The sequence below is a fragment of the Hylobates moloch genome, unplaced genomic scaffold (genome assembly GCF_009828535.3).
Source record: "Hylobates moloch isolate HMO894 unplaced genomic scaffold, HMol_V3 SCAFFOLD_19, whole genome shotgun sequence".
Taxonomy (NCBI): domain Eukaryota; kingdom Metazoa; phylum Chordata; class Mammalia; order Primates; family Hylobatidae; genus Hylobates; species Hylobates moloch.
The window spans coordinates 19,299,934-19,366,550 of NW_026652294.1; the positions used below are offsets into that span (position 1 = coordinate 19,299,934).

Below are 66,617 nucleotides of genomic sequence, written 5' to 3' on the forward strand. Positions count from 1 at the left end.
CTTGGCTCACTGCAACCTCCATTTCCTGGGTTCAAGCGATTCTCCTGCCTCAGCCTCCCGAGTAGCTGGGATTACAGAAACACACCACCATGCCCAGCTATTTTTTGTATTTTTAGTAGGCACAGGGTTTCACCATATTGACCAGGCTGGTCTCGAACTCCTGACCTCAGGCGATTCTCCTGCCTCAGCCTCCCAAAGTGCTGGGATTACAGGTGTGAGCCACCTCGCCCAGCTAAGGTTTTCTTTATGTATTCTTTATTTTATTTGTGAGGCAGTCTTGCTCTGTTGCCCAGGCTGGAGGGCGGTGGTACAATCTCCGCTCACTGCAACCCCCACCTCGCAGGTTCAAGTGACTCTTCTCCTGCCTCAGCCTCCCACGTTGCTGGGATTACAGGCATGCACCACCATTTCCAGCTAATTTTTGTAGTTTTAGTGGAGACAGGGTTGTGTCATGTTGGCCAGGCTGGTCCTGAACTCCTGATCTCATGTCATCTGTGAATAGAGATGATCTTACTTCATTTCCAATTAGAATGCCTTTTAATTATTTCTATTTCTTACCCACTTATTCTGGCTGGGACTTCCAATGCTATGTTGAAGAAAGGAAGTATGGTTGATTCCAAAATATAAAATAACCCCCCACAACTCAATGGCAAAAACAAAAAAACTAGTAAGCCAATTAAAATGGGCTAAAGACTTAGACATTTCTCAAAAAAACACATACCAATAGCCAAGAGATATATGAAAAATTGTTCAACATCACTAATCATCGGGAAAATGCAAATCAAAGCCAGTATGAAATATCACCTCACACCTGTCAGGATAGCTATTATAAGAAAAATGAAAAAGAAAAAATAGACAAATATCAGGATGTGGAGAAACTGGAACCCTTGTACACTGTTGGTGAGGATGCAAAATGGTGCAGCTCCTATGGAGAACAGTATGAAGCTTCCTCAAAAATTTAAAAATAGAACTACCAAGTAATCTAGCAATTCCATTTCTGGGCATGTATCCAAAAAAAATTGAAATTGGCATTGCAAAAAGATACATCTGCACACCCATGTTCATAAGTACTATTCACAAAAGATGCAGAAACAACCTAATGTCCATCAGTGGATGCATGGATAAAGACCATGTGGTATATGCATCAGTGGAATATTATTCAGCCTTTGAAAGGCAAAATATTCTACAATATGCAACAATGTGCATGAACCTTGAGGACATTATGCTAAGTGAAATAACCTGTCACAGGAGGTCAAATATTGCATAATTCCACTTATATGAGGTACCCCAAATGGTCAAATACATAGAATTTGTGAGTGGAGTGGTAGCTGCCAGGGAGCGTGGGGGGAGGTAAATGGAGAGTTGCTAATTAACAGGCAGAAAGTTCCAGTTAAGCAAGATGAATGAGTGGCAGAGATCTGCTGTACAACACTGTACCTACAATTAAGTACTGTTTTGTACACTGAAAAATTTGTTAAGGGGGTAAATTTCATGTTAAGTGTTCTAATCACATCATTTTTTATTAAAGTCATGAAAGTAGACCACATGGTCTAGATCATAATCTCAGGGGAAAAGCTTTTAGTCTTTCAGCATTATTAGCTATTAATGATGAAATTAACCTATTAGCTATTGGGTTTTCATATGTGGCTTTATTATATTGAAGGAGTTTTCTTATATTCCCATGTTGATTGTTTTCTATCCAAAAAGGGCTGAATTTTATCAATGCTTTTTCTGCACCAGGTGTTTTTTTTCCTTTGTTCTATTAACGTGGCATACTACATTGACTGATTTTCATATATTGAACTATCCCTGAATTCTGAGAAAAAATTCCCCATGTTCTTGGTGTATAATTTAATATGCTGCTACATTAGGTTACCTATTTTGTAGATTATTTTTGCATTAGTATTGATAAAGGATACTGCTCTGTATTTTTCTGTTCTTGTAGTGTCTTTGTCTCTTTTTGGTATCAGGGTCATGCAAGCCTCATGTAATGAGTTAAGAAGTGTTCCCTCCTCTTCAGTTTTTTTTTGGAAGAGATTAAGGTGGATTGGTGTTAATTCTTCCTTAATTGTTGGGTAGGATTCACCAGTGAGTCATTTGGTGAAGGGCTTTTCAATTTTTTTGAGAATACACACCAAGTTTTATTGGGAGAAGGGAGTATTCACAGGAGTAGGTAAAAGAAGGGGAAGTCACACAGGGTGGAGCGGTGGGATGATTGTGGGTACAAGGCAGACAGGGGAACACAGGGCGACGCCTGACCCCACCCCAGGAAGGGCAGGGGAGCAGCGAAGGCCCAGGAAGATTGAGGCTGGTGAAAGAAAGCAACAGGGTCCCTGGGCTGGGGGACTCAGGGGCTTGTAAACATTGACCACTCTCAGAAGGGGATGAGGGTGGGAGAGGGGTCCCCCTACACTTCCTCTATGTTGGCTGCAGCAGAGGTGGGGGTGCTTACATTCAGTCACAACAGGAATCTCCCCCACACCTGGCTAGGGGAAAGGGGGAGCTGGGGGCAGCAGCAGCAGTCACTCCCCCCAGCTGTCACCTCTTATTACTTTAGAGAAAAGATTGTATTTTCATGGACAAATGCTAACACTGTTGAAACCAGGGAGAAACGGTGGAGGAGCGCTTCCACCCAAGGCCAGCTGTATTCCCCCAACTCCAACCCAGTTGCCATTTTGGTGCCAAAAAAGAAAACAAAAACAAAAACAAAAACCCATAAATCATCTTTCTAGGATAGACAGGGAAAGAAACAAGCCACTCTCCATATCCCCAGGGCAGGAGGGAGAAATCCATTCATGGAGGGTGGCAGTGGCAGAACCTTGCCCTAATAGTGCACTCTGAGCAATGAGGTCTACGAGAGGAGTTAGATGAAGAACCCAAAAGATAAAACAAACTTAAAAATCTGAAAACAGATGGAGACAAATCCAGGTATGAGACCAGGAATAAGAAGTCATGAGGCCGGGCACAGTGGCTCATGCCTGTAATCTCAACACTTTGGGAGGCCGAGGTGGGTGGATAATCTGAAGTCAGGAGTTCGAGACCAGCCTGGCCAACATGGTGAAACCCCGTCTCTGCTAAAAATACAAAAATGAGCTGGCCGTGATGGCGGCTCCTGTAATCCCAGCTAGTCAGGAGGCTGAGGCAGGAGAATCGTTTGAACCCAGGAGGCAGAGGTTGCAGTGAGCTGAGATCGTGCCATTGCACTCCAGCCTGGGCGACGGGGCGAGACTCTATCTCAAAAAAAAAAAAAAAGTCACGAGCACTAGAAAAGGCAGCCTCCCCTGACCCAGGAAGACCCACACTTCTCTTCACCCCACCCTTAGCGAAGGCTAAACAATGCATCAATATGCACAAGGGAGAATGCTCACTCCTCTCCCGTTTGGTCAGTGGAGGAGTCAACTGCCGAGCTGGGTGGTCCACACCCCAAGAGCTGGCTGCAGTTCAGGTCCTGGGTCAGAGACCCCTCTGCCATTGCAACCTTAAGCTGCCCACTCCTTACCCTTTGAAAGTCCATCCTCCTGCCCCCTTCACAGACCCCTACTCAGTCCACTTAGCTTTCTCTCTGCAGCCCCCAGAGCAATTGTCCACTTTCGTTGTTCCCAGGAGTAAGGCAGGAGCGAGGTGGGGGCTTGTGGCCCAAAAAACACATTCACATGGCAAGGCAGAGAGCTGGAGCTTTCAGGCTCACACCCAGGGCATCCCCCTAAATGGCACTGGTTGGGGAAGCCCCTTACCAGGGTCAGGGTCAGAGTTCTGCCGCCCCAAACTTCCAGCCAGATAAGGTTGGCACACCCTGGCCAGCACAGGATGGCCGCCCGGGGAGCTGGGCCACAAGTCTAATTTGTGCAACTCTTCCCCAAAGCAGTGAAGCCAAGGGGCAACTTTGTGTTGGTTTGTTTTTTAATGTATGATTAATATTGACTATAGTCACCCTGTTGTGCTATCAAATAGTATGTTTTATTCATTCTATTTTTTTGTACCCATTAACCATCCTCACCTCCCTCCCAGCTCCACAATACCCTCCCCAGCCTCTCATAACCATCCTTCTATTTTCTGTGTCCATGAGTTCAACTGTTTTGATTTTTAGATCCCACAAATAAGTGAGAACATGAGATGTTTGTCTTTCTGTGACTGGCTTATTTCGCTTGACATAATAATCTTCAGTTCCATCCATGCTGTTGCAAACGACATGATCTCCTTTTTTATGCCTGAATAGTATTCCATTGTGCATATACATCACATTTTCTTTATCCATTCATTTGTTGATGGACACTTAGGTTGCTTCCACATCTTGGCTATTGTGAAGAGTGCTGCAATAAATACGGGAGTGCAAATATCTCTTCAATATAGTGATTTTTTCTTTTTTTTTTTTTTTTGAGACAGAGTCTCGCTCTGTCACCCGTGCTGGAGTGCAGTGGCGCAATCTCGCTCACTGCAAGCTCCGCCTCCCAGGTTCACGCCATTCTCCTGCCTCAACCTCTCCGAGTAGCTGGGACTACAGGCGCCCGCCACCACGCCCGGCTAATTTTTTGTATTTTTAGTAGAGATGGGGTTTCACCGTGGTCTCGATCTCCTGACCTCGTGATCCGCCTGCTTCGGCCTCCCAAAGTGCTGGGATTACAAGCGTGAGCCACCGCACCCGGCCGTGATTTTCTTTCTTTTGGGTATATGCCCAACAGTGGGATTGCTGGATCACATGGTGGCCCCAATTGTAGTTTTTTGAGGAGTCTTCACACTGCTCTCCATAGTGGTTGTACTAATTTACATTCCCACCAATAGTGTGTGAGGGCTCCAAGGGACTACTTTGGCCCCACCCCAGACACCTCTGTCAGTCACAGCCACAGCCACAGCCACAGGTTGCTGCTCACAGCAGGTCTGATGGGAGGGGCTCGGAGGGGCCTCACTGTGCAAACTGATGGCTAGCAACTTCTAGTTACCCTGATGGCCCACCCTCTGGGGGCAGGTGGGTAAATGCAGCCTCAGGGGCCAGGCAGGACAGGTCCAGGGGGCCTGTGTCCCCGCTGAAAGGCTCTTCTTTATCGACGAGTTTTTGATTATTGACTCAGTCTTCTTACCAGTTCCAGGTCTGTTGTTTCCTTCCTCATGACTCACAAGTTGGTGGACTGCATGTTTCCTTTTTTTTGTTTAGACTCTAAGTTCTGGGATACATGTACAGAACGTCCACGTGCAAAAAAGAAAAGAAAGTTCAAATTCCTGCAGTCAGAAATAAAACTGCATACATCACTACATTTTTTTTTTTTTTTGAGACGGAGTCTCGCCCTGTTGCCCAGGCTGGAATGCAGTGGTGTGATCTCGGCTCACCGCAAGCTCTGACTCCCAGGTTCACGCCATTCTTCTGCCTCAGCCTCGTGAGTAGCTGGGACTACAGGTGCCCACCACCTCTCCCAGCTAATTTTTTGTATTTTTAGTAGAGATGGGGTTTCACTGTGTTAGCCAGGATGGTCTTGATCTCCTGACCTCGTGATCCACCCGCCTTGGCCTCCCAAAGTGCTGGGATTACAGGCATGAGCCACTGTGCCTGGCCCTACTTTTTTTTTTTTTTTTTTTTTTTTTTGACAAGGTATCACTGTCGACCAGGCTGGAGTGCATGCACAGCCTGCTGAGTAGCTACAAGTGTACACTACCAAGCCTGGCTAGTTTTTGTCTGTTTGTTGTTTTTTGTTAGAGACAGGGTTTCACCATGTTGCGCAGGCTGGTCTCAAACACTGGGTTCAAGTGATTCAGCCTCCCAAAGTGCTGCGATTACAGGCATGAGCCACTGAGCCCTGCCTCAATACTGATTTTATAAAAATTAAAAAGATTTTAAGAGAATACTATAAACATTTGTATGCCAACAAGTTGGTTAGCCCAGATAAAATGAACCAATTCCTTAGAAACATGCAGTCTACCCATTTATGCGGCCAAGAAACATAAGAATAAAAGCTCATCATCACTGGTCATTAGAGAAATGCAAACCAAAACCACAATGAGATACCATCTCACGCCAGTTAGAATGGCAATCATTAAAAAGTCAGGAAACAACAGATGCTGAGGAGGATGTGGAGAAATAGGAATGCTTTTACACTGTTGGTGGGAATGTAAATAAGTTCAATCATTGTGGAAGACAGTGTGGCGATTCCTCAAGGATCTAGAACCAGAAATGCAATTTGACCCAGCAATCCCATTACTGGGTATATACTCAAAGGATTATAAATCATTCTACTATAAAGACACATGCACACGTATTTTTTATTGCGGTACTATTCACAATAGCAAAGACTTGGAACCAACCCAAATGCCCATCAATGGTAGACTGGATAAAGAAAACGTGGCACATATACACCATGGAATACTATGCAGCCATAAAAAAGGATGAGTTCATGTCCATTTCAGGGACATGGATTAAGCTGGGAACCATCATTCTCAGCAAACTAACAGAAGAACAGAAAACCAAACACTGCATGTTCTCGCTCATAAGGGGAGTTGAACAGTGAGAACACATGAACATAGAACATCATACACCGGGGCCTGTCAGGGGGTTGGGGCCTGGGAGAGGGATAGCATTAGGAGAAATACCTAATGTAGATGATGGGTTGATGGGTGCAGCAAACCACCATGGCATGCGTATATGTATGTAACAAACCTGCATGTTCTGCACATGTACCCCAGAACTTAAAGTATAATAAAAAAATTTTAAAAAAAGAGAAATTGTCCTGAGACCACTTAAAATTGGAAAATGACCTTTCTTTTTTTATATTAGAGAATATAATAGAACTAAGAAATCTCAACCAGGTGTGGCAGCTCACACCTGTAATCTCAGCACTTTGGGAGGCTAAGGCAGGAGGATCACTTGAGCCAGGGGTTCTAGACCAGCCTGCGCAACATGGTGACACCTGCGTCTCTACAAAAAATAGAAAAAATTCGCTGGGCATGGTGGCATGTCCCAGCTTCTTGGGAGACTGAGGTGGATCACCTGAGCCCATGTAGTTAACATTACAGTAAGCCATGATTATGCCACTGCACTCTAGCAGCAGTGGGCGACAGAGACCCAGTCTCAAAACAAAACAAAGCAAAACAAGAAACCAAAAAAAAGGAAATAACATTTAATCAGACCGAAGTCCTAAAAGAGAAATAACATTTAAAAAGAAGACATCTAAAGTTGTAATAAATCATACCCTGCATGTTTTATCCAAGCCTAGAATTCATATTAACACAAAATATATTACTGATAGCTGTTCCACACTTTTTTGTAGCCCTTGTTAAGACTAAGAATGTATGTATTTTGAATCTGTTGTTGGCTGATAAATGTGTGAACCCCACACGTTTATATTCTGTTGAAAGAATATACCTCAAATATAGTCACTGTCTCATATTTTCTTTCTTTTTTTTCATCTCAAGTTTGGAAATGTTTGAAAATGCACATGTATAATGAGAATTGTAGTCTCTTCTCAGAAAGGAAATCACAAATAATTTATATAGAATCTTAATATTTCCACTTATTGATGTACTACAACTCAGATATACTTCCTTTGTGTTACTCTTTGGATGATGTAAAATCAAATTTGCTTCCTTGCCAGTCATGGTGGCTCACACCTGTTATTCCAGCACTTTGGAAGGCCAACGTGGGAAGATTGCTTAAAACCAGTTCTGGCAATATAGTGAGACCCTCATCTCTACAAAATAGTTAAAAAATTAGCCAGTCTTGGTAGCACACACTAGTAGTCCCAGCTACTGGGGAGGCTGAGGCAGGAGGATGGCTTCAGCCCAGGAGTTCGAGGCTACAGTGAGCCATAATTGTACCATTGCACTCCAGCCTGGGCAACAGAGCAAGACCTGTCCCAAGAAAAAAAAATTTGCTTCCTTAAATTATATTATTGTTTTAGATGACCTCCAGAGAATCATGAAACTGCAAGGAGGATGAAATGCAAGAGGAAATATGAAGGAAACCAGATTGATTAAATTATATATGGATCCAATAGTAATTATTTGTTGTCTACTTTTTGGTATTTTTCATATTTCATATCCAAAATGTAGGCCACACACTTTCGGAGGCTGAAGTGGGTGGATCACTTGAGGCCAGGTGTTTTGAGACCAGCCCAGCCAACATGGTGAAACCCCCTCTCTACTAAAAATACAAAAATTAGCTGTGGTGGTGCATGCCTGTAATTCCAGCTTTGCGGGAGGGAGAGGAACGAGAAACGTTTGAACGCGGGAGGTGGAGGTTGCAGTGAGCCAAGATCACGCCACTGCACTCCAGCCTGCGTGACGGAGTGAGTCTCTGTCTCAAAAAAAAAAAAGAAAAAAAACAAACAGAACAAAATGTAGGCCACAGATACAGCTCTCAACCAAGTTAGACTCTTTTAAGACCACATCAATATAAATAAGAATAGTAACAGATTCTGTTACAAGTGTTTATAAATTGCCAGGGGAGGACAACAGAGAAAGGATTTCCCTTGGGGCAAAAGGAAAGGCTCCTACAGGAAGAAACACTTGATCAGGGCATTGGGTGCAGGGGAGCTTAGCCATTTAGCCATGTCATTCAAGGATAAAGGTTTCCAGGGAGCAGGAAGGGGGAAACTGCCTTTGAATTTAAACTAGTATAATTTGTAATAATCTTGTAAAGAGCAGGTAGTCAGGATATCCTCAGCTATTAAAAAACAGAAATGATGACTAACTGAGTGATTATGAGATGCCAGGGGTCGGTGTCTTTTGGTGGGCATTTCAGAAAGTAGAATGGGGACAGAAAGCTTGGATCCAGACCAGGTCTCTTCATAAACTTCCACACAGCGCCACCTGGAGACAGGGAAGAGGGAGGCAGCTGAGAGAAAACCCCAGGTAGTTTCACTATTACTTCATTTATCAAATGTGGTTCAATATGTCTGCAATAGTCATGCAAAAACTAAAACCTGTTCACACTTTACAGATTAAGCACTATTTACAAATACAGAGAGTAATATTAATGAAATTAAATGTACAGGAATGATTTTGTCTAAAAGCAAAGAAAAAATTATAAATACTGGCCACGGGCAATGTTCTTGAGATTTTCAGATACAGCTGACCCTTAAAAAATGTGGGCTTTAGGGGCACGGAGCCCCTGGCAGTCCAATATCTGTGCATAACTTTTGACTTCCCAATAACTTAAGGATGAATAGCCCATTGTTGACTGGAAGCCTTACCCATAATATCAAGTCAGTTAACACATATTTTGTATATGTGTTATATACTATGTTCTTACAATAAAGTAAGCTAGACAAAAGAAAATCATAATGCAGAAAAAATATATTTACAATTTATTATGTGGAAGTGAATTCAACCTCTTCTAAATGTTGATCTTCACAAGAGTAAGTCCTTTTTAATAAATGACTGGTCTAATGAGTGTGGTTTTAGGAAAGACCTCTCAGTAAGTTTGACTAATTTTTTTAATCAAGCTATGAGTTTTTATTTTTATGATCAAAAACAATTTGAAATTAGTTCCATTCATAACAATTAATTTTGATGCCAAATGTTTTGTTTGAACAGTTTCAATCCTGATCCCAAATCTTACCAACACCCACAATATACAAGACCTAATTTAGAATAATGTGGCAATATTTGTCCATATTAACTTTGAAAACCCTTTAGTGAGGGTGATCTCCTTTGTGGCAATCTGCTTATGACTTCAGTAAAAATCTAATATATAGCATAATTAAATCAAAATTTGATTGGATTAAGAATGATAAGCAGGATGTGAATAAGGTGGGAGGAGGGACACTCTACAGAAAAACCCCTTGTAAGTGGAGCTCACTCCAACTGAGTTGTCAGTGGAAGCAATTGGAGGCCAGGGGAGAACCTAGTGGAGCAGAGGTGAGAATAAATTAAGAAAAAAATTAAAATTTTAATACAGAAAATATTATCATTTCAGCATGAAATTAACTTTAAAATTGTTTTCAAGAGACAGTGTCTCCCTCCATCACCCAGGCTGGAGTGCAGTGTCACGATCATAGCTCACGGTAGCTTCAACTTCTTGGGCTCAGGTGATCCTCCCGACTCAGCCTTCCAGGGAGCTAGGACTACAGGCACATGCCACTGCAACCAGCCAACCTTTAAAAGTTCTTAACAACATCATTTACATTCTCTATTTCTCATTACATTTTCCAAATCCATTGTGCATTTTACACTGAAAGCACATCTCAATTCTGATATGCCCCATTTCAGGTGCTCAAGAGCCACATGTGGCAGGACAGCCCAGTATAGACACTTTTATGACATCAACTTCCCAAAGAAAGAATCAAGTCCTGTCCGGGCGCAGTGGCTCACGCCTGTAATCCCAGCACTTTGGGAGGCCGAGGCAGGTGGATCACGAGGTCAGGAGATCAAGACCATCCTAGCTAACACGGTGAAACTCCGTCTATACTAAAAACACAAAAAAATTAGCTGGGCGTGGTGGTGGGTGCCTGTAGTCCCAGCTACTCGGGAGGCTGAGGCAGGAGAATGGCGTGAACCCGGGAGACGGAGCTTGCAGTGAGCAGAGATTGCACCACTGCACTCCAGCTAGCATTTAAAATATCAGAAGCTCAAGGCTCTGAGTCTTTTATATATGTATTTATATTGTTTCATTATGTTTCACTAGTAATTGTGCATAGTAGGCCCTGATAGCTCTATGTATATAAGGAGGAAAGATTTTCAAGTAGTGTTGTCCTTCAACTCATGACACTCTAATAGCATGTACATTTTTCCATAGAGAGTGGTCACGGCTGAACAATTTCAAGAAGTGAGTCGATGTCTCATTGCCCTATCTTATCTTGAAAAACCCATGTACCTAAGTCGTGGATGTGTCTGCTGCATCCGCTGCATCAGTTCACTTCTGAAGGAACCCAATGAGGAAGGTGTAATGTGTTCCTTTCGCTCTGTGGCTACTCAGAAGAATGACATCAGGCCCGATTTCCAGCTGGGAAAGATGGATTCTAAAATCAAGGAACTGGAGCCCCAGCTGACAATTCTATATCAGAACCCAAAGACGCTGAAGTTCCAAGGTAAGAAATCTGTACAATTTGCTCTCAGCCCATTAATGGCCCTGAAAAAGTAGCCATTCAAAATGTTCTCCATTAAATATGGGCATAGGCTGAATTCTGGCACCTGAAATATTTATGCCTCCCAAACCATAGCTGAATATAAACTAGAGATGACTAGAGATTTTGCAGGGAATGTAATACTTAGGACGTGCTCTAGGCCTGTGCTGTCTAATGTGGTAGTCGCCATTGGCTGTAGAGCCCTTGAAATATGGTTAGTGTCCTCTGTGAAAATGATAATAATTTGGGATATACAGGCTTATAATATACTATTTAAAGTATTTTTTGCATTTTTTTTCTTGAGACGGAGTTTCGCTCTTTCGCCCAGGCTGAGTGCAGTGGTGTGATCTCGGCTTACTGCATGCTCTGCCTTCTGGGTTCAAGCGATTCTGCCTCAGCCTCCTGAGTAGCTGGGACTGCAGGAGCATGCCACCATGCCGGGCTAATTTTTATATTTCTAGTAAACACAGGGTTTTGCCACATTGGCCATGGTGGTCTCGAACTCCTGACCTCGTGATCTGCCCACCCTGGCCTCCCAAAATGCTGGGATTACAGGCGTGAGCCACCACACGTGGCTGCACGTTTTTTATTACTTTTTTAGCATGTCTACAGGAAAATTTAAAATTATACATGTGGCTCTCATATTTCTTTGGGTGTAGCACTGACCTAAAACATAACTTCTCAAGCTTGTTTATATTAAATTACCTGGAGATCTTTTTAAAATACGTATTTTGATTCTATAGGACTGGACTGGCCTGTCCCATAGAAGCTACATCAGCGATGTGCAGGCCCTAGATGAGAAGCTGCTCAACATCATCAACCTGCAGTTCCTGCATGGCTACTACAAGCCCATCCTGTTCGAGCCCCACCAGACCTGGCCTGGGCATGTGGCTGTGTGGCAGGACACGTGCTCCATCGTGGCCATCTTGCTAACATCACACAGAAGGTGCACCCCGTCATCTGATCTCTCACCAGCTACCCTTTGGCTGCACCCAGGCTCTGGCCATGCCCAAGCCCATGGGTGGGGTGGTGGTCTTTGTCGTCAGCTCGCTGTTATACCTGAACCAGATCATTCACCCGTACGGTGTGGCTCTCAGCAGCCTACCACAGGCACCACAGCTTTCCCGCTGTGCACCCAGGTGGGTGTGTGAATCACCCTGGACTGTGCCCAGGCCACCTTCATCTCCTATGACAAGATGGTCATCTCCCTTAAGGGTGGCGGGATTTACGTGCTGACCCTCATCACTGATGGCATGCGTAGTGTCCAAGTGTTCCACTTTTGACAAGGCGGCCACCAGCGTCTTCACCACCAGCATGGTCACCATGGAGCCTGGGTACCTGTTCCTGAGTTCTTGCCTGGGCAACTCTCTCCTCCTCAAGTACACAGAGAAGCTTCAGGAGCCCCCGGCCAGTGCTGTCTGTGAGGCTGCTGACAAGGAAGAGCCTCCCTCACAGAAGAAGCGAGTGGACACATGACCAGCTGGTCAGCCAGGGACAAGTCCGTGTCACAGGACGACATGGATGAGATTGAAGTGTACGGCAGCGACGCCCAGTCGGGCACACAGCTGGCCACCTACCTTTGAGGTGTGTGACAGCATCCTTAACATTGGACCCTGCACCAGTGCTGCCATGGGTGAGCCTGCCTTCCTCTCTGAAGAGTTTCAGAACAACCCTGAGCCGGACCTGGAGATTGTGGACTGCTCCGGCCATGGGAAGAATGGGGCTCTGTCAGTGCTGCAGAAGAGCATCCAGTCCCAGGTGGTGACAACCTTTGAGCTTCCCGGCTGCTATGATATGTGGACAGTCATTGCCCTGGTGCCTAAGGAGGAGAAAGAGAATCCCAAGGGGGAGGGCACAGAGCAGGAACCCAGCACCCCCGAAGTGGACAGTGACCACTACAGACGGTGATTCCTGATTCTGAGCCAGGAAGACTTATTCCTGCAGATGGGGCAGGAGATTGTGGAGCTGGACACCAGTGGCTTTGCCACGCAAGGCCCCACGGTCTTCGGCGAAAACATCGGGGACAACCACTACATTGTCCAAGTGTCGCTGCTGGGCATCCACCTGCTGGAAGGAGTGAATCAGCTGTACTTCATCCCTGTGGACCTGGTCACCCGCAACATGCAGTGCACTGTAGGCAACCCCTACATGGTCATCATGAGCGCTGATGGCCACGTCACCATGTTCCTGCTGAAGAGCACACTCCTACAGTGGCTACCAGCGCCACCTGGCGCTGCACAACCCTCCGCTGCACCATCAGCCCAAGGTGATCACGCTGTGCCTGTACCGAGACCTCAGTGGCATGTTCACCACTGAGAGCTGCCTGAGCAGGGCTCACGATGAGCTAGGGGGCTGCAGTGGCTTGGGGGCTGCAGTGGCTTGGGGGCTGAGAGCCTGGGCTCAGAGACTAGCCGCACAGTGGGTGATGAGGAGATGCTGTGTGGGGATTTGGGCTCCCTCTTCAGTCTCAGCAAGGAGGAGGCCCGAAGAAGCAGCCAGCCCCTGCCGACTGGGACTCTGTACCCTTCCAGACAGAGCCCATCCACTGGTGCCTGCTGTTGCAGGAGAATGGCACCATGGCGACCTGCCAGCTCCCCGACTGGCGGCTGGTGTTCTTGATGAAGAACTTCCCTGTGGGGCAGCGGGTCCTTGTGGACAGCTCCTTTGCAGAGCCCACCACACAGGGCGAGGCCTGCAGGGAGGAGGCCATGTGCCAGGAGGAGCTGCCTCTCTCGTCAAGGAGGTGCTGCTGGTTGCGCTGGGCAGCCGCCAGAGCACGCCTTACTTGCTGGTGCATGTGGACCAAAAGCTGCTTATCTACAAGGCCTTCCCCCATGACTCAGCTCGGCCAGGGCAATCTCAAAGTCCACTTTAAGAAGGTCCTTCACAGCATCAGCTTCTGTGAGAAGAAGCCGAAGCCATTCAAGAAGAAAGCAGGTGGCTGCACAGAGGAGAGGGCCGGGCCTGGGGCCGTGTGTAGTGTTTCCACTACTTCGAGGACATTTATGGCTACTCAGGAGTGTCATCTGCGGCCCCTCACCTCACTGGCTGCTGGCGACCGACCGAGGGGTGCTGCGGTTGCACCCCGTGGGCATCAATGGCCCTGTCGACTCTTTCACTCTATTCCACAATGTCAACTGTTCCGCGGCTTCCTGTACTTCAACAGACAGGGCAAGCTGAGGATCAGCGTCCTTCCTGCCTACCTGTCCTATGATTCCCCATGGCCTGTCAGGAAGATCCCGCTGTGCTGCACGGTCCACTGTGTGGCTTACCACGTGGAGTCCAAGATATATGCTGTGGCCACCAGCACCAACGCACTGTGCACGTGCATCACACACATGACTGGCGAGGAGAAGGGATTTGAGACCATCGAGAGAGATGAGCAGTGCATCCACCCCCAGGAGGCGGCCTTCTCCATTCAGTTCATCTCCCTAGTCTGCTCGGAGGCTATTCCCAATGTCAGGATCAAGCTGCAGAAGTGGGAGCATATGACCAGCACGAACACAGTGTCGCTGCAGCGAGGAGACTAGGTCGGGCCTCAAAGGCTACGTGGCCGCCGGGACCTGCCTCATGCAGGAGAAGGAGGAGGTCACGTGCTGAGGGCGGATCTTGATCATGGATGTGATTGAGGTGGTGCCCGAGCCCGGCCAGCCCTTGACCAAGAACAAGTTCAAAGTCCTTTACGAGAAGGAGCAGAAGGGGCCTGTGACTGCCCTGTGCACTGCAAGGCCACCTGGTGTTGGCCATCAGCCAGAAGATTTTCCTGTGGAGCCTGTGGGCCAGCGAGCTAATGGGCATGGCCTTCATCGACAGGCAGCTCTACATCCACCAGATGACCAGCATCAAGAACTTCATCCTGGCAGCTGACCTCATGAAGAGCATCTGGCTGCTGTTCCCAGGAGGAGAGCAAGACGCTGAGCCTCCTGTCATGGGATGCCAAGACGCTGGAGGTGTACAGCATGGACTTCATGGTGGACAACACCCAGCTGGGTTTTCTGGTGTTTGACCACAACCGCAGCCTCATGGTGTACATGCACCTGCCTGAAGCCAAGGAGAGTTTTGGGGGCATGTGCCTGCTGCGGTGGGCGGACTTCCATGTGGGTGCCCACGTGAACACATTCTAAAGGACCCTGTGTCGGAGAGCCACCGAGGGGCTCAGCAAAAAGTCGGTCGTGGGAGAATAAGCATATCACGTGGTTCGCCACCCTGGATAGTGGCATCAGGCTACTGCTGCCCATGCAGGAGAAAACCTGCTGGAGGCTGCTGATGCTGCTGAACGTGCTGACCACTATGCTGCCGCACCATGCAGGCCTCAACCTCCGCACCTTCTGGATGCTGCATGTGGACCTCCGTACCCTCCAGAATGCTGTGCTGCAAGCTGGACAGGGAGCTGCTCAACCGCTACGTGTACCTGAGCACCATGGAGCAGCAAGCTGACCAAGAAGATCGGCACCATGTCCGACATCATCCTGGATGACTTGCTGGAGACAGATGGCATCACCGCTCACTTCTAGCTCCATGGATGCCACTGCCACCACTGCACCGCACTACTTCCCACCCCCTTTTTAGTACAAAACACAAGGAATATACACTTTCTGGAAGACCATCTGATACTATGTATCAAGAATCTCAAAAATATTCATATACTATAATGCAATAAGGCCATTTCTAAAAACTGACCCTGAGAAGATAATCCAGACATGTGCTACAATTTCCATTACAGAGACATCTGTTGTAATATTGTTTACAGAAGGGGGAAACAGAAAACAGCCTCCATGTCCACAGAGGAATGATTAAATATGTGGTACACCTACAGGCTGGAGTGTAAAATGGACATAAAAACAAAGAAGAAATGCTCATGAGAAAACGCAGTGATAGAAGCCTTTTCTCAACAGTTTCTGCTTTGTTTGGGGTAAGTGTTCCACTTTTACCATTCCTAAATGCTCTAGTATAGTATAGTCTTAATCACATGTTTACTTGTATGCATTATTACTTTATAAAATCTTTGAAAACCAAGTCTGTGTCTGTCTCATCACCACTGCTGGCACAGCTCACAAGTATTTGCTGAGTGAGTTATTTAATCAGAAGTTACAAAACCAAACCAAACCTTACTTCCTTTCTGATTCTTTCAACTACCTAACTCTACAGCATACGACACTATTTCCTAAACAAGAGAAAGCAAAAAAAAAAAAAAACACCAAACAAAAACAAACAAACAAACTCCAAATGCTTTAAATGCTATTACAGATTATAAAATTACAACACTGCAGACTTGGCAGAAGGAAGGATTTAGATTTCATAAAACATACACAAGTCACTTGGTAGAAGGCCCAGGGATATGAACAGATACTACACGCATGAGAAAATATCATGAGTAAAACAACTACAGAAAACTGTACAAAGCAGTGCCACTTTTGGCATGTTAACCTTTGATATTCTTTTTTTTTTTTTTTTTTTTTTTGAGATGGAGTCTCACTCTGTCACCCAGGCTGGAGTGCAGTGGCACGATCTCGGCTCGCTGCAAGCTCCACCTCCTGGGTTCACACCATTCTCCCGCCTCAACCTCCCGAGTAGCCAGGACTACAGGCACCCGCCAACAAGCCCAGCTAATTTTTTTTGTATTTTAGTAGAGACGGGGTTTCACTGTGTTAGCCAGGATGGTCTTGATCTCCTGACCTGGTGCTACTCCCGCCTCAGCCTCCTAAAGTGCTAGGATTACAGGCATAAGCCACCACGCCCGGCCAACATTTGATATTATTTAAAAATGGAAATAGCAAATACTGTTACAGATATGATGAAATAGTACCCCTCATAGTTTGTTGTAGATATTATAAATTGGCACTGTTCTTAAGATAATTATAAGTTAAAGAAAGAAAGTTCATGGCCCACTTACACTATACTGAGAAGTGGACAAAGGAAACAATCTCAAGTATGAAAAAGCTGATGCATAAAAACAGCTCAAAATATTATTTGTGATAAAAAAAGTTGAAAAAAATCCATATCATGAAATATTAAATATCTTTTAAAACAGTGGCCAGGAAGCCTATGAGCCACCTAGGAAATGCTTCTGAAATAATTTTAATTAGAAAAAAAGCTCCAAAATAGAACATGTGCTGCGATTAAGTTTATGTTAAAAAGACAAATTCAGAGGTAACACCAGAAAGAAATATACCAGAACATTAACAAGAGTAAATGCATGATTGTATAGCTTATCCCTACTTTCCATAATGTGGTGACACTATTTTTCCAATGATTTTCTTAAAATTGAAAAACAAAGATTTAGAATGCTTGTATCCTGGCCTTTCTTTAAAGTTCAGTTCAACTTCCACATGAGTGCTTGATAGCTCAGCTTCCCTATTCAAGCTCTTTCTCTAGTCAGTCTTCATATGATACAATTCACAACTTCATTAACTCACTTGTTTGATTTTATAATTGTCTAACACTGTAAAATACAGTTCTTATTTTATAACAGCTTATAACTCTATTGTACACCAGTAGTACACTAATGGCTCTCTCTGTGTCTGAAAAGTTCTATGGACACTGGAGATACGAAAGAAAAATCAACTGTTGATTAATTGAATCAAGGTGCCTACTCTGAACAAAAGGGGACCACAATTTTTTTTACTTTTTTTTATTATACTTTAAGTTTTATGGTACATGTGCACAACGTGCAGGTTAGTTACATATGTATACATGTGCCATGTTGGTGTGCTGCACCCATTAACTCATCATTTAACATTAGGTATATCTCCTAATGCTATCCCTCCCCCCACTCCACGACAGGCCCCGGTGTGTGATGTTCCCCTTCCTGTGTCCATGTGTTCTCATTGTTCAATTCCCACCTATGAGTGAGAACATGCAGTGTTTGGCTTTTTGTCCTTGCGATAGTTTGCTGAGAATGATGGTTTCCAGCTTCATCCATGTCCCTGCAAAGGACATGAACTCATCATTTTTTATGGCTGCACAGTATTCCATGGTGTATATGTGCCACATTTTCTTAATCCAGTCTATCATTGATGGACATTTGGGTTGGTTCCAAGTCTTTGCTATTGTGAATATTGCTGCAATAAACATATGTATGCATGTGTCTTTATAGCAGCATGATTTATAGTCCTTTGGGTATATACCCAGTAATGGGATTGCTGGGTCAAGTGGTTTTTCTAGTTCTAGATCCCTGGGGAATCGCCACACTGACTTCCACAATGGTTGAACTAGTTTATAGTCCCACCAACAGTGTAAAAGTGTTCCTATTTCTCCACATCCTCTCCAGCACCTGTTGTTTCCTGACCTTTTAATGATCACCATTCTAACTGGTGTGAGATGGTATCTCATTGTGGTTTTGATTTGCATTTCTCTGATGGCCAGTGATGATGAGCATTTTTTCATGTGTCTTTTGGCTGCATAAATGTCTTCTTTTGAGAAGTGTCTGTTCATATCCTTCGCCACAATTTTTTTAAAGATTTGCAGTTATATATCAAGTTACTGTTTCCTAATATATAAAAACATAAATGTCATAGTTCTACAAATAGTGTTACAGATTTATTTCCTTTCAAAAGCCATACATTATGATCACTTTCTTTTGTAAAATGTAGATGAATAAATCAGATAAAGATAATCTTCCTATGGGACTTTATCTCTTAAGACAATCAATATTTTGTATGAAGTCTGTATAGCTGCATTAATAAGCTAACTATCAATGAATGTCATCACAGGCTCAGGGAGAACATAAGGAAAACTTACTAAATTAGTATCTGCTGGTTTGGTCTCTGTGCAAATTGAATACGGATGACAAGGCATTTAGCTTTGTATTATAGTTTGCTAAGCAAAGGGATAATGCAAAGAAAATTTCAAAGGGAAACATTTAACCAACTTTAACCAAGAGAACAAACTATTTTCAAGTATTGCAATAGCTCTATTTGCATAAAAATAATTAGGTGCTGATTAAAAATGAATCTTCTTTATTCATTAAATCAAGGGTGCATCGTAAGAATTTAGGATTACTATTGCTATATTTCTATATTATAATATAACTACATTTCTTTTAAATATTCCGTAATTCTGAATATTCACTAATTTACACAGACAACCCTCCAGGTCATCCAAAATGGTGAAGCTGAATCATAACAGGTGGACTATGTTTTGCAAAACTGATCTGGCACTGAGAAAACGTACTGATTGAAATGACTGAACTGTGCTCTTTCAAGATATTCCTTTTAATTTTTTTGGCAAAGCTAGACATACTTTTTGATGTGGAATAATGTTATCTCTTAGTGAATTCATTAATAAGGTCATATAGTCCATTTGTATTCTGATTTTAGATATAAATTTTCACTTTATAGGTTTTCTTAAGTTACAATTATGCTTATTATAATTTGTTTTGGCATCTCTTATGACTGTCAAATTGATGATTTAAAATACTTATTCCCAATGTAAGTTACATGATTAACTCACACTACATTATGAAATAGTTTTTTCATTCAAAATTAAACTTCAGTTATCCTTCTCCTTCTCTCCTTTTCTAATCCAACAAATCAGATCTATTTTTATATTTGTTTATATTTTTTAATCAACTACACATCCCTTTAAATCTGTTTATTGCTTTAGAATTTGAAGGTTCAATTTGAAGAGAAGGGCCTATTAAGAAACTGTACGGGCCGGGCGCGGTGGCTCACGCTTGTAATCCCAGCACTTTGGGAGGCCGAGGCGGGCGGATCACGAGGTCAGGAGATCCAGACCACGGTGAAACCCCGTCTCTACTAAAAATACAAAAAAATTAGCTGGGCGTGGTGGCGGGCGCCTGTAGTCCCAGCTACTCAGAGAGGCTGAGGCGGGAGAATGGCGTGAACCCAGGAGGTGGAGCTTGCAGTGAGCCAAGATCGCGCCACTGCACTCCAGCCTGGGTGACAGAGCGAGACTCCGTCTCAAAAAAAAAAAAAAAGAAAAAGAAACTGTACGGAAGTTAGTACATATTTCTGGACACTTTCAAACATTTATTTCCTTAAGTCAACCTCTGGGTGTGATCTCTTAATAAAACTCATGAGTCTCCCGGAAATGATAGGTTAGAATAGAAATTATTTTAACTTCTGCTTTCTTATATAGATTAAAAGCTTGTGCATAATCTAATTCATAGATTCTAATATAACAAAATTATTTATCCTGAAATTTCACTAATAAAGGGGGAAAACTGTGAAGGATTTTTTTTTTTTTTTTTGAGACGGAGTCTCGCTCTGTCGCCCAGGCTGGAGTGCAGTGGCGCAATCTCGGCTCACTGCAAGCTCCTCTTCCCGGGTTCACGCCATTTTCCTGCCTCAGCCTCTCCAAGTAGCTGGGACTGCAGGCGCCCGCCATCACGCCCGGCTAATTTTTTTTTTTGTATTTTTAGTAGAGATGGGGTTTCACCGTGGTCTCGATCTCCTGACCTCTTGATCCGCCCGCCTCGGCCTCCCAAAGTGCTGGGATTACAAGCGTGAGCCACCGCGCCCGGCCAACTGTGAAGGATTTTAAGCTCTCATGATGTTCATCACTCTTGAATAACAGATGCTCATAGATTTCCGGTTTTATTTATTTACTTATTTATTTTTTTTGAGACGGAGTCTCTCTCTGTTGCCCAGGCTGCAGTGCAGTGGCGCCATCTCGGCTCACTACAACCTCCGCTTCCCAGGTTCATGCCATTCTCCTGCCTCAGCTTCCTGAGTAGCTGGGACTACAGGCGCCCGCCACCATGCCTGGCTAATTTTTTGTATTTTTGAGTAGAGATGGCGTTTCATCGTGTTAGCCAAGATGGTCTCAATCTCCTGACATCGTGATCTGCCGGCCTCGGCCTCCCAAAGTGCTGAGATTACAGGCGTGGGCCACCGTGCCCAGCCTGATTTCCACTTTTATTTTAAAGTTCTATTTCAAAGGTCTAAATCTCAAAGAAAGTCTGTCTTAAAATCGAATTAGGCAACTCGTAAAAACTTCCATGACATTCATATCACATCTTCAGAGCTGTGGCCCACAGCTGGTTAGGCAGAGGGAAGGGGAACGAAAGCAGACAGACAGCTTTGGTGAAAAAAAGAGGTTTAGGGCCCCACTGGATCATCTCTTATATGGACTACAAGAACTCCCTGGGTCTAGGTCACTTAGCATGTTAGGGTCTACTGTGAAAAGACTTTGAGAACATCTCTCTAATTTTGAACTATGACAACCAAGTTTCCAAAAGGGAGAACCTGAGCCTTAGACCCCAAATGGCTTCACAAAATCATTTGAACTGTGAATAATCTCATAGCATAATGGTGAATCCCTAGGTTTAGTCTAACTTCGACCAGGATTCTGTATTTGGGCCAAAATTCAAACTGTTTATGAGTGGTGTTTATTCACTTTGTTTTTCTAGTCATTGTTTGTTATAATATGCACATTTCTTACCCTCATAAAGATTTAAGCAAGGACAAAATTCAAAAGCAAGAAAAGAATTCTTCGAAGTTAATAGAATATATCCCTGTCTTTACTGAGTTCGAGAAAATGCTTCAGGATTCACCCCAAGTCAAGCTGCTGATTTTTTTGTTTTGTTTTGGTGAGAAAATTTCAATCTTAAATAAAAATAGATCTTTAAGTTTTGGGAAAATATTCTGAAGGTTCTCTAAATCAAATCAATATTTGAACTGTGACATGTGTAAGATTTTAAAAAATACTATATTCAAAGAAGAATGGACCAAAGCATAATTTAAAGTGAATTCAAGGAATGCAACAAAAAATAAAAGTCCTCGAGACTTAAAATTCCTCCATAATCAATCAGAATTTTCTACATTATAGTTAAATGATATTTTAGCAACTTCAGAAAAGAGAAAGACAGTAAGCAATACTATGAAATGGATAAAAAAGGAAGAAAACAGAAGATTACAGATCAAGTCAGATACAGTTCTTACAGAGAAGAAAATATTTATAATTTATCCCTTAAGATTTAGAAAACATTTTTCATTTCTAGAAGTTAAATACTAATAGAGAAAATATCAACATATCATTTAAAACTTGCTGCTATAGGCCAGGGGCGGTGGCTCATGCCTGTAATCCCAGCACTTTGGGAGGCCAAGGCGGGTGTCACGAGGTCAGGAGATGGAGACCATCCTGGCTAACACGGTGAAACCCCGTCTCCACTAAAAATACAAAAAATTCTCTGGGCGTGGTGGCGGGTGCCTGTAGTCCCAGCTACTCCGGAGCTGAGGCAGGAGAATGGCGTGAACCCGGGAGGTGGAGCTTGCAGTGAGCAGAGATTGTGCCACTGCACTCCAGCCTGGGCGACAGAGCGAGACTCCATCTCAAAAACAAAAACAAAAACAAAAACAAAACAAAACAAAACAAAAAAAAACAAAAAAACTTGCTGCTATAAAATTAAATTGTTAAAAAGTTTATACCCTGTGCTTAGCAGTAGGTAGGTTGACATCAATGAAAGAAGTATGCTGAATAATCGCTGAGAGCTGGAGAACTCAGTAGTGGCACAACCAAGGAAGAGGCTAAAATGAAACAAAGCAGGTCATCTCCCAGTACAAGAGACACAAAAAAAATGTTAGTGTAGGGCCGGTGTGGTGGCTCACGCCTGTAATCCCAGCACTTTGGGAGGCTGAGGTGGGTGGATCACCTGAGGTCAGGAGTTCAAGACCAACCTGGCCAACACAGTGAAACACTGTCTCTACTAAAAATACAAAAATTAGCCAGGTGTGAGGGCAGAACCCTCATGCTCCAATCACCTCTAAAGGCTCCACCTCTCAACACTGCCAAATTGGCAATTAAGTTTTACATGAGTTTTGAAGGGGGTAAATATTCAAACCATAGCAGTAGGCCATGTGACCTCAAGAGCCTCCTTAACATATCTGCCCTGTGATCCCAAGCCCACCCAGACCCTCCTCCCAGCACCACTCAGAGCAGACAGGAAGGCCAGAAGACCTAGAGTTGGTGGGGGTTGGGAAGGTGGGGAGGTGACCTGGGGGAAGGGCTGCTCAAGGGTGATGCACACCTAGACAGGTGGCCCGTGCCCTGCGACCAAGTGCCCAATTGCCTTACTCCAGTTTTTTTGTTGTTGTTGTTTGTTTGTTTGTTTTGAGACATAGTGTCACTGTGTTGCCCAGGCTGGAGTGCAATGGCACGATCTCTGCTCACTGCAGCCTTCACCTCCCAGGTTCAAGTAATTCTCGTGCCTCAGCCTCCCGAGTAGCTGGGATTACAGGCATGCGTCACCATGCCTGGCTAACTTTTGTGTTTTTAGTAGAGACAGGGTTTCCCCATATTGGCCAGGCTGGTCTTGAACTCCTGACCCGAAGTGATCCACCCCCCCTTGGCCTCCCAAAGTGCTGGGATTATAGGCGTGAGCCACCGTGCCTAGCCCTCCAGTTTTTTATCCTGGGACTGACTCTTCCCCAGTGAGAATGTCAAGGGTGCCTGCCCACCTCTGGGAATTCCCTCCCCAATCCTGTCCCTCTGTTCAGAATGCTGCCCTCACTTGGACCCACACATAGAGCTCCTTCCTGTCACTCAGCTCTCAGCTTAGTTGACACTGCTCAAAGTCAACTAATGCGAAAAGCCCCCTCACCCTCTCCTGTGGCCTTGTGTCCTCTGCACTGCTAAGCACGAGCTGGACTCTCCTCCCTCTCTTCCCTGTAATGCTGTGTGTAGGTTCCTGTTTGTTTCTCCACTGAGGGCAGGGACCCTGAAGGACCAGTTCACAGCATCCCACGTCTAGAAAACTGCTCAACACATTATAGGAATTCAAGAAAGAAGTTTGTCAAATGAAGGAACTTTCTAACATTCTGAACCGACTAACGATGGCATGGACTACTTGGTGGTAGTGAGCTCCCTGCCATTGGTAGTATTTAAGCAGTAGTCGGATGACACTCGGAGGGTGCATTAGAGAGACAAACGTAGGAGGTAGAGTTCAAGCGTAGGGCAAACATAGATCCTTCCCAAGGTCTCTGACCATTCAGTGTCCCCTTCCCTGCTACCATCTTGCCCTGAGACCCAGGGGGATGCCCTTCTTCTCTCTGGGCCCCAGTCTCTCAACAGTTCTAGAAAACAAATGGTGGCAGCATCTATTTGGCTGAGCCACCCAGAGAGAAAAGGCTGTGGAAGGAAAGACCAATATTTATTCATTAGCATATTCAGAAATTAGACTGGGGAGCCACAAATAGACATTTCTAACAAGAGCCCATCTGCCCCTGCCTCTCGGGCTCATCCTGCACACTCCTCGTTCATGTCACATCTTGCTGCCTCCCGCACTGGGGGTTTGGCTGGAATATTTGCCAGCCGCTCAGTTATTTTCTGGGGTGATTCATGGGAAGGTGGGACATCCAGCTGCAGTTGGAATGTTCTTTTAAAACAGCATGTGCTGCTCCCAACGGGGCTGCATCTGAGCGAGGCACAGGGCTCGCTCTCCTCTGGGGATGGCGTGCAGGGGTGGGGAAGAGCTAAAGCGTGTGCCACTGACTGGAAGGGGCCCCATCAAAGCCCGGGCTTCACTAGGGAGCAGTCCATCTGTTTTGTGCCCTGCCACAGGTGCTCCCCTCCTAGCCTCAGCATTCATGCACCCACTGTTTCTCCATCTTTATTTTATTATTTTTTGAAATGGGGTCTCACTTTGTTGCCCAGGCTGGAGGTGCAGTGGTCCAATCACAGCTCACTGCTGCCTGGAATTCCTGGGACTACAGGCATGTAACACCACACCAGGCTAATTTTTACAATTTTTGTAGAAGCAGGGGTCTCATTATGTTGCCCAGATTGGTCTCAAACTCCTGGTCTCAAGCAATCCTTCCAGCCTCAGCCTCCCAATGTGCTAGGATTACAGGTGAGAGCCACTGTACCCTGATTGTTCCTCCATCTTCAAAAACAGTCTTGATCTCTACTCCTGCCCTCCACTTTCATGTTTGTTTGTTTGTTTTTTTAATGGAGTCTCACTCTGTAGCCCAGGCTGGAGCACAGTGGTGCGATCTCAGCTCACTGCAGCCTCAGCCTCCTGGGTTCAAGCGATTCTCCTGCCTCAGCCTCCCGAGTAGCTAGAATTACAGTCATGTGCCACCACACCCGGCTATTTTTGTATTTTTAGTAGAGATGGGGTTTCACCATGTTGTCCAGGCTGGTCTCAAACTCCTGACCTCAGATGATCTGCCCGCCTCAGCCTCCCAAAGTGCTGGGATTACAGGTGTGAGCCACGGCGCCCGGCCACTTCCGTGTTTCTTTCCCCCTCTGGATAGCAAAGCTCTTTGGAGGAGCGAAACTCCTCTCCATCTTTCTTGAACACCCCCCTCCAGCACACTCTTGACCCCATGGATTCCCTGAGGCTTAATGAAGTCAGCAGTGACCCCCAACCCAAAACCCAGGGCCGGCTGGCAGACGTCGGCTGTCTGAGCCACCCTCTGAGTCTGACTCTGCCGGCTGGTCTCTCTCTCCTCCTTGCTGCCCTCTCACCTGGCTGCCAGGACTTTGCTGCTCTCAGCCTCGCTCCCACCTCTCTGGTAGTTCCTCCTCACTCCCTTGCTGGCTCTTTTTTGTGAACTTGATCTTGAACGTGTTGGCGCGTTTTGGAGCTCAGTCCTTCCTGTGCCTTGTTTTATTACCCTCTCATTCCCTTACTGATCTCATCCTGCCTCGGGGTTTTAAATGCCCTCCGATGCCAATGACTCCCATGTACGCCTCCAGCCTGGACCTTTGTCCTGACTCCTGACCTCCAACTAGGTTTTCAACGTGGATGCCAAAGACACCTCTGCTCACATCCAACACGTCCAACACTGAACTCCTCATCTCCTCCCACCTCCCTGTCTGGGTTGGTGGCTGCCCTGTCTTCCCCGTGGCTTGGGCCAGGAGCCTGTGTTTATCTATGGTTCCTTTTTTTCCTGCACCCTACATCCAATCTGTCAGGAAATTGTCGTTCCATTGCCCCAGTGCATCCAGGATCTGATGGCTTCTCTCCACCCCACCCCGTTTCCATCCTAGTGCAAGCCACCTTCATCCTTGCCTCTGCAGTCTGTTCTCAGCACTGCAGTCAGAAGAAGCCTTTACACGGTAAGCCAGATTATGCTGCTCCTCTGCTCAAACCTTGCCGAGGCTCCTCCTTTTCACCTGAAATGCAAGCCAGCGTCCTTCCTGGATTCTGCAAAGCCCCAGATAATTTGACTGGCTCCCTGCACCTTCCCTAATATCCCCTCCTATTGCTCCTTCTGCATTCCACACCCCCTTCACTTTCTCCTGTTCACTGGGCTCCAGGCACACTGCCCTCCTTCCCATTCCTCCAACCTGCCGGGCACACACCTGCCCCAGGGCCTTTGCACTTGCAGTTCCTTCTGCTCAGATGCTCTTGCCTCAGATATTTGCTGGGCTCACACCCTCACCTCCTTTACCTCTGTGCTTACCTTCTCCATGCAACCCCTCTCAACCAACTTATTTAATTCAAACTCCTCACCTGTCCCTGCTCCATAATGCAATAGCTACAGACGTGACACATTTTAAAGTTGAATTTGCATCATTAACATTTTCTCCATCACTTGCTTAAGTCTAGACAATCAACAAAACAATCAGTCAGGCCCTGATGTGCATTGTTTGCCAATTCCCATGGTATATATAGTTCCACCAAGGCCAATTTTAAACTACCTATATGATGCCCCTGAACACTGTCTTGGAGAGAGATGCACAGAAGCGCACCATTATGTAGTATTTTGTAATAAATGTAAGTCACCCTAGGAGCATCAATAATAGTAAAATGAGGTAAGATAATTAGGACATGATTACTCTGAGTATGCATTACCTTTGTTTTTAATAAAATGTACTTAATTGGAAGTTCGTGTAATTGAATTTTTTTTATTGGCCGCATTTAACAGCTGACTCACAAAATTCCTAAAAATTAACAGTAGACTTTCACCACCCAGTATATGCTGGCTCCAGCACCCCCCTGAGAATGGTTGATTAATATGGAATGGCCATGCTGTGGAATTTTATGCAACTATTTAAAAGGACAAATTGGAGCTCTATAGCAGATTTGGAGGAATTTTTACAAAGAATTGTCAAATAAGAAAGCAAAATATAGAACCACAGAGTCATTTTTATAACACAGTGATCTCCCCCTCAATAAAACCCTCTCTATATGTGTCTGTACACATTAATAAATAATTGCATAAGTATCCAGAATCAACTTGATTTGGGGGCATAGGATGTGATGTGTGGGAGGGAGAAAAGGAAGCCAAGCAAAATAGGAAAACGGAACCAAAAAGACTGCCAGGAAAGCAAACTATACAGATGGTAACACATTTTGGCATTTAAGCATAATATGTGTATGTATTTGTTCATATCATTAAAATACATTTTTAAACCAAGTCCTCATTTGGACAGTTGTTCAGGTTATCTATTGCCGTATAACAAATCACCCTAAAACTTAGTAATTCGAATTGCCAACAACCATTTATTATGACAAGCCTGTGGGTTGCACATGTGGTGTTTCTGCTTCACATGGTGTTGGGATACTGGGATGGCTGCAGGGTTCAACATGACCTCCCTCACATGGCTGGGGGTTGATGCTGGCTTCAAGCTGGGAACTCAGCTGGGCCTATCAGGAGGGGACCTGAACTCTCCTCTACCTCTCCATGTGGCTACTTGGGCTTCCTCACAGCGTGGTGACTGAGTTCTAAGAAGAAGCACTCCAAGAGGCAAAGGCTGGAGCTGCGTCATTTCCACCATATTCTATTGATCACAGTGATGACAGGGTCAGCTCAGATTCACAGGGAGGAGATACAACATTTACCTTTCGATGGACGTGGCAAGATAATATCACAACAGTGCATGTGGTAAGGGAAATATGTGGTAATTGTCTTTGGAAACACAAAAGACCACAATGATCCAAGCCCTTGATCATGTGGCCATGAAGTCTTCACTTCCCTGGGGTGGGGACCCAGCGAAACCCTCAGTGACAACCCCCAGGAGGGTTTTCTTCCAGGTTGACTGAGCTGTCTATGGGTAACATTATGTTATATTTGTGTATTGGTTGCAACTATCAATTGGCTGCAGATACAAGACTTTGGCAAAAATCAAAAAAGCATTCTGTGAGAATCAGTTGAATGTATACATTTTATAAAACAGTGTCATATATTTTATTATTATTTGTAAACTTTGTGCCACAAATCTTTTAGTGTTAATAAATTTTATAATAAAAGTAGATGTGTGTGTGTGTATATATGATATATATGTGTATATATGATATATGTGTGTATATGCATTTTTCCCCTGTAGCACACCTCTAAGTCTTTGTCTGTTAATAAGCATCATTTTGTTTCTATTCTACCATGGAATTCCATTTTACTCATGCTGGGTTCAAAGAGTATGTGCATTTTTAATTTTAATAGATATTTTCAGATTGCTTTCAACAGCAGTTATAATTCTCATTTCTAGCAGCAGTGTATAAGAGTACCCTTTTCTTACACAGCTGCCAACAATAGATTGTAGATTTATTTTTTGCCAGTCTGATAGGCGTAAAGTGGTATCTCACTATTTCAACTGGCTCCCCTCTGCCATCCCAGTAAGTCTGAAGGTCTTTTCTTATGTTGGGTGACATTTGCCTTCCTTCTGTGACTTGCCTCTTGGTTTTTCTTTTTCTTTTTCTATTGGGTTGTTTATTCCAATACTCCCTGTCAATTTGTGCATGTTCTCTGTATATTAAATTTCAGCCTTACGAGTGGCTCTGTGTTCCAAATCCCAATTAAATATTGACTTTATACCATCTTTTGTCATACAAAAATTAATTTTTGCATTACCAAATGTTTATCATTTCTTCTATAGCTTCCGGGTATCTCATCTTGGTTAGGAACCTGTCCCTTTGTTCAGAGTGTTGATATAACCCTTCAGAATTTCTTGCTGAATTTTTATTTTTCTATTTAAGCCTTTAATATAAATCTTATTTTCTTTTTTTAATTTTTCTTTTCATTTTATTTTTTATTTTTTATTTTCTTGAGACGGAGTCTCGCTCTGTCACCCAGGCTGGAGTGCAGCAGCGCGATCTCGGCTCACTGCAAGCTCTGCCTCCTGGGTTCATGCCATTCTCCTGCCTCAGCCTCCACCTTCCAAGTAGCTGGGACTACAGGTGCCCGCCACCATGCCCGGCTAATTTTTTGTATTTTTAGTAGAGACGGGGTTTCACTGTGTTAGCCAGGATGATCTCGATCAGCTAACCTCGTGATCCACCCGCCTCGGCCTCCCAAAGTGCTGGGATTACAGGCGTGAGCCACCGCGCCGGCCCTTATTTTCATATATGGCTAAAACAGGAGTCCAATTTTATTTTTTTTTTCTGAATAGGTAGCCTGTTACACCAGTTAAATATTTGTGGTTTAGTGAAAACCAAAAGAATTATGTATTAAATAATAATTCCTCACTGTATTGAAATACTACTTTTGTTAAATTATTATGTATACTCACATATATTTTATATTCTAATCTGTCATTCTTATGCCAATGACATATTGATTTGGTCATAGTGTTTTTGTAGTATGTTTTAATTTGGGGGGTTTTAGGAAGGCAATATATAACACTATTTCTGGGATGAGGTCATGAAGAGTGCCTCCTTTATTCTGTTTCCCTTTCCATGACATTCACTGTGGGGAGGCTCTCTGTTGAAACTGTGGAGACACAAGATGAAAGCAGTTGGATCCCTGCATCACTTTATGGAGGAGAGTTTCTTCCCTGGAGCTTTGCCTGATTGCATCATCTTTGTGTGAGTGATAAACAACCCTTTGTTTTTTACCTCAGCATAGCCTATCCTGTTCCGACTAATCATTGGTGCTGCTGTATCAAAAAGCCAAAATATACAGCATTAGCTTAGTGGCTGGTGGTGTGTGCCAAGGACACTGATACTGGAGGCTGGGGCATGGCAATCTGTACTATTAATGGTAACACACTTGTTAAATGGCATACTTGCATTAAGAAGGCTAAGAAAGAAGGCTATTGTAAGCACATCTTGGCTGTTGTCTTCATTCAACAAAGCCTTACAAGAAATAAGCAGCTAGTTTGTGAGCAGCAATAAAGGAAATAGAGAAATTCCAGCAAGTTAGGGCTTAGCAAAATTAAAAAGCTGACTGCTTCCAGATGCCAACTAACTTGATATAGGATTGACAACACCATTGAGCAACAAAGGCCCAAACTACCTCAGGGCAAAAGGCAGATTAAAAAGATCCAGATAGACTCAAGGTAAGTGCCATGATATTGTGTGTGAGAGAGATGGGGGAGCAAAGAAGGTAAATAAGTTGAGATCTACATCTGAAAAATAACTTTTGGGGGAGTTATGGTACAGCGAACTCTTTGGAAACAAATCAAAAGCAGACTAAGTTTTTAAGGACATTGTATTACAAAAGAAACCCACAGTTTGAACTAAAAAAGGCTCGGACTATTCATGACTTAAAACAAACTATGGCTCCCTAATTTTCCATGGGCCAACAGTAGCTTGAGTTTCACGGTCCTAACACAGCATATTCTTCCACGTCCATTTCAGATGTGGCCAAGGAGAGTGATGGAATGATAAAAGGGCCAGGGAGAACAAGGAACAAGGGACTTCTTCCTAGAGAAGCTTAATGAAGAAACCTCTGACGAGGGTAGGAGCTTTCACAATGTCTACTCAGACGGATTTCAGAATTGTTACCCCTACCTGTCTTCATTCTCTCCGTTTAAAAGTAAAAGTGTTTATTGCAGTTGTCCTAACCCTACTCCATCATTGAATATTGGGTCTGTATAGGAGGCAAGTAATATGTCTCTTCTAGTTTATAACTCTCCAGACCAAGAAGAAGCAGGTATAGACCTGATGGAGAGCATTAGGCAGTTCACTTGAAGACCCTCAATTTCTTTTTCTTTCTTTTTTTCTTCTTCTTTTTTTTTTTTTTAAGAGATGGGGTTTCATAATATTCGTCAGACTGGTCTTAAACTCCTGACCTCAGGTGATCCAGCCGCCTCGGTCTCCCAAAATTGTTGGGATTACAGACAAAAGCCACTGTGCAGAGCCTAAGAATATTTCAGAATTGTTACCCCTATCTGTCTTCATTCTCTCCATTTAAAAGTAAAAATATTTATTGCAGTTGTCCTAACCCTACTCCATCATGAAATGTTGGGTCTGTATAGGAGGAAAGGAATATGTCTTTTCTAGTTTAGAAATCTCCAGACCAACAAGAAGCAGGTATAGACCTGATGGAGAGCACTAGGCAGTTCACTTGAAGACTCTGAATTTTTTTTTTTTTTTTTTTAGAGATGAGGTTTCACCATATTGGTCAGGCTGGTCTCAAATTCCTGACCTCAGGTGATCCACCCGCCTTGGTCTCCCAAAGTGTTGGGATTACAGACATGAGCCACTGTGCCTAGCCTAAGAAGACCCTCAATTTCAAGCTGGATTTGCTGACAATTTCAAGTGGGGTTTTCTGTCTTGAGAAAGTGAGAGTATGTTCTACGTATGGGAAAAACAATGACCATAGGGGCACACAGGAAGATTACACTTCCTACTTCCTGGTAGTTAGGTGGGGCCATGTGACTAGTTCTAGCGAATGAAATGTGAGTGGAAGTGTCATGTATCACTTCTGGGCCAAAGTTTAAAAGTTGATGTGTTTCCCTAACACTCTTGTCTTTCATCATGGTGACCTTGGAGGCCACCAGTGAGGTGATGGTGGACAGGATGAAGGATGCCTAGAACTAAAGGGGTTTTCACCAACCCACATTAGATTTTGCATGAATGAGATAACATATTGCTTTCTCCATCTCTTTTTTTGTTGTTTCTTCTTTGGTTTTTTGTTTTTGAGATGGAGCTTCGCTATTGTTTCCCAGGCTGAAGTGCAATGTGCCTCACCGCAATTTCTGCCTCCCGGGTTCAAGCAATTCTCCTGCCTCAGCCTCCCGAGTAGCTGGGATTACAGGCATGCACCACCACACCCGGCTAATTTTTTATTTTTAGTAGAGACGGGGTTTCTCCATGTTGGTCAGGTTGGTCTCAAACTCATGACCTCAGGTGATCCGACCGCCTCAGCCTCCCAAACTGCTGGGATTACATATTTCTTAATGTTTAGCTACTGGGAATAATTTATGTTAGATTATTTTAGATTTTCTACCTATACAATCATATCATCTGTGAAAGGTGATGTTTGAAAATTTCTTCCTTTTTGATCCTGATACCTTTTTTTTCTTGTCTGTGTCTTGCTGTACTGCCTGGGACTTCATAGTCAATGCTGGGTAGCACTGATGACAGCTGGGACCGTGGGCTTGCTTCTTACAGGAAAGGAAAGCTTTCCATATTTCAAGTATTGAGACAAGTAAGATTTTTCTGTAATTTTTTGTGGCTATATAGTGTCTCTTAAAAGAAAGTTCCCTTGGACTCCTAGCTTGCCTAGCTGTTTTTATCTTAAATGGCTGTTGAACTTTACAATTTTTTTGTATCTCTTGAAATGATCATATATTTTTCTATTAAAGAAAAAATGCTTATTCTCCTAATTATATTTATTGTTTTCTGATGTCAAAGCAACCTGATTGATATGGTTTGGCTCTGTGTCCTCACCCAAATCTCACCTTGAATTGTAATAATCCCCAGGTGTCAAGGGTGGGACCAGGTGGAGATAATTGAATCATGGGGGTGGTTTCCCCATGCTGTTCTCGTGAGAGTGAGTGAGTTCTCAGGAGATCTGATGGTTTTATAAGGGGCTGTCTCCATCACGCTTCTCTCCTTTCTGGTTTCATTTGAGACGGAGTTTCGCTCTTGTTGCTGGAGTGTAATGCAGCTCACTGCAACCTCTGCCTCCCGGTTCAAGCGATTCTCCTGCCTCAGCTTCCTGAGTAGCTGGGATTACAGGTGTGTGCCACCTTGTGAAGAGGTGCCTTCTGCCATGATGATAAGTTTCCTGAGGCCCCCCCAGCCATGTGGAACTGTGAGTCATTAAACCTCTTGTCTTTATAAGTTACCCAGTCTTAAGTATGTCTTATAGTAGTGTGAGAATGGACTAATGCACTGACATTCCTCTTCATATACCTGATTAGGTCATGCTGATTCTATCTTACTGTCTTTTAATTGGTATTTTTGCGTCTATGCTGATGATTGAGACTTACTTTGTCAGGTTTTAGTATCAGGGTAATTCTAGTCTCAAAAATGAATTGAGGCCATTTTATGCTCTTTAATATTCATTTTCTATTGCTTTTCTATTCTCTGGAAGAGCTTGTGTATGATTGGCATGGTTTCTAAGCTTATGATTGGCATGATCTCTTCCTTAAATGTTTGGTTGAATTTGTACGGCCTGGGGTTTTCTTTTTTTTTTTTTACTTTTATTTTACTTTAAGTTCTGGGATACATGTACAGAATGTGCAGGTTTGTGACATAGGTATACATGTGCCGTGGTGGTTTGCTGCACCTATCAACCTGTTATCTAGGTTTTAAGCCCTGCATGCATTAGGTATTTGTCCTAATGCTCTCCCTCCCCTTGCCCCCCATCCCCTGACAGGCCCCGGTGTGTGATGTTCCCCTCCCTGTATCCATGTGTTCTTGTTGTTCAACTCCCATTTATGAGTGAGGACATGTGGTGGTTTCTCTTCCTGTGTTAGTTTGTTTGCTGAGAACGATGGTTTCCAGCTTCATCCTTATCCCTGGGGTTTTCTTAGTGGGAAAGATTTGGTTATGGATTGAATTGATTTAATTACTATAGGACTTTTAAAATTTCTATTTTTCTAATATCAGCTTTGAAAATTTGTACTTTTTAAAGAAAAGTATTTCTTTTATATTTTCAAATGCTTTGGATATGATTTTTTCATAACAATTTCCTTTTTAGTCCTTTTGGGCTGCTGTAACAAAATACCTTAGACTGGGTAACTTACAAACAATAGAAATTTATTTCTCACAGTTCTGAATACTGGGAAGTCCAAGATCAAGGAACTGGCAGATGTGGGGTCTGGGGGAAGACTCGCAGTCTGCCTCCAAGATGACGGCTTGTTGCTGTGTCCTCTGGGGATGAATGCTGTGTCTTCACATCGTAGAAGAGATGGAAAGGCAAAAAGGCCCAGAAAGTCCCCTCCAGCCCTTTTATAGTGTCACTAATCCCATTCATGAGGGCTCCATCCTCAAGACTTAGTCACTTCCTAAGGGCCCCAAATCTTAATACTTACTATCACATTGGGTCTTAGGTTTCAAAATATTAATTTTGGGGGAAAACATACATTTGAACCATTTCAGCCTCTTTTTTATACTTGCTGGATGTGTAGTGGTGTCTTCTTTTTAATTTCTGATATTGGAATTTGTGTCTTCTTTCATTTTTATCATATGAGTTTTGCCAGGAATTTATCAATTTTATTTTTTTAAAGAGCTAGCATTTGGCTTTGCTGATCCTGTGTTATGTTTATTTTTTTTCTTTAGTTGTGTATTTATCTTCATTGTTCTCTTCCTTTTTACATACTTTTGTGTTTATTTGACTGTTCTTTTTTTTTTGTTTTTTGAGATGGAGTCTTTCTCTGTTACTCAGGCTGCCATCCTCCGCCTCCCGGGTTCAAACGATTCTCTTGCCTCAGCCTCCTGAGTAGCTGGGATTACAGGCGTGCGCCACCATGCCTGGCCAATTTTTTGTATTTTTAGTAGAGATGGGGTTTCACCATATTGGTCAGGCTGGTCTTGAACTCCTGACCTCGTGATTTGCCCACCTTGGCCTCCCAAAATGCTGGGATTATAGGCGTGAGGCACTGCGCCGGGGCCAACTGTTCTATTTTTAATTTGTGAAAAGTATGGCTGACATTAGTTTTCAGTCAAGCTTGTGTATCAACTTGGGGAAAATTGACACATTTACTGTGTTGTCTTCCAACTCATGAACATGGTATGTCTCTTCATTAATTCAGATGTTCTTTGATTTCTTTACCAAGATAGGCTCTTAAGCTTGAATTTTCTTTTAAGCACTTATTTATCTGAATCACGTTTTAATATGTAACAATTCCCTTATACTCAAATATATTCTAATTTTCATTATGATTCATTCCTTGACCTTAGCCTATTTATATTTCTTGTTTTCCAAATGTATGGGAATTTTTATATTTTTTACATATGTATATATATTTGATTTATTTTTCTTTTCTTTCTTTTTTTTTTGGAGACAGAGTCTTATTCTGTCACTCAGGCTGGAGTACAATGGCACAATCTTGGCTCACTGCAACCTTTGCCTCCCGGGTTCAAGTGATTCTCGTGCCTCAGTCTCCTGAGAATCTGAGATTACAGGTGTGCACCACTATGCCCGGCTATTTTTTTATATTTTTAGTAGAGACGGGGTTTTAGTGTATATATATTATATATATATACTAGATATTATATATACTCTAGATATTATACTAGATATTATATATACACTTATATATATACTAGATATTATATATACACTAGATATTATATATATACACTAGATATTATATATAATATATATACTAGATATTATATGATATATACTAGATATTATATGATATATTTGTCCAATATATATATGAAATATGGAACTATAGGAATTTTCTAATATGTACACACACATGTATTTTCTAATATGTACACACTAGATATATATATATTTTTTTTTCTAGTGTATGTGTATGTGTGTATATGCTAGAAAATCCCCAGATGTTTGGAAAACAGCATTCATCCCCAGAGAACACAGCAACAAGGTGCTATCTTGGAGGCAGAGAGTGAGTCTTCCCCAGAGAACACAGCAACAAGGTGCTATCTTGGAGGCAGAGAGTGAGTCTTCCCCAGACCCCACATCTGCCAGTGCCTTGATCTTGGACTTCCCAGCCTTCACGACTGTGAGAAATATAGTAGAAAATTCCTATATATATATATTTTATACAATTCTATCTTAATGGCACTGTGGTCAAATAAAGTCCTCTGAAGTTCACTGATACTTGCTTAATTATACAGTATAACATAACTTTTTGTAAAAGGTCTGTGTCTGCATGAGGAAAACGTGTATTGGTATGTGTTAAATGCATTGTTCTAGATATCTCCACTAGGTAGATTTCTTAATCATATTCAGTTCTTCATATTCTTACTTATTTTTCATTTGATTGTTTGACCTGTTGTAGAGAGGTAGGTTAAAATTTCCCAGTATAATTGTGATTTTGTCTACTTCTTATAGTTCTATCAGTTTTGCTATATATATTTTGAGGTTATGTGTCAGTAGGTGTCTACCAGTTTAAGATAGTTATATTTTCTTGTAGAATTGGCTTTTATCATTATGAAATGTTATTCTATATCTTTGCTAATACTTCTCATCTTTAAGTATACTTTATCTAATATTATTACAGATACACCAGTTTTTCTGTTTGTTGTTTGTTAGTGCTTGCACAGTATATCTTTTCCCATCCTTTTACTTGCACTTATTTTCTGTGAGCTAATGTTGTAAATGTCTTTTATAAATAACATATAGTTGGTGTTTTCGGTTTTTTAAAAATCCAATCTGATAGTCTTTGTGTTTTAAATGGTGCATTTCATTCACCTATATTTGATGTAATTACTAAAATATTTGGTTTTAAATATTTTAATTATGTGGTGTTTTTGGTCCCACCTGTTTTATATTCTTCTTTCTTCTCAATTTTTGTTTTCTTCTTTTGGATAAGTGCATTTTGTCATTCCATGTTTTCCTTAATATTAGCTTGGAAGTTATATTTTCTTTAACTGTTATTGCAACGGTTACCCTAGAGATTACAAAATGCATCCTTAACATAATATTGTAAGTACTGTTTGGTATTCCTGGACAATCCAAGGACCTAACAATACTTTAACTTAATTTATACCCCTCCTGTGTTCTCTGCAGTTGTTATGTATTTTATTTCTGTATATTTTAAAACCCATGAGGCATTATTACAACCATCAAATCAGCCATTCTTTATTTAGATTTGCCCCAGATATAACCTTCCTGTTGCTCTTTATTCCTTTCTGTATCATCAACCTCTGCCTAGGTGTATTTTTTAAACTTACTGTCTAAAGAAGACACTTTGGTATATTTTTTAAAGTTGGGGCCTATTAGTTATTAGTTATATATTTTAAAAATTTTAATCTTTTCTAAGAAGTCTTATTTACCTTCACTCTTGAAAAGATATTTTTGCTAGGTTTAGAATTCAAACATATATGCTGTATGATATAGTAGTATAAAATAATTATATTGTCTTCTAGTTTCCAGTGCTTTTATTGTAGTTTGCAAGTCTAATTGTGCTTCTTTGAAGTTAATCTGCACCCCCACCCCACCCTTTTTCTGACTGCTTTTAAGGTTTTCTCTTTGTCTTCTACTTTAGTTTAGTAGAGCTTCTTGAATTTGTGGCTTGATGTCTTTCAGTAGTTGCAGAAAATTCTTAGCCTTTTATCTCTTCTAATAGTATTTCTCCTCCAATCCCTTTCACCTTGCCTACTGGAACAATTGTATCTCCTGTCTCCTATGACTGCTATCATGTCTCCTATGATATCTCCTATGACTGCTAAGTACTTTTCTCTGTTACATATCTCCTATGACTGCTAAGTACTCTTCTGTGTCTTTCATCCTTTTATCCCCTGCTCTTCATTCTGGATGTTTTCTTGTGACATATCTTTAGGTTGATTAATTATCTCTCCAGTTGTATCTAATCTGATTTTTTAAATTAAATCTTTTTATTCTGAGGTAATTGCATATGCACATGCAATTGTAAGAAGTAGTACAGAGACATTCTTTTACTTGGTTTCCTTCAGCTGCAGCATCTTGCAAAACTACATTACAATATCACAACTAGGATACTGACATCAAAATACTGAAGATACAGAGCATTTCCATCAGAAAGATCCCTCCTGTGGCTCTTTGATAACCACACCCACTTTCCTCCTGTCCCACCCCTTCCTTAATCCCTGATAATCATTAATATTAATATGGTATCTATTTTTATAATTGCATCATTTTAAGAGTATTATATAAATACAATATGTAACTTGTGGTGGTTGGCTTTTTCTTTAAGCATAATATCTGGAGCTTCATCTAGATTTTTGCATGTATCAATAGTTACTTTTTATTGTTGCATAGTATTCCATGTTATGAATGTACTACAATTTGTTTAACCATTCTCCAGTTGAAGTACATGTGGATTTTTCCCACGTGTTTTTCATCATTTTATCTGTCATAAACAAAGTTGCTATAAACAGTTATTTACAGGTTTTTGTATGAACATTAGTTTTAATTTAAATGAAATAAATGTGCAAGAGTATTGTCGTTGGGTTACATGGTAGTTGCATGTTCAGTTTTCTTTTTATTTTTGAGATGGAATCTTGCTCTGTCACCCAGGCTGGAGTGCAGTGGCATGATCTCGGCTCACTGCAATCTCCACCTCCCAGGTTCAAGCAATTCTCCTGCCTCAGCCTCCCAAGTAGCTGGGCTTACAGGCGCCCACCACTGCACCTGGCTAATTTTTGTATTTTTAGTAGAGACGGGGTTTCACCATCTTGACCTGTCTGGTCTCAAACTCCCAACCTCATGATCCAGCCACCTCAGCCTCCCAAAGTGCTGGGATTAAAGGTGTGAGCTGCCACGCCCAGCCACATGTTCAGTTTCTAAAGAAACTATCAAACTGTTTTCCAGAGTAGCTGTAACATTTTACAGCCCCACCAGCAAGGTTTTTTATTTTTGCTATTCTGATAGGTGTGTAGTGATACTACATTGTGGTTTTAATATGCATCTGCCTAATGATTAATGATGTTAAATATTGTTTCATGTACTTATTTGCTGTCTGTGTTTAACAAAAACAGTATAAAACTTATATCCTGAAAACTGCAAAACATTCGTGAAAGAAATTTTAAAAGGTCTAAATAAATAAAAAGACATCCTATGTTCATGGATTGGAATACTTAATATTGTTAATGTGACAATACTCACCAAATTGATCTATAAATTCAACAAAGTCCCTCTCAAAATCCTAGCTACCTTATTTGCAAAAATTGACAAGCTGATCCTAACATTCATATAGAAATGCAAGAGATCCATATTAGCCAAAATAGTCTTGAAAAAGAAGAACAAAGTTTGAAGACTCATACTTCCCAGTTTTAAAACTTACAACAAAGCTATGCTAATAAAGAGAATGGTACTGGCATAAGAATAGACATATTAAAGGAACATAATTTAAAGTACAAAAAAAAAACCCTCACATTTATGGTCAGTTGGTTTTTTATAGTGGTGCCAGAACAATTACAAATTGTACTGAGACAATTGGATATCCACATGAAAAAGAATGAAGTTGGACCTCTACCTCACCATATACAAAATTAACTCAAAGCAGATCAAAGACCTAAAGATAAGAGCTAAAACTATAAAGTTCTTAGAAGAGAACATGTGGGTAATTCTTCATGACTTTGGATTAGGCAATGGTTTCTTAGATATGAAACCAAAGGCACAAGCAACAATATAAAAAAATAGATAAATTGGACTTCATCAAAATTACTTGCCCTTTATCTTCTTTAAATGTATATACTCAGTAAAATGTCTCTTCATGTCTACTTTGATTGTTTTTGTCCTTTACTGTTTACTTTTGAGTGTTTGTGTGTGTGTGTGTCTAGCTACTAGTCCTTTGTTGGATATGTGGTTTGAAATTTTTTTTTTTTACAGTCTGTAGCTTGTCTGTTCCTCCCTTTAACAGGGTCTCTCACAGAGCAAAACATTTTAATTGTGATTAAGTCCAATTAATCAATTTTTATTTTAAAGAATATTTTCCCAAAGTTTTATAGTTTTACATTTAACATTTAAATTTATATTCTACTTTAATATTATTTTTACTTAGTATATAAGACTTAGGTACTTACCTCAAGGGTCTATTTTATCTTTTTCCTATGAATGCCCAATTGCTCCAGCACCATTTGTTGGAAAGCCTATCTTTCCCTTATCAAACTGCTTTTGCACCTTAGCCAAAAACCAGCTTGGCAAATATGTGTGGGTCTATTTAAGTTCTTTATTCTGTTCCATTCATCTGTGTGTCTGTCCTTCTAACAAAACCACATAGACTTGATTGCTATAGCTATGTAAGTAGTAAAATTAGGTTGAGTGATTACTTCCATTTCTCCCACTTTATTCTGTTTCAAAATTATCTTAAGCTATTCTTGTCCTTTACTTTTCTGTATAAATTTTAGAATAATTTTGTCTGTCTTCAAAAAAATCTTCCTGGGATTTTGGCAGGAATTGGAGATAACTGACATCAATCTGATTTGGGGAGAACTGACATCTTTGTTGAGTATTTCAATCTGTGAATATGTCACATCTCTTCATTTATTTAGATTTCCTTTGATTTCCTTCAACAGTGTTTTCTCTTTTTTAAAAAATAATTTGTTTACTTATTTATTGTTTTTTCTTTTTTTAAGCAGTGTTTTGTAATTTTCAGGATACAGGTGTGAACCCAAACGTCTCTGAGACAGATCTCAATCAATTTAGAAAGATTATTTTGCCAAGATTAAGGACACACCCATGACACAGCTTCAGGAGATCCTCACAACACGTGTCCAAGGTGGTTGCGGCACAGCTTGGTTTTATACATTTTAGGGAGACATGAGACATTTTCATCAATATGTGTAAGGTATACATTGGTTCGGTCCAGAAAGGTGGGACAACTCAAAGTGGGGTAAAGGACTTCTGGGTCATAGGTAAGTAAGAGACAAATGTTTGCATTCTTTTGAGTCTCTGATCAGCCAGCCTTTCACCAAAAACACAATCTACATGTGGGGTGGCGTAGAGGAGTAGCCACTTCTACCTTAGTTTGGCTTTAGTGAAAGAATAGGTCAGAGGAAGCAAATCAGACATGCATTTTTCTCATGTGAGCAGAAGGAGGACTTTGAGTTTTGTCTGTCCTTTGTCCACAAGGAATTTCCTTGTGGGAAAATCACAATTTCAGATTGGCTTCTTTCACTCAGTAATATGCATCTGTGTTTCCTCTATGTCTTTTCAGGGCTTGATACCTCATTTCTTTTTAGCATTGAATAATCTTGTATTGTCTGGATGTACCACAGTTTTTATCTATCCACCTACAGACGGACATCTTGGTTTCTTCCAAGTTTTGGCAATTATGAATAAAGCTATAAACACCCATGTGCAGGTTTTGTGTGGACATAAGTTGTCAACTCCTTTGGGTAAATACCAAGAAGTGTGAATGCTGGGTTGGATGGTAAAATATGTTTTGTTTTGTAAGAAACTGCCAAACTGTCTTCCAAAGTGGGTACCATTTTGCATTCCCACAGCAGTGAATGAGAGCTGTTTCTCCACATTCTCACCAGCATTTGGTGTTGCTGGTGTTCTGGATTTTGGCCATTCTAATAGGTGTGTCATGGTATCTCATTGTTTTGATTTGCATTTCTGATGACATATGAGGTGGAGCATCTTTTCAGATGCTTATTTGCTGCCTGTGTATCTTCTTTGGTCTTTGGCTCATTTTTTAATCACGTTGTTTGTTTCCTTTTCCTTTCTTTTTTTTGAGACAGAGTCTCGCTCTGTCACCCAGGGTGAAGTGCAATGGCGCAATCTCAGCCTACTGCAACCTCTGTCTCCTGGGTTCAAGTGATTCTCCTGCCTCAGCCTCCCAAGTAGCTGGGATTGCAGGCATGCGCCACCACGCCTGGCTAATAATTTTTGTGTTTTTTTGTCGTATTTTTAGTAGAGATGGGGTTTCACCATGTTTGTCAGACTGGTGTCGAACTCCTGACCTCAGGTGATCCACCCGCCTCAGCCTCTCAAAGTACTGGGATTACAGGCTTGCACAGCTTGTTTTCTTTTTCGAGACAGGGTCTCACTGTAGCTACCAGATTGGTCTCGAACTTCTGGGCTGAAGTGACCCTACTGCCTCAGCCTCCCAAATAGCTGGAATGACAGGTGCAAGCCACTGTGCCTGGCTCTGTTTTCTTATGGTTGAGTTTTAAGAATTCTTTGTATATTTTGGCTGATGATACTTTATCAGGTGTGTCTTTTTGCAAATATTTTCTCCCATTCTTTGGCTTTTCATTCTCTTGATAGTATTTCACAGAGCAGAAATGTTTAATTTTAATGAAATCCAACTTATCAATTCTTTCTTTCATAGATCGTGTCTTTGGTGTTTGTTGTATCTAACAAGTCACTGCCAAACCAAGGTCATCTAGATTTTCTCTTATATTATCTTCTAGGAGTTCTACAGTTGTTGTTTGTTCTTGTTTTTTTCTTTTTCACTTAGGTCTATGATCCATTTTGAGTTAATTTTGTGAAGTGTAAAGTCTGTGTTCAGATTTGTTATTTTTCCACGTGAATGTCCAGTTGTTCTAGCACCATTTCTTGAAAAGACTATTTTTTCCTCTATTCTATTGCTTTTGCTCCTTTGACAAAGATCAGCTGACTATTTTATGTAGGTCTATTTCTGGGCTATATATTCTGTTCATTGTCCATTCTTTTGCCAATACCACACCATCTTATGTAATCTGCTTTTAAACTCATGTACTGAGACCTTAATTTGGGTTATTATGTACTTTTTAAAAAATTTCTCCAGTTTCTAATCAGCTCTTTAAAAATTTTCCTGTATCTTTTTTATGGGTTTCAGATGTGATTTTATGTATTTGGAGCACAGTTAAGTGTGGCTGTGTGAAGACACATGTCTGACTGCTCCCGGGCTTATAGCCTCTCTGCCTGTCTCCTAATCCTTGTGCCTCTGTTGCTTCTTCACATTGCTGCCTTGTGTACCTGCTGATCTCTGATTGTGTGCCAGGAAAGATATATTTAACAAATTGTTGGCAGAAATATTTTGAAGCATCGGATGATGAGACCTCTCTGGAGGAAAATAGTATTTGCCACCATCCATTGCCTGGGGGTGCCAGCAGTCTGATATCCCCATCATCAGATTTCAGGTGTTGTTGGGGGCCCCTGGGTCCCAGGTGAGGTGGGACTGGGCTGCAAGACCTGGTGCCACTTTTCTCCACGGTGCAGCCTGTCCCTTCTCCTGCATCCTAACTCCTCCTGCTGGTGGGTGGGAGGGGGGGGCCAGAATCAACTGTGTTCAGCGTGAGGGACGGTGGCTTTTCAGGAGCACGGTGCTCATCAAAGGAGGTTACTCTGTCCCCTTGCCTATGAGATGAGAAACAAGAGGCACCTGGCATGTCACACCAGGGGCCGCTGAAGGCATGCAGTCTGCAGTGATCGGCCCTGGCCACCTCCCCCCCCACCCCCCATGTGCTTTCAGCTCCGTCTTGGCGGGTGCCAGTGCCTGATTCAGGGCTCTGTCACTCCTGACCTTGCCCCTTTGGAGGTGGCATCCACCTGTCATTGGCATTGAGTGTTCAGGATGGACTCACATGCCCAGTTCCCCCTAACACCACCTTGGCTGGGACCCCAGTCCCTGGTCCTCCACCCTCCCCAACAGAATGACAAATTATGTGGGCACAGGTTCCCTTGAGCTCATTTTGAAACAATGAAGCAGATGTCAATCTAGGGAACAGTTGACATGACACTCCTTTATTAAAACCTAGGGACATTGTTATAAAAACTACTGTATATAAAGACAAAAGCAGAGCAACAGCAGTCGGTGAAAAACACATTATTGTTACATTGTAGTATTATTAGGAATATTATTGGTTTTGGTTTTCCTGGCTATTAGCTCTCAGAGAGACCCCATGCCTGCTCACATGAAGTCAGAGTTTACAGGAGAGAAAATATTTCCATCACCCCTGCCGCTGCGTGCCCTTGCCTGGCTGGCCCTGGGGAGGACACATCACCCTTTTGTGGGAGTTTTCCTGCCTTGTTAAGGTGACTGAGTCCCTCACTCTTGCAGCCCCCACCTCATTACTACACATTGTCCAGACACTGACCACTTGGTTATTTGACTGTGATGTATGCCACTAGCTTTAAAACGGGAAATGGGGAAAAACAGGAAGAAACTGGGTATGAGAAACTGACATGCAATTCCAGGAACAGCCTCTCTCGGGCCACCAGCTTGGTTCCAGTTGTGGCCAGGGTGGCCACGTCATCTAGTTTTTGATCTTGTGCTCAGGGATGGCGCTGACCAGTGTGGGATCCTGCACATTTTGGAGGCTGGTTTAGGGTCATTCAACAGGGTACCTCATTGTACAAACCCAAGGGTGACCATTCTCAGTGCAGTCTATGTAAACGGTAGCCCTGGGAGTCCATTACCATTTATGGGACAGAGTTGTGAATGGTGCCTCCTGGAGGTGAACCCTGCAGCAGCCCTGGATTTCAGTCTGTTAAGGGCAAATCTGTCAGGGCTTTGATGTGAAGATAGGAGTTTTAGGTACAGAGTAACTAATAGTCAAATCTGCTCTTCATCAAGCATCTATCTAGCACCAGCTGTTGGCCAGGGGTTTGGACTAGAAACTGGGGTGGTGGGGGCAATGACACCTCCAAGGTCACCTTCATGGGTGGGACAGGTAAGTCTTCTGAATTCATTTTGTGAATCTGAGTGTGTCTGTTAGGCACAACTAGCCATTTCACAGGTGGTCCCAGCTACAGCAGGAATGGTTCCCAAATGGGCCCTGGGTACAGGGCCAGGCAAGCAGCAGGCGTTCGGCAAGTATCTGTTGAATAGGTGAGGGAAGTGTCATCGCATGGGTCTTCTAGGAGGATCTTGACCTCTTCTAGCTCATCTGACTGCTTGTCATTTGAGCTTTTCGGGCCACAACCCCCAAAGTTGTTTGCATGCACTTAAGCACCAGTGTGAGACGTGTCGGTGCTACAGCAAGAAACTAGGGCACTGTGCATGGCATCTGGCACATAGTAAGTGCACAGGCTTGTCTTCTGGAGGGGACAGGGCATTGTCCCTGCCCAGTGATGTATTATTCCTGGACTGCAAAGGGCAGTGATTAGGGCGTCATCCAGTCATGGCCTCTCTGACTGTCCCGATGCTGTGGGGGCCAGGCAGACAGCCTCTGATGCCCACCACGTGAGCAGGATTAAGAATCCCTGCAGTTTGCTTCCATGTTTCCAACCCTAGATTTTCACAGCAGAAGAAAACCCACGTGGATGTCTCCCTGCAGTGATGGGTGGCCCTTCAACATTGATAAGACATGTTCCCAATAACTCCATCCAGGTCTGTTATTCCTTCCTTACCTACCTACCTAGACAGAGTCACTCTGTCGCCCAGGCTGGAGTGCACTGGTACGATCTCAGCTGACTGCAAGCTCTGCCTCCTGGGTTCATGTTATGTTAATTTCAAACATGGGGGAAATCTGTAAATTCACTTCCGAAGGCTCTTCCTGTTGATGGAGACCAGTTCAGCCAAGTTGAAAAATTGAGCCAATTAAAAAATTTTACAAGTCTGTAACTCTAGGAACCCCATCTCCTTGAATGGTGCAGTCTCTAATAGACACCGTGGTTGTGAAGACAGCCGAGCCAGTGGAGGGGCCTGGGTGGGGACAGCGGCTGGAGGGATGTAAAAGGCCTGGCCACACCAGGCTAGAATCCTGACCTGGACAGCGGCCTGTGGGGGAGTCGGTGCCAGGCTCAGCCACACCCACAGCCCTGGTCTGTTTGACATGACCTGAAGAGAGCTTTTGGGATGATGGCGAACTGGGAACCATCTCCTGGCCAAAGCCACCTGTTAACCCCCATTCTTGGCTGTGTTTCCCCTGACATTCCCAAGTCCTTCTCTTCAGCTCTGGGCCACAGGGGAGATGCCACCCATGCTGGGAACACTGTCAGCTGCCTACTTGCTTTCTAGAGCATTGGAGACAGTAAGAGGGACCAGATCTACCTGTGAAATCACATGTATGTATGTGTGTGAGGGCATGTGCCTGTATCCATGCATGTGTGTGCATGCATAGCTGGTTGTGCACACATGTATGCATGTGTATATATGCGTGTGTGCATGTATGTACTTGTTTTCAATTAAGGCCTGTTGCACATGTTCCCAATAACTCCATCCAGGTCTGTTATTCCTTCCTCCCTTCTTACCTACCTACCTACCTAGACGGAGTCTCACTCTGTCGCCCAGGCTGGAGTGCACTGGTACGATCTCAGCTCACTGCAAGCTCTGCCTCCTGGGTTCATGTTATGTTAATTTCAGCAATGGTTAGGGTCAGGTGCTGGCCTGGCAGCTGGAGGGGCCAGGTGAGGTAGGTGCAGGGCACGTTCAGAGGCTAACGTGAGGGCAGCGAGCCAGCGGGCACTACCAGCTATTGGTTCTGAATAGAGATTCCAAAACACACAATAATCACACCATACACAGATGAGAGGGAAAACATAAAACTGCTCGTGAATCACACACAGTTCCCAGTGAGAAACAGTCCTTACAAACGCGGTAGTTCTGCAAAGCAGCCTCGAATGCAGATTCCTCTGTGGACATCTTGTCCTCTTCTTTCATGTTTTTCTTTTTGTATTATTACAAATTACATGGTGATGGACAGAAGCTCACAGTAAAAAGTAAGAGTAGGCAGCTTAAAAAATCAGGTTGAAGGCCGGGCGCGGTGGCTTACGCTTGTAATCTCAGCACTTTGGGAGGCCAAGGCGGGCGGATCATGAGGTCAGGAGATCGAGACCACGGTGAAACCCTGTCTCTACTAAAAATACAAAAAATTAGCCGGGCGTGGTGGCGGGTGCCTGTAGTCCCAGCTACTCGGAGAGGCTGAGGCAGGAGAATGGCGTGAACCCGGGAGGCGGAGCTTGCAGTGAGCCGGGATCGCGCCACTGCACTCCAGCCTGGGTGAAAGACTCCGTCTCAAAAAAAAAAAAAAAAAAAATCAGGTTGAGGAGCTGCTAAAAAACGGTAACTCTAGAAATCTGTGCTTGAACTTGTCACTACCCTGCATCCATCTTGTTCTCAGGGATACTCTACTCATTGAAGGACCTGCCAGCGACAACCACAGAAGGATGGGGACAGTGTTTATCACAATGACCTGGGGACCCACGGGGTTTTGAGGAGCCCTTGACACCACTGGGGGATTGAATACACACACCTGCTTTCCACACCGAGTGTTCACGTGCACACTGTTCTCACCCCTCGGCTCCTCTGTGAGACAGCAAGGGCCGTGACCCCCTGACACCCCACCTCACACACTTGACAGGTGAGAAGCAGAGGCTCTGAGAGTTTAAGTGGCTCGTGGGGGTGACCTGCAGGAAAGAGGGTGCTGTGGCTGGCTGCACTCTGCACCTGCCTTTGCTGCAAGCTATCTATACCAGGTGTGCTGGGTCTTGGTGATCTCTGCTGAGGCCTCTTGCTTGCCACAGAATGTTCCAGTCCTCAGCCCAGCTGCCCAAGAGGGACTTGGCAGAGCAGCAGGACCACAAACCCCATGAGTTTTTCAGTTATTCCTGAAAAGACCTCTGGGCAGTGGCGGGGTGGGGAGGGGGGCAGGGGGTGTGGCAGGAGGAATGTCCTCCTAGAAGGTTGTAAATCTCAAGGGATGCTTACGTGAACTCCAGCTCTGTCTGTTTGGCAGTGACCTCTGACCTTAGGTGTCCAGGAGAGGGAGGCAAGGCCACCAGTTCCTTTTTGGCAGAGGAAGCACCTATAGAGCATCATCCAGGACAGCAGGACATGAGGGTTGCAAACTCCTTAAATACCCATCTGACTCCTCCTTCTTACTGATGGGGAAACTGAGGGAACAGACCTTGCCTGAGGTCACGCTGCTCTCAGTGGCAGAGCTGATGTCAGAATGTGGGTCTTGGGCCCCCACCCCAAGGCTTCCTCTGCCTTCCAAGGCACCGCATGTGGGACACAGCTGTGGCTGCCCCAGCTGGGCAGACAGGCTGTGCACCCCCTTATGGGAACATGGGCCTGGGAGGTGCCCTGGGTTTGCTCATGTCAGGGGCGAGGAAGCCATGCCTTTCTCTAATTGAGACCCCCAGCACAGGTTCTCCCACTTTGCCTCTGCCAAGCTGTATGCCTGGACACTGGCAACACTTCCTGGAGGAGACAGCTGGACCCAAAGACTGACTCCAGGGGCCTGGGTCTTCCACAGCTGACCTGTGAGACCCTGGGCAAGCCACTTGACCTGGCTGAGTCTGTCTTCTCATCCATAAAATGGGGAGAGCCCCTTCTTCATGGGGCTGTTGAGAGGATGAAGAGCCAGGGAGAATGGAGGATGCTCTATGCCCTAGCAAGTTTGTTCTGCTTTTCCAAAGGCAGGGCATTGTGTTTGCACAGTGTGACTCACAGTGGAGCCCAGGGCTGGGCACTCTTGCCCTCATCTCCTGCCTTCCCTCTGGGTCCCAGCCACCTGGCTTTCTTATGCTTCCTTGAAACCACCAAGCCTGTGGCTACCACAGGGCCTTTGCACTAGCCGTTCCTTCTGCCTGGAATGCTCTTTTCCTACCTTTAATGCCCATTACTGGCTCCTGTGTGTCATTCAAATCTGGCCTTCAATCATCTGCTCAATAATGCCTTCCCAGACCACCCCAGGTCCACAAGGGTCTCACTCACTTGTCCCTCGAACTGAGTTCCTGGCAGAACAGTCACCGCCTTTGCCACCTTCACTGTATTCCTGCCCCAGCTAGAAAGCAGCACAGTGAGCGGGGACCTGCCTTGCTCACTGTCGTGTCTGGTGAATGGATGGGCAGTCAGTGTGAGAACACTAAGTCTGATGAAATGAGGAAGCTGGGTCAGAGGACACACACGGTTATTAAGCAGGGCCTCCCGAGCTAAGAGCTGGGGGAGATTTGGTATCACTAACACCCATGGAATAACTGTGTCTACACTGGCAGCGTGGCCTTTGGAGATGTTTGTGATCATTTAGGTGATGCCATTTCATAGGTGCCTCGGGGCAGGAGTGGAGATGATTAGCTCTGTGGGTGGATGTTATGGGCATCTAGGCTTATGTGGAAGTCCCACTTGAAAGTGGATTTCCACAACCCTCCTCTCTGGGTTTCCATAGCCTCGTTACCCTGCCCAGCAAAAATCCATGTGTCTATGTCTCCCAGCAGATGGGAGGCTTCCCCAGGGGCAGAGATGAGGTCTGACTCATCCTTTGTCCCCAGCACAGGGCCTGGCACACAGCAGGTGCTTAGCCAGAATGTGCTGAGTGGATCAGCGCTCCAGGCGGTGATGGTGGAGAACTGGCATCTAGGTTTACGTGGAAGTCCCACTTGAAAGTGGATAGATTTCTAGAACCCTCCTCTCTGGGTTTCCATAGCCTCGTCCAGCAAAGATCGATGTGTCTGTGTCTCCCACTAGATGGGAGGCTCCCCAGGGGCAGAGATGAGGTCTGACTCATCTTTCTTCCCCATCACTGCCCAGCATGGGGCCTGACACACAGCAGGTGCTTAGCCAGAATGTGCTGAGTGGATCAGCGCTCTGGGCAGTAATGGTGGAGAACTCAGGGCGACGGCCTGTGGAGGCATCAAGGAGACGCTCCCAGCAGTGTGCAGGGTGTGCCCTGTCTGGGGAGCATGTCATGTCCAGGGAGTTGGAGCCTGGACTTTGGGTTCCTGCCCCCTGAGGTCAAATGAGGGGTTGGTCTCCTGGCCATGTGGTCCTGGGCACCGCTTCCCCACTGTGAGCTTTTTCTGCAGGGGGTTAATCATACCTGCCTCTCACGTGGTGAGAGAGAGAGTGCATGAAAACACTTAACTTGGTACCTGCCCTGTGGTCAGCCTGAGATGCGTCCCTTAGTATTTTTATTACAGGAACGAATTCTGTAAGAAACAACCCTGACTGGCATTTTCAAATCCCCAGTGCTCCCTGAGACACAGAGGGGCAGTACCCTGTGCTTAGCAAGAAGCTTGCAGCCCGGACATTGACACGAATGAGAACCCCCAGCCAGAGGGTGACACGTGCCCATCAGAGAACTTGAGGGGCGAAGCCCCAATAAAAACCAACCAAACAAAACACCCCAAATCTCACACACACACACACACACACACACACACACACACACTCAATATTGTGACACAAATAGCCCCAAGGGGCCGCTATTGGAGGGAGCAGGGGCAAGGGAAGCTTCGGTTTTCAACCACGGGTATAACTCACAGGCCTCAATCCAGCTAGAGTTGCTTTGTCTTGGTCGTCCTGAGGCCACAACGAGTCACCTCTCAGAAGCCACCAGCCCAAAACAGGACTATTGCTTGCAGACAGGTGGCTCAGAATCCCTTCCCCTGCACCCCAGCCCCTACCCCTGAGTTTGCTCCTAATCTTAGTCCATGGAAGGAGGCTCTGAGCACAGGCAGCATTTCCTCCTCTGCCACTGCCGCCACCTCAGCTGTCCCTGGCATCTCTGTAGAAGTTGTTCTTCTCAGAGGCTGCACTGGGTGCTTCAGATCTCATCTCCCCCATCCTGAGGCACAGCAAAAGGGTTTTCTGGAGGAAATACAAGGAAAAAAAAATCACATGGTGTCTTCTCCATGGGTGACTGACTGGGGACATTTCTCTCTGGCCTCAGTGCCAGAAGAAGCCAGGTTTCCTCTGAACACATGGGTTTTGTCTTCTGAACATTGTGAACCATGTGACTTTAAGACTGGAAGCAAGATAAAAATGTCTGCTATCATTATAGCTCCATATAGTACTAGAGCTCTGGCTCATGCAATAAGACAAGAAAAAAAAGCATAGACTAAGAGACTGGAATAGAAGCACCAAAATTGCAGTTAATTGTGGATAACTTACATAGAAAATTTAATAGAATCAACAGATTAGTAGAATGGAGAGTGCAGACATAGAGGTATAATAGTCAACCTATAAGACATCAGATCAATTTATAAAATGCAACAGTGTGCATTGACCTCAGCAGTTACTAGGGTAATTATATGTCATGGCTTGGGTGTTTCTCAGTACTTGTTCTGACATAATTTTTAATGTTGTTCCCCTTTTACCCTCAAAAGTATTCTGATTTGGCTAATAAATTATATTGTCACCCTTGCTATAACAAACTAAATATTAAACACAGATACAGATACCATTCATACTGACAAAAACGATTATGTATTTTGGAATGACACTAAGATATGACCATGTCATACAAAGCTATAGAGAAGAGACCAAGGTGCTCCTGGAATAGGGAAGAGCCAGGAGAGCAGTGGAACAAGATCTACAAGGTGGAAACAGGTCTGCGGGGCACTTACAGCTTTGACTGGCAGAGTCAAGTTGCAAACAAGACAATGAGGAAAAGAACTACTACAAACTCCATCTGTGGCAGGCAGCATGAACCCCACTGCCCTGTGTCTATTATAAGAGCAATTGCCCAGCCACAAATACTTACCTTCCCAGACTCCCTTGCAAGCAGGGGTGGTCACATGACCCAGTCTGGCCAATGCCGTGTAAGTGGGAGTCTATTGGGAAGGGGACATGAATCCAGGGGAAGATGAACTATCTTGCCTGCATGAGAATGAAGGATGCTCACTAACACAGGTGGAGTAGAAAGCAGGGACAAACTTAGTTCTAGTGGCAGCCCTGGACTGCTCCCTCCACACCAGTGCAGTCAAATTTCCTTTACTTGCATAAATTGCATCTGATGACAGTTCTTAACTGATAAACCATCTTCAACAAAACTACATGTTTTTTGGGCAAATGGAGAAGTCAAGGGAGTGGCTCCGACAAAGCCAGCAAAGCCCACCTCCCCAGAGTGAGAGATATGCCAAGAAGCAGAACCTACTCTCCACTCTTTGCATCAGTGGGAATGTGTACAGGGGCTAAGGGTGAGAGATTCCGTGGGGCCATCTCCTCTGCTTCGCAGAACAAAGCCAGGTACTCTCCATCACCCACTTTGTTTTTCTCCGTAGCACACACCTCTATCCAGCATACCAACCTATTGTACTTACTTGAATAGTTTATTGTTTGTCTTCCCCACATAGAAAGTTAGCTACAAGAGGGTTAAGGTGATTGTGTGTTTTACACATTGCTGCATTGCCAGGGCCTAGGACAGTAACTGCCATACTGCAGGGGCTTAATAATATTTATCAAATAAATGAATGAACCAAGAATTTAAAGCCCAATGAACCATCTCTCAAATATAAAGTCAACAGAAAAACGTGCTGAACATATTTTTGAATTATAGTTCCCATGACCCCTTCTTAAAAAAATTAAGGACACCCTTTGGCAAATCAAGAATGATTCAGAAAGGTTTAATATAAAAGGATGGGCAGATGATTTTTTTTAGAAGTTCTGTGGGTGGATGGCAGTGATGGCTGCTGTATTAATCCATTTTCATGCTGCTGATAAAGACATACCCGAGACTGGGCCATTTACAAAAGAAAGAGGCTTAACTGGACTTACAGTTCCACATGGCTGGGGAGGCCTCACAATCATGGTGAAAGGCGAGGAGGAGCAAGTCCCATCTTATGTGGATGGTGGCAGGCAAAGGGAGAGAGTGAGCTTGTGCAGGAAAATTCTCATCAGATCTCGTGAGATTTATTCACTATCGTGAAAACAGCATGGGAAAGACCTGCCCCCATGATTCAACTACCTCCCACCAGGTTCCTCCCATGACACACGGGAATTGTGGGAGTTACAATTCAAGATGAGATTTGGGTGTGGCCACAGTCAAACCATATCAGTTGCCCCACGGTGAGAAGGTACTTAATGCCCCTGAACTGTATACTTAAAAATGGTTAAAATGGTAAATGTTATGTGCATTTTACCACAATTCATAAAAAGGATGAGCAGAAGCATAACAAATGCAAATGAAGAGAAATCAGGGGTCAAGGTGTAAATGGAGCACTGCCAAGAGTGCCAGCAATGAGCATAGAATTTGTGTGACTGCGGGACTATTACAGCCAATCTAAAGATTATGACCATCACAGAGAAGAATGAAACAAAACAGAGAACTGGCATAAATAATAAAAAGTAGGAGGGGTGGAGGTGAGAAAGAGGGAGGTAATACAAGTAAACTATGTCATATTCATATGTAGTTGGGGGTCTAAAGTATTGCTTAGAAGTCTAAAATTAGAGACATCAAGGTAAACAGAAAAAATATAATCAACTAAAATAACTTGATGGAAGGAAGACAAGAAGAGGGAAAGTAGAAATATTCTAATTTTGATATTGTTCACAGTAGGGAGAAAATAAATGTTGTCTAGAGAAATAAAAGGATTAAAGATATCATGTCATATTATAATTGCAAAAATAACCTTGGGATCAAAAATGCAGCTTTCCAAATTATCAGAAGACATACACACAGAAAATAAAACAAAGACAACAGAGACCATATGGTGAAAATTGACAAACCCCACAAAACTATAAAAGCAGAAAGCCTATCAAACAATGATGACAGAACTAAGACCAAATGCATCTGCCATATCAGTAAATGTTAATGAGCCATACACACTTGCTAAAAAAAAAAAAAAAGACTGGATCACAAACAAGGGCACTGAAGGTAGAATGATTCAGCAAGGTTTCATAGAAAAGGATGGGCAGGGCCAGGCATGGTGGCTCACACCTGTAATCTCAGCACTTTGCAAGGCCAAGGCAGGTAGATCACGAGGTCAGGAGTTCAAGACCAGCCTGGCCAACATGATGAAATCCCGTCTCTAGTAAAAATACAAAAAAATTAGCCAGGCTTGGTGGTGGGTCCCTGCAGTCCCAGCTACTCGGGAGGCTGAAGCAGGAGAATCGCGTGAACCCGGGAGACTGTAAAAAAAAAAAAAAAAAAAAAGAATGGGCAGATGGTTTTTACAAAGTTCTGCAGATGGATGATGGTGCAGATGGATGATGGTGATGGTTGCACTACAGTGAGAAGTACTTAATACCCCTGAACTGTATACTTTAAAAATGGTTAAAGTGGTAAATGTTATGTGCATTTTACCATAATTTTAAAAAAAGGATGAGCAGAAGCATAACAAACAAATGCAAATGAAGATAAATCAGGGGTCATAATCTTAATATCAGACAAAGCTGAAGTCAGGGCAAAAAATATTGAATGAGAAAAAAGAAGAGCACTGTGTGAGGGTGAAGGAAGAGAATCACCATGAAGATCTAACAGTAATGAATGTTCATGTACCAAATAGCATAGCCTCAATAGTCATAGAGCAAGACTGGAAATTTAGGGAGAAAAAGCAGAGTATGCTAGCATTAGTGCCTTTTTTTTTTTTTTTTTTTTTTTGACAGAGTCTCACTGTTGCCCAGGCTGGAGTGCAATGGTATGATCTTGGCTCACTACAACCTCCGCCTCTTGGGTTCAAGCGATTCTCCTTCCTCAGCCTCCTGAATAGCTGGGATAACAGGTGCTTGCCACCATGCTCGGCTAATTTTTTTTTTTTTTTTTTTTTTTTTGTATTTTTAGTAGAAATGAGATTTCACCATGTTGGCCAGTCTGGTCTTGAACTCCTAACCACAGGCGATCCGCCCACCTCGGCCTCCCAAAGTGCTGGGATTACAAGGCATGAGCCACCACGCCCAGCCTAGTGCATTTTAATTCACCTTTCTCAATCCATTCCACATGCAGTTGGCAAAAACAAAAGTAAGGAGATAGGGAGCCAAATAATCTAATTAATTGTGTGTGTGTGTTTGTGTGTGTGTGTGTGTGTGTGTGTGTGTCTGTGTGTGTGTAAAACAGTCTACCTTCATTCTATTCAAATAATCTTGAAAGTGCATACACAAAAAGTGACTATCAGGCCACAAAGAAAATTCCAAAAAACAGAAAAAAGACAACATTCTCTGATCACAATATACTAGAATTTGAAAATACTAATAATGAAACCACAGACCAAACTTTGCCACCAAGAGGTCTATAAACACTTAAATAACCTTAAGTTAAAGACAGCAAAAAATAAAAACTGCAGAATATCTATAGCCTTAAAACACTGATCTTATTAATTAGCATGAATTAATTGCCCAACTCGAAAAGAAAAAAAAGACAAAATAAACCTAAGAAAGACATATAATAGCAATAAATAAATGAAAACAGAAATGGAGTTAACAGCAGAAGAAAGGAACTCATAAATAACTCCATGTTCTTTTTTAGCTAAGACTACAGGTGTGCACCACTACACCCAGCTAATTAAATAAAAATTTTTTTGTAGGGATGGGGTCTTGCTGTTTTGCCCAGGCTGATCTTGATCTCCTGGCCTCAAGCAATCCCCCTGCCTTGGCCTCCCAAAATGCTGGAATTACAGGCATGAGCCACCATCCCTGGCCCCAACTACTCGTTCTTTGAAAAACGGTGAGACATGTTCCTGCTGGGGAATCTAATGAAGCAGGAGATATAATACATAGAAGGTGGAGGTGACTGCTTGGAAGGATTCTCTGCACTTTTGCTCTCCAGCTTCACTTCTCACCATCCCTTACCCCCTCCCAACAGGCTTTTCTTCCAACTTCTCTGCAGAATTTGCCCGTCAAGGTCACCAAAGACCTCCATGTTAATAAACCCAGTGGTCAATTCTCAGTCCCCCTTTCACTCATCCTCCCAGCAGCACTGGGATCAAGTGATCACTCCACCTGCTTCCAGGACACTGCAGTCCCCTCTCCTGGTTCTCCTCCTCCCACTGCTCCTGCTCCAGCCCCTTGCTGATCCGTCCACATCTTCCTGACCTCCTCTTCTCCATTCTTTCTACTCAGTCATGGACCTCATCTCTTTTTAAACACTATATGTTGATTTTTTTTTTTTTTTTTTTTTTTGAGATGGAGCTGGAATTTCACTCTGTCACCCAGGCTGGAGATAAGTTGATGACTTTTGAGCCTCAAACTCTCACCTAAACTCCATTCTGATGGCCAACGTGTCTACTCAATGTCACCAAATTGATATTTAATAGATACTTCAAACTTAATATACCCCAAACTAAAATCCCAACCTTCCTCCCCCATCTAGCTTTTCCCACAATTTTTCTGACCTCAGGAAATACAACTCCATCCTGCCAGTTGCTCTCCTCAGAGGCCTGGAGTCATCTTTGACCCCTCTTTTCCTCTCACACTCCATATCCAACCCAGGAGCAAATCCCATTTGCCCTTCCTTTGGACTCTCAACAAGCCTTATCCTTCCTGCTGCCTCCACCACTCCTACTGTGGTCCCCGCTGGCAGGATTCTTGCAGTGGGTGTCTGCGCTGGCCAGCCCCTTCCATGTGCTCTCAACACAGCAGCCGGAGGAGCCCTGTGAAAACCTAAGTCCAATTATGCCACCCCTTTCCTCAAAACCCTCAGTGGCTCCCAGATTCACTAAGAGTAGAAGCTAAAGCCCTTCCCACCCCATCACCTCCCTGTCCTATTCCTCACTCTTTCCCTTTTCATTCTCTCCACTCCAATGGTAATGGTTTGTTTAGTGTCAATTTGACTGGGCCACAGGGTGCCCTGATATTTGGTGAGACATTTTTCTGGGTGTGTCGTGAAGGTGTTTCATGATGAGATGAACATGTGACCTGGCAGATGGAGGAAAACAGTGTCCTCCCCCTGTGCAGGTGGCCTCATCCAACCCGCTGAAGGCCTAAACAGAACCAACAAGTAAGGGGGAATTCACGCTATCTCTGCCTGCCTTTAAGTGGGGACATCGTTCTTCTCCTCCCTTTAGACTCAGGCTGGGACTGGAATTCACCGCATTGGCTCTCCTGGGTCTCAGGCCCTTGACTCATAGTGGAACTCACGCCATCAGCTCTCCTGGGTCTCAGGTTCTCGATTCACACTGGAACTCACACCATGGGTTCTCCTGGGTCTCAGGCCCTCGACCACACTGGAACTCACAGCATCGGCTCTTCTGGGTCTCAAACCCTCAAATCAAACAGGAACTCACACCCTTGACTCAAACTGGAACTCACACCATCAGCTCTCCTGGGTCTCAGGCCCTCAACTGACACTGGAACTCACATCATCGGCTCTTCTGGGTCTCCAGCTTGCTAACTGCAGACCTTTGGATTCCTCAACCTGCACAGCTGCAGGAGCCAATTCCCTACAGTGTGTCTTCATGTGTGTCTATATGCGATTGGTTCTGTTCCTCTGGAGCACACCGACTAATACACCATCTGTACCAGCATGCTCCTGTCTCTTCTCCCAGATAAACCCAAGGCTGAATCCCTGATCTCCTTTAAGTCACCTTTTTAGTGAGCCCCTTGGCCACATGTTTAAAATTATCCTTTACCTCAAACGCATTATCACTGTCTAAAAGTCCATATATTTCACATATACATTTTAAAAATTGTCTGCAGTCTCCATAAAAGCAGGCTTTTTGCTGCTTTTGGCCCATGACTGTATCCCCAGGGCCAATAACGATGCCTGGCACCGGGTCAGCACTCAATTAAGATGAACTGAATGAACAGAAGAACAAAGGTGACTGCCTGCTCAACCCTACAGAAATCAGGAAGCCTCCAAGAAATGGATCAATTTCCAAGAAAAGAGAAATTACCCAAAGGATCCAGGAAGGGAGAATCTAAACAGACCAATTACCAAGAAGAAAGAGAGAAACTGTCAAACAGTAAATCCAAAGTCTAAAATAAGATAAATGCAAATTAAAGCCATAATTAGGATTTCAGAGCACAGATAAAAGGGAGCATCCGCATTCCTTCACTTGCCACCCTGACACCGATCAAAAGGGCTGAGCAACCGATGGGTTTGCTGGTTTGGGTTTCTGCTTCACTGCTGGTTGGGGGGACGCTGGGGTCATTTCTGTGGAAGGCAATTTGACACATGTCTACGGTACAGATGCCCACATCCTCTGACCCAGCAGTCTCACGTAACGATTATCCTACAGACATGCTCACAAGGGCAACATAGGTACAAGCACATTCATCACAGAAAGGTGGGTCACAGCAGAAGATTAGGATCAGTGAAGTGTCAACAGGATGCCAGGCCAAAAACAACAGCTCCTGCACAATGGAGAGCCATGAAGAGACCAGGCAGGCTTGGACAGCTGTCCTCAGCCACCTCCCATGCTCTGCTTTCCTTCCCTGGGCATTAGTCATCGAGATTCATGATTTGTGGCATTAATGCCACTTACACGCTGAGCCCTCTGCCCTGAACTTTAGTCTTGAATTCCCACCTTCCTCCCCTGGGCAATTTCTGTACTTTCCGTTCAATTTTTCTGTAAATCTAAAACTGCTTTAAAAAATATAATCTATTCATTACCTAGATAACAAAATTCGTAAGACAGTGAGATGTCACTTTAAATCCATCAAATCAGCCAAACTTAGGAGATCAGATGATTTGAAAGGTAAGTGAACACCCACGAAGGGGACTCACCACCATGCTCTGCAGACGATCCGGCAACCTCTCTCTGTGTACTTCCCAAAGAAGCCCTGGAGATGGTCTTCAGGGACAACCCATCACCTTCCTAGGGAACTGCATTAGCATGAGCTGCTTCTTTTTAAAAAACGTTTAAGGCCGGGCACGGTGGCTCACACCTATAATCCCAGCACTTTGGGAGGCCGAGGTGGGCAGATCACCAGGTTAGGAGTTCGAAACCAGCCTGACCAACAGTGAAACCCTATCTCTACTAAAAACACAAAAATAAGCTGGGCATGGTGGCGTGCACCTGTAATCCCAGCTACTCGGGAGGCTGAGGTAGGAGAACTGTTTGAACCCAGGAGGCGGAGGTTGCAGTGAGCTGAGATCACGCCATTGCACTCCAGCCTGGGCAACAAGAACAGAACTCCGTCTCTAAATAAATAAATACAAAACTTAGCCAGGCATGGTGATGGGCACCTGTAGTCCCAGCTACTTGGGAGACTAAGGCAGGAGAATCACTCGAATCCAGGGGGTGGAGGTTGCAGTGAGCCAAGATCACGCCACTGCACTCCAGCCTGGGTGGCAGAGCGAGACTCTGTCTCCAAAACAAACAAAAATCTTTTAAGTTCAGGGGTGCATGTGCAGGATGTACAGGTTTGTGACACAACTAAATGTGTGTCATGGGGGTTTGTTGTACAGATTATTTCATCACCCAGACATGAAACCTAGTACCCATTAGTTATTTTTCCTGGTCTTCTCCCTCCTTCCACCTTCCGCCCTCCAGTGGGGTCCCAGTGTGTGTCCTTCCCCTCTATGTGTACATGTGTTCTCATCATTTAGCTCCCACTTATAAGTTAGAGCATGTGGTATTGGGTTTTCTGTTCCTGTGTTAGTTTGCTAAGAATAATGGCTTCCAGCTCCATGAATGTCCCTGCAAAGGGATATGTTCTTTTTTATGGCTGCGTAGTATTCCATGGTGCCTACACAGTCTTCTATACAGTTCTCAGAAGTGAGGGTGCAAGAGCCCCTATGGCAGAATGCATAGGTCTTGCACACAAAATGTTGGGTCAAAGGTGAGAAATACTATACATGAAAAGTAAGAACACTTCCATGTTCCCAGCATTGTGCATAATTTGGGCATCACACTCAATTAAGATGAAAGAGTGAGGTGGACAGAGTAGGCATGGAGGGTGGGGGGGACAGGGGGGCAGGTACAGTAAGGGACCCATCACAGCCACTGATGTGGGAGCTAGGGACCAGGAGGTGTGACCAGCTCAACATCCTGGACCTAAGGGTTGGAAACCAGAATGAAGCCTGGCTGACTCGACCATGAGGCTGAAAAGCTGAGAACATCACACAAGGCAAGTGAAAAAGGGAAGCGCGTCCTCACCCACCCTGCTATATTCTTAGGTGGAAACTTGCAACAGAGCGGCCGCAAGGTGGAAACGGCCAGAAGCGGGCCAGGGGCAGTGACTCACGCCTGTAATCCCACCCAGCACTTTGGGAGGCCGAGGCAGGTGGATCACGAGGTCAGGAGTTTGAGACCAGCTCGAACATGGTGAAACCCTGTCTCTACTAAAAATACAAAAAAAAAAATTAGCCTGGCATGGTGGCATGCACCTGTAATCCCAGCTACTCAGGAGGCTGAGACAGGAGAATCACTTGAACCCAGGAGGCAGAGGTTGCAGTGAGCCAACATTGTGCCACTGCACTCCAGCCTGGGCAACAGAGCAAGACTCCGTCTCAAAAAAAAGATTTAAAAAAATTATTAAAAGAAAAAAAAGAAACAGCCAGAGGCCCAGGGGAGCTGGGAAAGAGCAGGATGGGGGGCTGCTTCCTGGGTGGAGCCCTTGGTTGCACAAATGGGTTCCGAGAAGTGCTTCCTGCCCCTGGGCTTGTGCATGGCATGGTTGTGTGTGGGGACGGGCAGACATTCTCACATGCCAAGGGCAGATGAGAAGGAAAAGGACTTTGGGTTGCATTAATAGAAGTATATGTGTCAAAGTAAGAGGAGATGATCCAAGGTTCTGCTGATCTTTGTGGTGGCTGGACCACAATGTCAGAATTTCAGCTTGTGGGGGCTTGCAACTGAGTGTCCAATTTTCCTAGAATTTATCTTTACCTTTCTTCTTTCTCCCTGTGTGTTCACCTCTTAGCTCTTCAGGAATGCAATTGTAACATTTACCTCCTCTCCACCAGGCGCTCCCTGCACTGCAAGCGTATCTAACTATAGTTCAATTTGCTTAGAAATTCTCAGGACAAAATGTTGAACCAAACCAGGCACCCTCCAGGATTCTCGCCCACCAGGAGATTGGCTCGAGACAACGGTCAGTTTACAGCTTAGCTCTGTCCACCATGGTGCCCTCCAGACTACCCAACTGAGAAGACATACAAGCAAGTCAGGTGGACCCCTCACCTCCTCACCACCCCCTGCCCTGCATGCTTTTCACACCAAGTTCCCTTTTAAAGACTCCACTTTCCTCCCCGAAAGCTGAAGCAATTCCCTTAAGTCAAGAGCCTGTATGTTCCCCCTTAACCAAGCTCTAGAATAAAGTCCCTTTCTTTCTACCAGACCTCTCTCTGTTCATTGGATCCTGCAAGAGGCTGGACATTTGTTCAGTTATGGCCTGACTCAAGAGCCCATCTCCAACCTCCATGCTGCACAGGAAGGGAAGAATGCGACATGGACTCATTGTCAGCCCAGGACCTGGTGACAATTCAGTCTCTGGCCTTGGAGACCCTGTCTGCAGGCACAGACAGTGCCATTAGGCTGGAAAAGGTTGGAACAGAGGGAGCCCAGGGGCTGAGGGAAGAGGGACAGAAAGTCAGAGGAGGCTTGGAGAGGAGGTCCAGGTGATGGTCGAGGCCTTTGCTTGGTTTCCCCAGGAACGGTAAGCTCACTGCTTTACAGGCCATTCCCTTTTAAGCTGCTCAGTTCCTTGGAAAACTTTTACAATGCAGAGCCAAACCCTTGCCTGTGAGCCACAGTCTGGCCTTCCTGGCCCATGGTGGCCCTTCTGGGATAAGGGTGGCAGCAGCCGTGCCCTTCCTCACTCCTTTTTGCTGCTGCAGGCTGACATGGAAAAGAGGTTGTCCATTCTGGGGTGGGGGCAGCGTCACCCCTGACTTTGGCCGAGGCCTCCCGATGGTTGCCCCTGCGTGGCAGTCTCTGCATTCCCCACAGCGGTTTCCCTGGAGGTCAAAGCAGCTTTGGTCACTCCCTGGGGATACACCTGTTTGGGGATGACAAGCACAAAATTCAGGCTGGTGGACCCGGGAGGGGAGGCGTGCCACTGGGGCACGCTGAGGGCCGCTATGGCATTGACGCGGCTCTATTTCTCATGCCAGTGCGAAAACGTGGTGTTTGCTTCGTTACTTTTTATACCTCATATATATACACACACATATATAATCTAGTATATATACATATATGTATATATACTAGATTCTCTTGCAGAAAATGAAATATTTCAAAATCAATGACATTTAAAAAAAAAACCTTCTACTTATAGTTTCTTAGAGGGTAAAATTTTCATGTCTTAGGTGGGCCTCAGGGCCTCTTACCAACAGAACTGTTATCGCTTTCAGCTTTGTGGTCTCCACTCCAAAGTACTCTCTTTCCAGAAAGCCCCAGTGTGTTCTTCACACTACTGGGAACACCCTCCCCTATCTCCACCTAGAAAACTCCTATACATCCTTCAAGACCTCACTCACTGGGCGCCCCTTCGGCGCAGCTTGTCTGACTCCCACAGGCCTTTGTAACACCTTGTACCACACAGCACTGTAGAGTCCCATGGCAGAGAAGTCCATGGCCTCAACATCAGACAAGCCCAGGTTCAGGTCCCAGCTCTGCTCCTCACAAGCTGTGTGACCCTGGCCAAGTCATTAACCTCTCTGGGCCTTAGGCACCCACCTAATACCACTATACGCCATCCTCACCACTGCCCAGCAGGGCTATCACTCCTGTGGACACAGCCCAGCCCATCAGCCCACAGTAGCCCCAGGAACGCTTCCACATTGCACAGCCTTCTGGAAGGAATCTTCGGCAAATGTCAACTCTTGTTCTGCTTTCATGGCAAGCACACCTTGGTCACATGTGGGGCTGTAGCCTGTGAGTGCAGGAAGCTGTTCCTGTGTGGTCATTGACTCCTGACACAGAGAGCACTCACCTGCCCTGATGCGGGGGTCACGTGTCCTCCTAGGCACTCTGCAGGTAGCCTCATCCCTCACTGTCAACTCGTGGCCCCTTGCACTAGGCCTTCCATAAGCCGCAACTGTGGCACCTTTGGCCAGGCCTGGGCTGGGTGCTAGGGGCTCAGAACTGAGTCAGGTTTGGGCCCTGCCCTCGAGGGCTCCAAGCTGGTGGGGGAGCCACAGACCCCAAAACAAGAGCAGCGGACCCACGCTGTGTCAGTGGCGAGTTTCTAGCAGTCTTGGGGCCCTAGCCGGGGTGGAGATTGGGGAAAAAGTTATCAGGAGCAGCCACAGAGCTGGACCCTGGACAAGGTTTGTTGGGACGACAGGGCACTCCCGGCAGATGGAACAGCCTCAGTCAAGGCCATTCAGAGGATCACAAGGAGCATGGCTGTCGCGGCACAAGATGCTTCCGGCAGGGGTGAGTCTGGAGAGGCGGCAGCCACAAGGCCTTCATCTGCCAGAAGGTGTCTGGACCTGATCCCAAGGCTATGGGGAGTCGACATAGAAGATCATTTCTAATTCTCATAGCAGCAAGATTAGGGCTGCAGGGTACTGATTCTCTCTCCTGTGCCAGGCACTGTGCCAAGCACTTCCCATGCATGTGTAGCCTCAGTTCTCTCAGCAGCCTCGGGGTGGGGACCACTAGTCCCTGCAACTTGCTGATGAGGAAACTGAGGCTCAGAGAGACAATGTCACTAGCGCAGGACTGCATATCTAGCTAGCAGTGGAGCTTGGCCTGTGCTGCTGACCACAGGGCCACACAGCCAGCCCCTCTCATCCGGGGCAGTGGCCTGGGCAGGCTGGGGAGCAGCAGGCTGCCCTGCTGGCCCTAGTGGCCCTGGCGAGACAGGAGCTGAGCCTGGAACCAGGAGCAGGGCCCACGGGGTGAGGAGGGTCTGCAGCTGGCAGGCCTGGTGGGCTGGTACCTGCAACCTAAGTGGGAAGGTAACAGAGCACCTGGCAATTTGAATAATAATGAAAGCTTCCAGAACGCAGACGGTCTGTGACAATAACCCTTCCTGCCAACAAAAGCAGAGGAGTCATGAGGCACAACATGCCTCATTCCAGATGAACTGGAGACAATGTGTTCTCCAGCAGCGGCAACGGCTTCTGTTAGTTGGCGATGACTGTATGCACGTGGGGTGTGGGGCTGGGAGCCTTCAGGTATTTTTTATTTTTGTTTTTTTTGAGATGTAGTCTCTGTCGCCCAGGCAATGGCGCAATCTTGGCTCACTGCAATCTCCGCCACCCAAGTTCAAGCAATTCTCCTGCCTCAGCCTCCCAAGTAGTTGGGATTACAGGCACCCACCACCACGCCCAGCTAGTTTTTGTATTTTTAATAGTTTTAGAGATGGGGTTTCGCCATGTTGGTCAGGCTGGTTTCAAACCCCTGACCTCAGGTGATCCACCTGCCTCGGCCTCCCAAAGTGCTGGGATTACAGGTGTGAGCCACCGTGCCCGGCCGCCTTCATAAATTTTTCTAAGGGATTCTCACAGGGACCTGAAAGTGGGAGATGCTATTAATCCTGTTTTGTAAATGTGTCCCTGCAGACAGTACAGGGACATCAAGGAACCTACTCGGGGCAAGATGGCCATCCCAAGGAACGCTACCTCAATACGGAGAAAGAGACTCTGCTGACACGATGGCGTTGAGGGTTTTGGGAGAGAGAGATGAGGCTGGATTAACTGGCTGGGCCTGATGCCATCACAAGGTCCTGAGTGAGGAAGGCAGGAGGCTCAGAGTCAGCGGAGGGGATGTGACCACAGGAGCAGAGGTGGGAGAGATGTCCTCGCATCTGGAAAGGGCCACAAGCTGAGGAATGTGGGTGCCTCTAGGAATTGGAGCAGGCAAGGAAACGGATTCACCCCCGCGGCCCCCAGCAGGGCCCCGTGCTGCTGCTGCCTTGACATGAGGTGTTCATGAGTCTCCTTTCCAACTGCTGTCCTCCGGATCTGTACAAGACTAAATCTGTGTTGTTTTAAGCTACTGCATTTGTGATAGTTTATTACAGCAGCTACGGGACACTCACATAATACCCAAGAGAGATGTGTGCATTCATTTCACCAGGAGACCTGGATGCGAAGGTTCACAGCAGCTTAACTGATAATGGCCAGAAGGTGGAAACAACCCAAGTTTCCTCAAAAGGTGATGGAGAAACACAGCGTGGTGCATCCACACAATGCAGTGGGCACAGATCCAGGCTGATAACTATCACTAGGCACAGATCCAGGCTGGGGCCAAGATGGGAACCTTCATCTTTTGCTTCCTTGCCAGAGTGCTCTGACCCAGCACCTGCCTTGTCAAAGCCCTGGTGGACCCGTGGGATTGCCCAGTTCTTGCATCTTCACTGGGAGGAAAGCAGAGATGATGACTCCATTTTACAGTTGGGTCAAGTGAGGCTCAGGGCCATGCTGCCCAGGGAGGAGCTGAAGAGAGATCTGAGGCCTGCTGGGGACCAGATCTTCTCAATGGTGGTTCCTTTTGGCAGCCTCTCTCCAAGCCCAGTGCAGAGCCTGGCACATGGGAGAGCTTTAAGGGAGTTTGCTGAATAAATGACAGAGAGCAGGTGTGGTGTGAGCTCTGGTGGCTGGATTTACCTTCCTGTCCCCTGCAGACCTGTCCTCCTGGCAGGGTCCAATGTGCAGAGGTTTGGGGCACAGTTGGGGTGTCCTGACGGATGCAGTCACTCTCAGGGATGTCAGTCCACGGACGCAGATGCAGCAAGGTCCCTGGAGCCCTGCCTGCCTCCCTGCTTACCCTCTGCACTCGGAGGGATGGTCTCTGCCAGGATGGGGCACCTCGGGCATGGCACGGGAGGCCTCTAATGTGGCCCAAGATGTTTAACCAGAGTCCTACAGGCCCCAGCCTGAATTGGGCCCAGCAATTCACAAGCTGTGTGACCTTGGATGAGGTCCCCAACACATACACCAGAGCTCCAGCAATTCACAAGCCGTGTGACCTTGGATGAGGTCCCCAACACACACACCAGAGACCCCAACACACACACGCCAGAGTGTTGACTTTTCCCTTCTGCCCTCAGTCCCCCTATCTGTAAAATGTGGCTGCTCACAGCCCCCTACTCTGATTCTACATTGAGGCCTGTGGTATGCAGCCCTAAGACAGCCTCCAAAGAATCCACCTGCAGCTACTCACACCCTCCTTTGGTACCCAAGGGAGAACAAAGGATGGGGACAGAGCCAAGTGGCTCACTTGTAACAAATGGATAGAATAGAAGTGACAGGGATGCGATGTCCCTTCCAAGTGGGTTCCACTGGGCTCAGCACCTTAAACTCTCTCTCCCAGAGCCCTCTTTTTGAGTGGTCAGCTGTCATGCCATGAGCTACCCTGTGGAGAGGCCCACCCGGTGAGCAAATGATACCCCCAGCCAACACGTGAACCCGCGACCAGCCACTGAGTGAGCTGGGAGGTGTATCCTCTCCAGCAGAGCCTTGAGCTGACCACAGTCTCAGCCAATGCTTTGACTGCAGCCTCCTGAGAGACCCCAAGCCAGGAGACCCAGCAAAGCCACACCCTGACTTATACCTTTCTGACTCACAGAAAGGGTTAAATGCTTGTTGTTTTAAGCTGCTGACTTGTGGGGTACCTTGTCATACACCATCAGCTGATATAAGGCCTCGGGGCAATGCTAGAGATTCTGGGAGAGGGAGGACCTTGGAGATAGTGCATCTGGACATCCCTCTACTCTATCCTCAGGGAACGAGCCTCTGACCTTGGCTTGCACACCCCGGTGATGGGGAGCTCCCTGCTTACCGAGGCCAGCAAATCTGCTGTGGAGCCAGGCTGCCTGGGAAGGTCTTCCCTCTGCCTCCTGCTTCCTCTTCCTACTGGTGCCAGCATGGCTCTGGGGGTTCCCTGGCACCAGCCCCATTCTTCAGGGATGTGTGGGTTCCCCCAGAGTGAGCTGGTGTCTGGATCAGGCTTCTCTGCATCACAGCTTCATCCCCTTTTCTGCTTTTTTCTGCTTCAGGGGAGAGTTGTTGGGAGGCAAGTGAGGGCTCAGGCCCAGCCCTCCCATTCAGTGTGCGCCTGGCAGAGAGGACCCCAGGATGCACCAATCTTCACTCAGCCTTAGCTCAAAGGCACCACCTCCACCCGCCTCAGTTTACTCTCTGCTACATGGAGATTTCTGCGAGGACATGAGACAGTGCATGTAACAACGCTTGGCACACAGAAAGCATTCAAGAAACGTATGTCCTATTGAGGCAGGAGAAAACATATTCAAAGCGGGGCCGCGGAGATGCTTGAGGGAATTTTTGTCTTTAGCAAAATATCTTGATGGGCCATCTAGATGGATGCGGATGGGGAGTGGACGAGGCAGTGTGTGTGTGTGTGTGTGTGTGTGTGT

At 44.8% G+C, this 66,617-nt stretch overlaps 1 pseudogene; it reads left to right on the plus strand.

Moving 5' to 3' along the window:
• Nucleotides 1–10,936: 10,936 nt before the first annotated feature.
• LOC116459213 (cleavage and polyadenylation specificity factor subunit 1-like) lies at nucleotides 10,937–60,619 on the plus strand (annotated as a pseudogene).
• Nucleotides 60,620–66,617: the final 5,998 nt, after the last annotated feature.